This window comes from Homo sapiens, chromosome 1, assembly GCF_000001405.40.
Source record: "Homo sapiens chromosome 1, GRCh38.p14 Primary Assembly".
In the NCBI taxonomy this organism is placed as follows: domain Eukaryota; kingdom Metazoa; phylum Chordata; class Mammalia; order Primates; family Hominidae; genus Homo; species Homo sapiens.
This window is the reverse complement of record NC_000001.11, coordinates 105,063,650-105,135,738: the sequence shown is the minus strand read 5'-3', so window position 1 is coordinate 105,135,738 and position 72,089 is coordinate 105,063,650. Positions and strand designations below refer to the sequence as shown.

At 35.0% G+C, this 72,089-nt stretch overlaps 1 annotated feature.

Moving 5' to 3' along the window:
* Nucleotides 34,145-34,345: a silencer, noted in NCBI's record as "peak345 fragment used in MPRA reporter construct". NCBI's record gives its function as "represses an SCP1 promoter by STARR-seq MPRAs in K562 erythroleukemia cells {active_cell/tissue: K562}" and the evidence as "EXISTENCE:reporter gene assay evidence [ECO:0000049][PMID:32103011]".

Sequence of the window (72,089 nt, the reverse complement as noted above, 5' to 3'; positions counted from 1 at the left end):
TGCATAAAAAATAAGATAACTAGGAGATCTAAAATTTAATGGGTCTTGGAAAATAGCTTAAGCAAGCACAGGCAAGAGGACACGCAGATGTCCAGAAAAAAAAGATGTTATGTTACAATGTATGAGAGAATTTGTATAGCTCAATATATGTAGTACACATCATATGAGGAACGGAATGAATAAAGTGTAATATATTTGTATTTCAATCCTAATTACTCTTTTTCAGTCATATTACTGTGTGATTTTAAGAAAACTATTCACTATACTCATTAAATATGCATTGATCTATTTAAAATTTACGAATAATATAGTAATTAACTGGAATAAAGTTATTACATATAATAAATTGTACATATATATGTATAAGTAATATTATATTTCAGTAAAATTAATAAATGATATCTCTGTGCCTCAATCTGAGTAATTATCAGGAATATAATGCCATTAAAGTAAACAAACAAGTAGCAGAAGGATATGTTCAGAATAAACCCACAGGGTTTAAAAGCAAGAAAATAATGTAGGGACTACAAATACATAGGTAGTAAATACATAATGAAAACGAAGAAAATTATTAAAACAATTTATAATAGCGATTTCCTTTGTAGAAGGGAGAAGCAGGTAAGAGGATCAAGAGAGACAAAAAATATCTAAATTTTATTGTAATACTTCATTTCTTGAGCTGGATATTGGGTACGTATTAATTTAATTGTAATTATGTATCTTCTGCACAAGCTCTGTGAATATCCTTTTATGCATTCATATTTATTTAAAGAAATTTAAAATTAAGTCAAAGATTTCACAAAGTCTGACAGCATAATAAAATGATCAGGTAAAGAATTCACCAAATGATTATATAAAAGTACTCAGTATAAAAATAGAGATGTAATATTTTTCAAGGATTGGGGGCAGAGCTGGAGGATAAGCTTTAATTTAAGTAGATAGAATTTACATTTTTAGAAGATTTTGTAACAGTGGGTATATACCTTCTACCAAGCATTACTGTCTTGTAAATGATAGGTTTGGATAGCATTATATTATGCCACTTAAATAAACCTGTAGCTTTAAGGAAACTAGAACTCACAGAGACTTCTATAGATCATTTGTTCTAGAAATATTTAAAACCTGACATTAAGAGTGCTACTATGCCTAATGGTACTTACACAGATGTTAGTTCTAGTTTAGACACTATAAATAAAAACTTCCCCAGTCAGTCTCTCCTAAGTTTTAAAATTTTCTATTCAATAAGGTTATCACATTAGATTTAATCAAATGATCTCTCTAACTTAAACAGTAAGTGTATTTATGCCCTCCCAGGGTAGAACCTGTGTCTTTTGTGACTACCTTAATTTTTAATTACTCTGCTGGTACTACACTTGTACAGAATGCTATTAGGTCTTTATCTGAATCATTCATCGATAAAATGCAGTGTTAAATACTGATTGATGCATGTTCTAAAAACCTCTTGACTAATGAGGCTAGTAACTCAGAAAATTATATAGCTGAGGGAAAACAATAGCTATTCTGTGTAATACAAGGACTTAAAATGTTTTTGATGATTTATTGCCCTGCTATATTCATAATATTCATCTTAAAGTTATTGTCTCAAACCACTATATATGCATCTATAATTCAGTATTCAGAAAATGTGCTGGCTAAGTTTAATAATTTTCACAAGAATGCTGGAAATATAAATATCTTTATTTTGTGTAGTTTCTGTGGTTTAGACTTGAAAATATATTGTCTATATTTTGTGTTCATAGCTTCTTTCCTGGAAAAAAAGCAAATGAACATGTAAATGAAATTAATTATACAACATAAAAAATTATACTTTCATTATTCTAAAAGAAAACAACATAATTGCAGACTTGAATCATATACATCCACAATTACACATCAAGAAATCACACTGAAACCTATAGGTAATATGGTAAAAAAAAAAAAACTATTACCTAGGTTCTATTTGTCTATAATTTCTTTAATAGTAGGTGAATATTAGATCAAATAAGTGTTATTTTAAGTTCATTATTACTTTTCTATAAGCTCCAGTTTGTTTTTTGAATTGTTTCTATTAATTTCAAAATAAAATGTTTCAGTAGTCCAAATGAGTTTATATTAGCAGGAATAAACATTTAATTTAATTACAAAATATTGCCATTCTTCCAAATACTTTCAAGTGGTTTCTTATGATAATAATTCTCTCATTTCCCACATTTTGCTTAATACTTTGAGTAGTTGTCTTCTAGGAAAGAAACAATGAGAACTAGAAATATTAAAATAAAAGGTTAATGAAATTGATTCACCCAAATATATATATATATATAATTTGATTTATTAACATATATACATATACATAGTTAATTTATTTTCAACAAAAAACATTCAATAGGGAAAGACTACTCTCTTCAGCAAACAGTGCTGGACCAAATGCATATCCAATTAAAGGAATGATGTTGCACCCATACCTCACAATATAAACACAAAATAATTCAAAGTGGATATATCTACACGTAAAAGTTAAAGCTATAAATTGTTAAAAGAAAACACAAAAGTAAATCTTCATTTCCTTAGGTTCAAAAATGGTTTCTTAGATATGACACCAAAAGCACAACAACTACAACAAATAAATGGAACTATATTAAAATGTTAAAATTGTGCGCTTCAAAAGGTGCCGTCCAAAAAAGTGAAAATATCCAAAATCCCACAGTGTGAAAGAAATTATTGGAAAATTGTATATTTTGTAACACATTTGAATAGAGTATCTATAATATTATAAATATACACTGATATATAATATATAGGGGTGTGTGTGTGTTTGTAATTTCTTAGCCCACGACATCTTGGGCTACTATTTATACTATTTGCATGAGTCTGGTGAGACAAAACACTCATGCTACAAGTTAAGCAAAACAAATTTATTACTCATAGATAGGCAGCAAGGGACAGTAAAAGCTTAAGATTTATGTTGAGCCAATCCCCCAACACTGAGGAAAGCTGCCCGAGACAGGTAACATCTTGTCTTTATGTGCCCCACTTGCATCATAGCTGAGGGACCACAAAAAGCAGCCAGTTCTGGTTTGTAAAAGGTTCGTGCAAAAGTAATTGCAGTTTTTGCATTGTTGAAATTTGCCGTTTGATGTTGGAATACATTTTTAAATAAATGTGGTTATGTTATACATCATTTTAACGTACATTTCTTGCTTTATGGGTTTTTTTTTTTTTTGCTAATGACGTTACTAGCTGTTTATTTTTTTTTTATTTTAGACTATGGAAATGATGTTAGACAAAAAGCAAATACGAGCAATTTTCTTATTCAAGTTCAAAATGAGTCAAAGCAGCGGAAACAACTCAAAACATCAACAACGCATTTGGTCCAGAAACTTATAATGAATGTATAGTGCAGCTGTGGGTCAAGAAGTTTTGCAAAGGAGACGAGAATCCTGAAGATGAGAAGCACAGTGGCCAGTCATCACAAGTTGACAATGACCAATTGAGAGCAATCATCTAAGCTGATTCTCTTGCTACTACAGGAGAAGTTACTGAAAACTCAACGTCGACCATTCTACGGTTGTTCGGCCTTTGAAGCAAATTGGAAAGGGGAAAAAGCTCGATAACTAGGTACCTCATGAACTGAGTGAAAATCAAAAGAAACATCGTTTTGAAGTGTCATCTTTTCTTATTCTATGCAATAACAACAAACCATTTCTCGATTGGACCGTGACTTGTGACAAAAGGTAGGTTTTATACGACAACTGGTGATGACCAGCTCAGTGGTTGGACTGAGAAGAAGCTACAAAGCACTTTCTAAAGCACTTTCTAAAGCCAAACGTGCACCATAAAAAGGTCATGATCATTGTTTGGTGGTCTGCTGCTGGTCTGATCCACTACAGCTTTCTGAATCCCAGAGAAACATTTATGTCTGAGAAGTATGCTCAGCAAATCAACAAGATGCACTGAAAACTGCATCGCAGGCGGTCGGCATTGGTCAACAGAAAGGGCCCAAATCTTCTCCATGACAATGGCCAATCAGACATAGCACAACCAAGGCTTCAAAAGTTGAATGAATTGGGCTACAAAGTTTTGCCTTATCTGCCATATTCACCTGACCTCTTGCCAACTGACTACCACCTTCTCAAGCATCGCAATAACTTTTTGCAGGGAAAACGCTCTTGTTCACATTTTTATCTCTTTACCAGTATATGATGCACCTGGATAATTTATTGAAACATAATTTCTAGTTCCCTTTCATACTTTCTGTCTTTGCTGTTATTGCTGCTAATTAAAGTATAATGTACATCAGGAAAAGTTTTCAAAAAGATACAAAGTATACAGCTCTATGAATTATTACAGAATGAGTAAAAAGATTCAACTAACATCTAGGTTTAAAAAATATAACTTCACCATTAATCAGAAGTCCCTGCCCTACCCTTACCCATATATCTCATCCCCTTCTTCCACATCTTTAATTACTATACTGAGTTTTTGCACCATAAAATGGTATTAACAGTTATAAAATTTATTAAAAATCAAATTTAAAAAATTGTCAAATTTCATTATTTAAAATACTTATGAAATTTATCCACATTTTAGTTTGTATATGTGCTTTACTTTTTTGTTGCCATATAGTATTTCCTTATATGAATAAATTATCATTTATCTATCCCTTTTACTGTTGATGGGATTTGTTTCTAGGATTTCTGTATAATAGATGATGTTGCAATGAACATTGTTATACTCACCCTTTGGTGCACACATGGAGATACTTTGGGGGGCATAAATCTAGGACTGAAATTGCCAAGGTCGGTAGTGACATTTTTCTGAAGTCATTGTCCAGTTTACACTCTTTCTAACAGTTCCTGAGAATTCCTTTGCTTTTATATACTTGAGAACACTTGTCTAACCAGTCAGTCTTTTTAGTGTTTTTTCTTTCGCCTCATATATAGTTGTGTCTCATGAGTTTTAATTTACATTTCCTTGATTATAACACTAAGGCCCATTTTATGTATCTATTAATTATTTGGATATCCTCTTTGGCAAAACATCTTTTTAGTTCTTTTGCCAATATTTTTGTTGCATGTGTGTACATTTTTTAGTATTATTTTTATTGAAGTCTATTGTCCTTTATACATGTTGCAAATATCCTTTTATTATTCTCATGCTCTTATTGATTCCATTTCAGAAGCGTAAGTTCTTAATTTTACTTTTAGGGGCCTTGTTGGTTTTATGTTCCATGCTTATATATACAGTCAACCTGGAATATTTACAAATAGGGGTATGCAATTTATCGTTAATCATTTTTCAAAGAGATCATCTTTCTTCATTGGTTTTAGTGACATCTTTCACTTAGATCAAGTAAATTAAATATGTGTGGGTCTCTTTTTAAATATTCTATTTCATTCACTTCATACTTTCCAACCTTACATAATACTGAGCTAAGCTCAGTATTATATTATCTTAAAGACTGTATATTTGTAGTCTTCAAACCTTACAGAGTAACTTCAACTTAATTTACTTTTCAAAAGTGTTAGGACTATCATTGGATTTTTGCAATTCTTTTTACATTTTAGAATCAATTTGTTAATTTATCTGTTATATATTTTCTTTTGTTTTCCCTGAATCAATTAACTAATTTGGGGAAAAATAACATGACACTTTAAATATTTTGTTTTTAAATCCAAGTATATGGTATATCCTTCCATTGATATTTCTTCTCCAATACTATTCAATAATATTGTTTTCCATATAGCAGTCTTAAGTATTTGTATAACATTTATTCCTACTTAATGATTTTAATATTATTCTAAAGGATATGTACATAGTTCAATTTCTAAAATATTGATTGCTGCTTTAATTTAGTTTTGTTTAAGCACACGAACACACACATATGTAATTTCCAGATATTTTATTTTTCCAAAACTATTTGACAGTTTTTGTCTCCTTTTTTAAAATTTCCTTTTCATTTTTTTGCATCTGATAATTTCAAGATCTAAATTTTTTGTTTGATGTGTCTGTCTATTGTTCTACTGACTGTCATAAACAGTGCATTATTTAGATGTGATTTTTTTTTTTTATTTTGGATTGTTAGCTTATTTTTAACAGAAATATTATCTGGGAGACTTCAAAGGCTAGGTTGAACTGGAGTTTTCCCAGAAAGTATTTGCTTTTGCTTCATATCAAACATCTCGGAGCACTAAAATTAATTTGAAACAAATTTTGCAACTTGTAGTTTCAGGAGCATTCAGTCAATTATACAATAACTTTGTTAAATTTTTAACATGGTAAGTTGCTTCCTTCCTTCTTTCCTTTCTTCCTTTTTTCCTTTTCTTTTCTCTTTCTTTTTTTGACGGAGTTTCGCTCTTGTTGCCCTGACTGGAGTGCAATGGCATGATCTTGGCTCACTGCAACCTCTGCCTCCCAGGTACAAGCAATTCTCCGGTCTCAGCCTCCCAAGTAGCTCAGATTACAGGCATGTACCACCACGCCTGGCTAATTTTTTTCTATTTAGTAGAGACTGGGTTTCACCATGTTAATCAGGCTGATCGTATGGTAAACAGCTTTATATTTTTCTTAAGTTTTTAATAATGTACTATTTCTTAAAATGTGCATAAATCTGTACCACCTCTGCATTAATAATTATCATTGTTGATTTATTCCATTAATTAGATCGAACTAGATCAAAGATAGTTAACTGGCATGGCTTTTCCCTGTACATGAACATGAAGACAATGAGTACATACTTTTTAAGTTCTAGATGACGATTTGCTAATATAAGAGATAAAACATTTTATTTACGATTGTAATCTTACATTTCTTTAATTAATATATAAGTATTTATTATATATTAAATTACTTTCCCATATATTAATTTTCTCACTGTATTTCCCCTTTGATGAATTGTGTATTTATTTTGACATTACATCTATTGTGCCCTTTTAATAGTGTTTTTTGTAAATCAAGATGCTTTTAAAAAGTAGCTTTTTCTGCAGGTTGTTTTTAACAAATGCCCCATGTTACATTACAATTTCATGCTTTCCCTTGAAAAGCCTAAACCGATTTTCATTAACAATTACTTTCTCATCTTTTGATACTTTATTTCACTGTTAATCCCTAAAGCATTACATGTCAAGCTTTAACAATTTAGCAATCACATGTATTTTGCTTTTCAAACTTGTGACCATTTAAGGACATTTTACAGATAAAAAGATGTTTGGTTTTGCATCAAAAAATAAAAAAACTGATCTTCTGAGTCCAAAAACATCTCTCTGTGAATTTTAACTCTACCACTTACCATCTTCATAGATTATAAATTGTTCTATCTTTAAATTTTATTATTAATAATAATAATAATGCCTCCAGATGCGGTGGCTCATGACTGTAATCCCAGCACTTTGGAAGGCTGAGGCGGGTGGATCACGAGGTCGGGAAATCAAGACCATCCTGGCTAACATGGTGAAAATCCATCTCTACTAAAAATACAAAAAATTAGCTGGGCGTGGTGGCGGGCGCCTGTAGTCCCAGCTACTCGGGAGGCTGAGGCAGGAGAATGGCCTGAACACGGGAGGTGGAGCTTGCAGTGAGCCGAGATCACGCCACTGCACTCCAGCCTGGGCCACACAGTGAGACTCCGTCTCAAAGAAAAAAAAAAATGCTGGCTAATAATATTGTGTTCCTTCATTTGTTCAGCAAATACTTATCATGCATAGACATGAACAAAACATACAAATAGCTTGTTATTATAAAATTTATATTTTTAGTAGTACTAGAAAGATAATGACAGATTAATATGTAATATATCGCATAATAGTAGTGTTACAAAGAAAAATAATGCAAAAAAAGAAAAAGATATGGGAAGAAATGGAAGTTACCATTTTGGTTGGAATGTCAGAGAAAACTTTTCTGAGGAGTTGGTGCTTGAGCAGATCTCTAAAGAAGTGGGCAGTGATACCAAAGAGGTATCATTAGAAGATTTGTCTAGTGGAGGGAACAGGAAAGCAGCAAGTATAAATTCCCTGATGTGGAAGTGTGGTTATCCTGTTTGAGGGAATGCAAGACAACTAGCATGACTGGAGTCAACAAGGATAGCATGGTAAGAGCTTCCAAAGGGCAGCTGCAGGTTTAAGGAGAGGTAACAGATACTTAGCTTGAGAACAGTCCTCTTGAAAATTGTAAAAAAAAAAAAAAAAAAAAAAAAAAACAAAAAACAAATACAAATTATAAAAGAAAGTGAATATTTTGTTATATATATATATATATAGTTTAGATGGAGTCTTGCTCTGTTGCCCAGGCTGGAGTGCAGTGGTGCTGTCTTGGCTCACTGTAACCCTCACCTCCCGGGTTCACGCAATTCTCTGTATCAGCCCACCCAATGGCTGGGATTACAGGCGCCCGCCATCACGCCCGGCTAAGTTTTGTATTTTTAGTAGAGACGGGGTTTCACCATCTTGGCCAGGCTGGTCTTCAACTCCTGACCTTGTGATCCACCCGCCTCCGCCTCCCAAAGTGCTGGGATTACAGGCGTGAGCCACCATGCCCGGCATAAAATAGAAATTTTAAAAGCTTAGGATAACACAAATATTCTTCTATATAATATACATAAAATAAAAATAGTCTTATTTTGCTCTGTGGCATCTTCAAATATTTTGGGATTTTCCATATATTTATCCAGTTTGTAACTCTATCAGATGTAATGTATTTCTTCTTGGAAATAAAAATCAAAGAATATATTCAAACTTTGGTTGTGAAAAAGAATGCTAGCAATATCTAAGTTTGACTGTTTTTATTTAAAACCATCTGTTTAGACATATCTGCTTGTTTTATTATGTTTGTTTTGGTTCTCTGTAAATATAACTGCAATAGCATTAAAAAAACTTTATATAAAATCATTGCTCATAAGAGGTCATAACAAAACAATTGTAGTTCTTAATGAATTCACATAATTAAATTGCTGATGACCTTCATCTATACTCTGTTAATGAGTCTAGTGATATTTTTGTATTAATTTTATTTTCCTTCTGCTTACAATTTTTTAGTTTGAGTGTGTCCTAATTGCTAGTTTTTTGGCCAATTATCATTTTATTAACTATAATTTATGGGCTATAAGGATGATTTTTCTTACTTTTATGAGCTTGACCCATGAGAAATTTTAGTTGCAGTATAATGCTGAAAAAGAGACTTGATATTTTATAATTCTGGGTATTTTTGTCTATGCTTTTACCTTCTGCGTAGACAATTCCTTTCTATCGCATTCACATTTTGGCATGATTATAATTGTGAAACACATAAAAATTAATATTAATATGTAATCTAGATCCTTTAAAATTTCCACCACTCTGTACTGAACTATGGAACAAAATTCTTTTTATATAATATACCCTGATCTATTGATAAATAAGTATTGAGATTTTAATATTGATAATGTTTTATGGACAATTTCACAGCATCTGTGGTAATTTAGTATGCCATACATTGGAACTACAGGATTCTGTCAAGAGAATTGGTGAGTCAAATATGCTAATGTTCAGGTCTGTATTTGGGGATTTGTGAAATGAGATTTCACATACAGTCATCTTATTATTTGAAGTATTGTACAAGACTTGTGTCCCATGAGCAAAGTATATTTTGTGAAAATTCACTAGAAACTCCCCACATATCTACGAGGCCCATATAGTTATAAATACTGCATTATCCAGTGTGTTTTGATGGATGAGACCTTCATTTTTGCTAGGCATTGATAGAATTAAATCTCCGGTGAATCATTTTATACATACAATATAATGATTTGAAAAATTTCCGTAGCTGGTCTCTGGCTTCATGCATTAAATATTTTGATTCTTTTCTACCCTCCCTGTATCTTAATTGTCAGAGACCTGAAGACTTGTTTCCATTACATAGAATCTGATGTTGCAACCTTGGGTCACTGTGCAAGGTGAGTCAATTTGGTGAGCAGCAGAATGTTATTCTCCTGCATGGTATTTTCTCTGGGGATGACCAGGAACATCTTCAGTATGAATGGAGGTATCTTTGCACACAAAGTTAAAAAAAAGTTGTCTGCTTCCTGTAACTGATTCCAAAAATGCCCATGAGCACTCCAACAGCATCATAAAAAAAAAGTGTTTGGAGGGAAAGAGAAAAATTATCTAATGCTAATAAAATGTTTACAGAAAGGTTTAGTAACTGTTCAATACATTCAATACATAGGTAATGTATGTGTGCATACACACAACTATGAACATAGACATATATATTCTGTAATATGAGTTTTAAAGTTTCTTTTATTATCTGTTTCTATGTGTCTCTGTCTCTTCTCTCCCTTGCTCTTGTTCTCTCTCTCTCTCTTTCTCCCTCCCTCCCTCTTTCCTGTTCTGTCTCTCCACATACACACACACATTAATGTATGTACGTATATGCTATGGTCTGAATGTTTGTGTCCCAGCATTTAAATGCTGAAATGCTAATGCCAAAGATAATGCTATTAGAAGGTGGGGCTTTGAAGAAGAGATTGAGTCATGAGGATAGAGCACCAATTAATGGGATTAGTGCCCTTAAAAACGAGACCCCAGAGTGCTAGCTATCTGCTTCTTCCAGGTGAGATCAGAGCTAGAAGCGGCCATCTATGAAGAACAGAGTCTCCCAGACACCAGTACCTTGGTCCAGGACTTTCTATTCCCCAGAAGTGAGAATTAAATTTCTGTTGCTTGTAAGTTCCCCGGTCTATGACAATTTATGTAGTAGTGCAAATAAACTAATATAATATATAATCTGTAATATGTATATGTGTTTATGTATATATAAATACACATGTATATATGTATGTGTGTATGTATATTATACATACACACACACACGCACTTTCTAATGAATGTTTCAAACTGCCTTTATTTCTCATAGAATGCTATATATTCATCCGATGATACTTCCATTACTCAATGTATTTTTAAAATATCACTTTAGAATGCTCTCAGAAAGGATTAAAATGTTAACTTGTACATTCATTTGTTCACTGCCTTAGCAAATATTCTTGATATAATAATACCAGGTAATTTTATTAGTGTTCATAGTAGTGTTGAATAAGCTAAATTCATTAACTCATGAAACTAGCATTCTAGTAAGAGAGTAAAATAAAAGCAATTTTAGTTAACATACATGATAAATTTTATGAAAATATTATAATAAAGCATATTTAAACATACACAGTTGAATGGAAACTTGCAAAATAAAGTATTGTGATTGTGGGATGTTTCTCTAATACAACTGAATAAAATGAAATGCAAACATTCTTTATAATCACTGGACTTCCTCTTTTAGATAGGAAACTTGCTTATCATTGCCCTCTTACCATGCTTCAGCTTAACTTCACTATTTTCTTTTTCTATGAACTTACATTTTGAATTTATAACAGTACTGTCCTAGAATTGAGAATATGATTAAAGGAGAAAGGACCTTAGAAAATCCTCCCCACAGAAAAAAGAATCTTCAGACTGACTGACGTGATGAAAGTTGATAATATACATGTAACTTGCTTAGTGCCATAAGTGTAAATTGATGTAAGTTGAATTCTGCCCATATGATATATAAACACATTTTGTGTCTTTCCACATTTGAATTTTGGGAAAAGTGAAGTTTTAATATTCTTAGATGAAATATCAAACTATATATCAAAGTCAAAATGATATTCTGGTTTATGTTGTGCTGTGTGGGAGGGAACTGAGAGCTATTTATAAACTGTGTAGGTCCCTAATCACATTGTTTCCGCACAAGTTTTAAATTAATCAAAATTTCCTCGTAGATTGAGTTTGGATAGAATTTTTTAATTAAAGTCGAAAAAAAAAGCCCCAGAAAAATAAAATATCAAAAGGAAGATCTATGGAATCTGCTAGAAATATAGTCCACAAAAACACACACACAAATGTTTAAAGCAATTAGAGCTTAATTTTGAATTGAAGGAAGCCAGTTCTTGTATAAATGACCATCTTCTCTATATTTTCATTGTATTAGTACCATGTTATAATGGCAAATGTGTTATTTCAGATGAAACCCGAGCCTAGAAATAGGCGAAGAGTGAAACATTTGGGTTTTAAAACTTATTCAGGGAAGATGGCATGCTTCAAGCTCACATAAGCTGGGACCATATAAGTGTGGAATCATTAGTAAAAGGAGGTCAGGAAACATGGCCTATTACCTCGAATAGAAGGATTGTTACAGCCAAGTCTCTGTTTAAAGAAAAACACCACATTAGATATTAAAGCTTCAAACTTAACCCTATTATAAATCTAAAGAAAAAGAAAGTCATGATCTAGGAAACGAGGGACTCCCCAATATAATAACAGGGTAGTGATATTCTTAGAGCTGAGACTGAATAAAAGCGATAATTAAAAAAAAAATTGTTTGTTGGAAACTTAATCCCCAATGCAACAGTATTGGGAGGTGGGGCCTTTTGTGAGGTAAACAGGTCATGAGTTCCCTGCCATCATAAATAAATTAATGCTGCTATAAAAAGGGGAGTGGATTCTTTGTCTCTTTTGCTCTTTGGCCATATGAGGACACAAGGTTTGTCCCCACTTGCCCTTCCACCTTCCACCATATAAAGATAATACAGCAAGAAGGCTCTCACCAAACACCAGATATTGGTGCCTTGTACTTGGAGTTTTCAGACTCCAAAACTGAAAAATAACCTTCTGTTCTTTATAAATCATCCAGTCTCAGGTAGTTTGTTATAACCACATGAAGTAAACTAAGACACATTGATAAAACAAAACATTCTTAAAATAATACATTTTAAACATTTACATTTAAATGTAATTTAAATTTCAGCTGGGTGCGGTGGCTCATGCCTGTAATCCTAGCACTTTGGGAGGCCGAGGTGGACAGATCACGGGGTCATGAGATCGAGACCATCCTGGCCAACATGGTGAAACCCCATCTCTACTAAAAATACAAAAATTAGCTGGGCAGGGTGGCGTGCACCTGTAGTTCCAGCTACTTGGGAGGCTGAGACAGAAGAATTGCTTGAACCCGGGAAGCAGAGGTTGCAGTGAGCTGAGATGGTGCCACTGCACTCCAGCCTGGTGATGGAATGAGACTCCATCTCAAAAAAAAAAAAAAAAAAGCTTAAATTTAAAACATTTCAATTAAATATGTAATCGATTTTTGAATCTCAGAGAATCTGTGGACAATTCCATAATTAGAAAAAACAATGCTCAATAAACTATTCAAAAGATTATCATCCCAGAAGCACTATGTGTATAAAATTTTTATAGAGTTATAGTTGATATATGGTGTATTAACCCATTTTCATGCTGCTGATAAAGACATACCTGAGACTGAGCAATTTGTAAAGAAAAAAGGGGTTTAGTGGACTCACAGTTCCATGTGGCTCACATGGAGGAGAACTCACAATCATGGCAGAAGGCAGAAGGCACATCTTACATGGCAGAAAGCCAGAGAAGTGAGAACTAAGCAAAAGGGGAAACCCCTTATAGAACCATCAGCTCTTCTGAGGCTTATTCACTACCACAAGAACAGTATGGGGGAAGCGCCCTCATGATTCAATTATATCCTATCAGGTCCCTCTCACAACATGTGGGAATTATGGGAGCTGCAATTGAAGATAAGATTTGGGTGGGGACACAGCCAAACCATAAAATATAGCTATTGAATAATGTTATGGTAGTTTTACAAACACACGATTAGTTCTTTTACAAACACATGATTAGTTCTTCAAAATTATTTTTGTTGGAAGACTATACATGTAAGTCAATTATGGTTTCATTGATTAAAAATAATTTTGCATTTTATATTTTCACAATAAATTTATAAAAGAGCTTAACTGCTAGTATTAATGTCTTTATTTTTCCGTTGGTAAATTTTTTTTATGTTCATTTTATTCTCACATTTATTTCTGCAAAAGAAAGACATTATGTTCGGCTATAAGTTTAATGTAAGTCATATTTTTATTCCTATTCCTAAGAGTTAGCTTGATCTTAAATAGCAGTATAATAAGAATTGCATCAAAAACAAGAGTAGTAAAATTGCCACTGTCATCTATATTGATCAAGCCCCACAATCCATTCATTCTTTTAATAAATATTTATTCAATTTCATGTGCTGTGGTAGGTTTTAGAGATCAAATTAAAAACAAAGCCACTGGAGATAGTGCATAGAAAATTACAGTAAGTCATGTTAGTCACTACATGGAGAAATGCAAGGATATGGAATAGAGTTCAGAGAACTGACCTCTCAAAAGAGGTGTGAACAATTTTCTTGGAGGAATGACTGTGTATAATTTAATAATAAGTAGAGAATAGACAGATGAAGGAAAAAAAGATAAGTAGATTATCCCAAGTAAAGGAAACATCATGTTTAATGTCTTAAAGATGAGGGAACTTAGCACTCAAAGCCCCATGGAGTATACCTGCAATACAGAAATGGAGGCTGTTTGGAAGATAAAAATGCTAGAATTTCTACTTAGGAATAATAGTAATGAATTTAGACCTACTTCTAAGAGTTATGTGAGGCCATATATGTGATGTTGTGTTCCTATCAGGCTCTCACATTCTTAAAGTATTAAGTATACAACTATAGGTTTGTTTCCTTTCTTTTTTTTAGGGTTTTTTTTTTTTTTTTTTTTTTGAGATGGGGTCTCACTCAGTGGCCCAGGCTGCGGTGCAGTGATGTGATCTCGGCTCACTGGAAGCTCCGCCTCCCGGGTTCACACCATTCTCCTGCCTCAGCCTCCCAAGTAGCTGGGACCACAGGCAGCCGCCACCACGCCTGACTAATTTTTTTTTTTTTTGTATATTTAGTAGAGAAGGGGCTTCACCGTGTTAGCCAGGATGGTCTCGATGTCCTGACCTCGTGATCCACCTGCCTCAGCTTCCCAAAGTGCTTGGATTGCAGGCTTGAGCCACTGCACCCGGCCTAGGTTTGTTTTCTTAACACTCTCCTCTCTTCTCTGGAGAACTAACAGCTATTACCATCTTGCTAGTTATCTACGGAGCTGATATTTTTTACATTATGTCACTACCTAAAACAATAGAATTCTTCCAGGGGCAGTCTGCTGACTCCAACCGGGCAAATTATAGGACCTCCCTCCCATGCACAGTCACTGTATATTGACCAGTAAGTAAGTTATCACTCACCCAAAGATACTGAAGCAAATCTCCGCTGCAAGTGACATTGAAGGGAGATTAAACTGGTGTCTTTAAGTTCTTTGCAAACATATAGGAGAAGCTATTGTGTAGTAAAAAAGAATGAAATTTTCATACACATAATGGCAGAAACCACAATTACTTTTGCACCAACTTAATAGTTGTCCCAGAGACATGACTGCATCTCTGCTCTTTCATTATTTTGCTTTCTTTATCCATTATTGTTTTCCTTAGTCACATAGTTTCTGAATTTGTAAAAGCTGGCTTGGGCCTTAAGGGGTGAAGCAGAGTTAGTAGGGCAGTATTAAAATAACTGAAGCCCAGTTATTGTTGGCTATGGGCAGGTCTGCTGCTAGAAAATCTTGACCAAGGCTTATGAGCCTGGAAGAAACAAGACAGTGAATGATGCAAACCTAGCACAGAAAAATGTTCCTACATGATAAGAGAATCAAATCTTTAAGGTTGGTATACTTCCAGGCTACCCCACCGCTTCCCTCCAGAGGTATAAAACCTTACAGAAGATTAAGTGGCTGTGGTTCTGGACTCTGCTATTTCCCTTACTTTGCACAGGCTACCAGGTTTTGGGCGCAGCTCCATGAAAAACAAATGTAATCACTGAATAGCAAAATATGGTCTTTGTACTCTTCAACTAGTATTTCTCCTACATTGTGCCCTTGCTGTTTCAATAGTAATCTCACATAAAAGTATTCTCGGCCAGGCGTAGTGGCTCACGCCTGTAATCCCAGCACTTTGGAAGGCCGAGGCGGGCGGATCAGGAGGTCAGGAGTTTGAGATAAGCCTGACCAACATGGTGATACCCTGTCTCTACTGAAAAAACAAAAATTAGCCGGGTGTGGTGGCACACACCTGTAATCCCAGCTACTCAGGAGGCTGAGGCAGAAGAATTTCTTGAACACGGGAGGTGAAGGTTGCAGTGAGCTGAGATGATGCCACTGCACTCCAGCCTAGGAGACAGAGTGAGACTCTGTCTCAAAAAAAAAAAAAAAATTATCTCAAAAGTTCTTTAGGTGTAGAAATATTTATATACAAACTAACTCCATTGTCCTAAAGAGAAAAGTACAGATTTGAAATTGTTCTGCATATGCAGACAGAACTAGTATCAATATTTAGATATTTTAGTTAAATGATACAATATAAGGAGCTCTTTATGCTAATTAAATGTCTGAGTTACAGAGAGGTGATTGATAAGGCTAAAATATATCATCCTTGTATGTTTATTTAATCAACTTATTTCTTATTTCAATAGGTTTTTGCAGAGCAGGTGATGTTGGGTTACATGAATAAGTTATTTAATTATTCTGAGATTTTGGTTCACCCATTTCCCAAGTACTGTGCACTGTACCCAGTGTGTAGTCTTTTATTCCTCACCCCCTCTTACTTTTTGTCCCAGTACCCAAAGTCTATTGTATTATTTTTATGCCTTTGTGTCTTCATAGCACTTATGAGTGAGAACATACAATGTTTGGTTTTCCATTCCTGAGTTACTTCACTTAGAATAATAGTCTCCAATTCCATCCAGGTTGCTGCAGGTGCCTTTATTTCATTCCTTTTTATGGCTGAGTAGAATTACATGGTATATATATACCACACTTTTTTACTTGTTGATTGATGGCCATTTGGGCAGTTTCATATTTTTGCAATTGCAAATTTTGCTGCTATAAATATGCATGTGCAAGTATCTTTTTCATTTAATGACTTTTTTTCCCTCTGGGTGGATACCTCTAGTAGTGGGATTGCTGGATCAAATAGTAGATCTACTTTAGGTTCTTTAAGTAATCTCTACACTGTTTTCCAAAGTGGTTGTACTAGGTTACATTCCCACCAACAGTGTAAACATGCTCCCTTTTCACCACAACTATACCAACATTTATTTTTTGATTATGGCCATTTTTGCAGGATTAAGGTGATATTGCATTGTGGTTTTGATTGGCATTTTCCTGATAATTAGTGATGTTGAACATTTTTTCATATGTTTGTTGGCCATTTGTATATCTTCTATTGAGAATTGTGTATTCATGTCCTTAGCCGACTTTTTGATGGAATTACTTGCTTTTTCTCTTGCTGATAATTTGAGTTGTTTGTAGATTCTGGATGTTAGTCCTTTGTTGGATGTATAGATAGTAAAGATTTTTCTCCCACTCTGTGGGTTGTCTGCTAACTCTGCTGATTATTTATTTCGTTGTGCAGAAGTGTTTATAGTTTTAAAGTTTCATCTATTTATCTTTGTTTTTGTTGCATTTGCTTTTGGGTTCTTGGTCATGAAGTCTTTGCCTAAGCCAGTGTCTAAAAGGGTTTTCCTGATGTTGCCATCTAGAATTTTTATGGCTTCAGGTCTTAGATTTAAGTCTTTGATCCATCTTGAGTTGATTTTTGTATTAGGTGATAGATGAGGATCTGGTTTGATTCTTCTACAAGTGGCTTGCCAATTATCTCGCACCATTTGTTGAATAGGGTGTCCTTTCCCCACTTATTTATTATTATTATTATTATTATTATTTATCTATAAGTATTTGGCTGTATTCCTGGGTTCTCTATTCTCCGCCATTGGTATGTGCCTATTTTTATAGCAATACCATACTGTTTCGGTGACTATAACTTTATTGTTGGATTTTCCCTTTTTCTGTTTCCTCCTTGATTAACTTAATAATCGACCTTATGAATTATTTTTCTGGCAATGCAGAGATTTCATCTTGGTTTGGATCTATTGCTCATGAGCTAGTGTGACCTTCTGGGGGTGTTAAAAAACCTTTTCTTATATGACCAGAATTGTTTTTCCGTGTCTCTTTATTTTATTTATTTATTTATTTATTTATTTATTTATTTATTTATTTATTTTCATTTGGGTAGACTATGTCAGAGGGAAGACGGAGGACTCAAGGGCTGCTGTTCAGATTCTTTTGTGGCATGGGGTGCTCTATTGATGTATCGATGTGGTGTTCTCCCCATTCCCCTTGGGATGGGTCTTTCTAAGAGCTGAATTGCAGTGATTGTTTTTGCTCTCCTGGGTCTAGCCACCCAGCAGAGCTACCAGGCTCTGGGCTGGCACTGGGGAGTGTCTGCCAAGAGTCCTGTGATGTGATCCATCTTCAGGTCTTTTAGCCGTGGATACCAGCATTTGCTCTGGTGGAGGTAACAGGGGGGCAAAGTGGACTCTGAGGGTTTTTAGTTGTATGTTTGTTTAATGTGCTGGTTTTGTGTTGGTTGGCTTCCAGCCAGGAGTTGACGCTTTCAAGACTGCATCAGCTGTGGTACTGCAGAGAGAATGGAAACTTGCTCTAGGGTTGCTGGGTTAAGTATTCAGATTTCTCAGGTGGTGGGCAGGGCCATAGAGCTCTCAGGAGATTATGTCCTTTGTATTTGGCAACCAGGGTGGGTAAGGAAAGACCACCAGGTGTGGGCAGGGTTAGGCATGTCTGAGCTCAGACACTTTTTGGGCAGGGCTTACTGCTGCTGCTGTGGAGAATGTGTGATTTAATTGCAACATTTAATAATTAAAATGAGATAAAATAATTTAGTTCCTAGGTTGCACTAGCTAGATGTCAAGTATGTACTAACCATATGAAAATAGTTGCTACCTTGTTGGACAGGACAGATATACAAAGCATTTCCATTTTTACAGAAAATGTGTATGGATACCATGGAGGTTTGAAATAAATGCTGAGTTCATTCAAACTATAGTGAAATACAGCATGTGAAAAAGTAATTACTTATTGACTATAATAAATGCTTCATAAAATATAATAGATGCTGATTCTGGCCAAGATTGACAAAATCTAATGCAGCCTACATGTCTCAGTGGTTAATACTAAGACTCTGAATAAAATACAAGCAAATAAACACCTTTGAGGACTTTGAACAGTAAATAACAGAGGGCGGGTTTAAGGGTAATCAAAACTTGAAGAAACATCTATATGGTAGTGGTGAATTTATTATATTTTTCTTGCTTATCTCCTAGGCTGTGACCTAAAGACTATCTCAATGGGAAAATGTGTAACAGGCAAATTTAGCAAAACCTATGGGGAACCACATATTTCTTGGCTATAGGGCAAAGAGAAAGGCCCTATACTAGCAGGAGAAAGTAGGAAGAAACCTTTTTATCTTTTCTTTCTCTAGCAACCATGTGCCATTGAGCTGTACTTCTCCTCCTAACACAGTGGCACAGGCACTAAGACTGAGAGAAATATAGTTATTTCTAGATAGAAGAATGGATCAAAAGAGGTTTCTATTAGGTAAAGAATATAGGAGAAAAGAGTACGATTATTTATTATTTTTTTATTCTCACTACTGTGCCATGTTGAAAATTCCCAGTCATGTAGAATTTTAGGACAGTGCTTGAGACTAAAATCTAAAATAATACCCTTTTTTTAAGCCAAAATATTGTAAAATTGGGCCATTGGGAAGCAGAAAAAAATGAGAGAATTCCTAACATGAATGAGCTAAAGAAAGAGATCCTTAAATCTATGTATGAACTGGTGCACCCATGTCTGAAATACCCTGAAGCTGCACTAAAGTATAAGTAGAACAAAGTTTAAGAGAACTGAACTAGGCCAGGCACGGTGGCTCACACCTGTGTGTCCAGAATTTATTCCTTCCGGTGGGTTCTTGGTCTCACTGACTTCAAGATTGAAGCCGCAGACCCTTGCGGTGAGTGTTACAGCTCTTAAAGATGGCGCGTCCAGAGTTGTTTGTTGCTCCCAGTAGGTCCATGGTCTCACTGACTTCAGGAGAGAAGCCGCATACGTCTGCAGTGTTATAACTCATAAAGGTAGTGCAGACCCGAAGAGTGAGCAGCAGCAAGATTTATTGTGAAGAGTGAAAGAACAAAACTTCCATGGCATGGAAGGGGACCTGAGTGGGTTTGCTGCTGCTGGGCGGGTGGCCAGTTTTTATTCCCTTATTTGGCCCTGCCCACATCCTGCTGATTGGTCCATTTTACGGAGTGTTGATTGGTGCATTTTTACAGAGTGCTGATTGGTGCGTTTACAAACCTTTAGCTAGACAAAGAGCACTGATTGGTGTGTTTTTACAGAGTGCTCACTGGTGCATTTACAAACCTTTAGCTAGACACAGAGCACTGATTGGTGCGTTTTTACAGAGTGCTGATTCGTGCATTTACAAACCTTTAGCTAGACAGAAAAGTTCTCCAATTCCCCACTCGACCCAGGAAATCCAGCTGGCTTCACCTCTCAATCCCCCCTCTAAACAGGACACCCCAACTGCTGTTGGGAATTGAGTGATGACTGCTCTAGCTACTTCCTGCTGGATGGGGATGAAGAAGGAGCCCTGCAATTGTAGTGTCCTCCAGAGGGGAACTCTTTAAACCAGTGAAAAGGCCAGCAGGTCGGTCTAGGGGTCCTTGGTAGAAGTTGTTAATTGAGCTCATTTGGGTTTCCATTTGTAAGACCATCTGTAGCGTGATGGCCTTGATCCTAGAGGAAACAAACTTGACAAGGAGGTTAAAAATACAGGGCTTGAAGGTGACTAAGAGCAAGATGGCTGCCATGGGACCTAGAAATGGGAGAAGCCATGTCACCCAACTGGAGAGTTTGGTATAAGAGTTTGAAAGGTGTTGTCTGATTTCAGAAGCCTTTTCCTGTAAATGCTGGGTGGCATCTCATACTATTCCTGACTGGTTAGCGTAAAAACAACATTCTTCCCCTAAGAAGGTGCAGAGTCCTCCTTTCTCAGCAGTGAGGAGGTCTAGCCCTCAGTGGTTTTGGAGAGTCACTGCTGTCAGAGTCTATTTGGGATTGTAGAGTAAGGATAGATTTCGTTATTTCTTGCAAACTGTCTGATAGGCAAATATAGGTTGAAGTTCCACATAAGAAGAATATGCCTTGGCAGGGTAGACAGAACTTTACCCTGGCTTTTAAAGAAATAGGGTACACTATTTTTTCTTTACTATTTCTATCTCTCTCTTTCTTTCTCTTCAACTTCTTCTTTGTCTCTCTCTTTCTCTCTTTCTGACTCCCTCTTTGTCTGTCTCCTCTCTCTCTTTGACTTTCTGTCTCTCTCTTTCTCTCTCTCTCTCTGACTCCATCTTTGTCTCTGTCTCTTCCTCTCTCACTCTCTGATTTTCTTTATCTTTCCCTCTTTCCTTTCTGCTGGTCTTTCCCTGCCTCTGCCAGCTGCTTATGCTGCTGTTCTCCCCTCTCCTTCCCCTTTTGATGGCTTCTGCAGTATAAGACTGCCACATCCTTGGGTTTTTGTGCTGCATGCAATAATTCCATGGTTTCCTTGTGATATTTAATGGGGGTTCCCCCAGAGATTAGGAACTCCCTTTCTTTCCATATTGCAGCATGGGCATGTAGGATTAGATAAGCATACTTGCTATCTGTATACACATTTATTCTTCTTCCCTTTCCCAGTTCTAAGGCTCAGATAAGTGCCACTAGTTCTGCTAACTGGGCACTGGTGCCTGGGGGAAGAGGCTTACTTTCAAATAAAGCTACATCACTAACTATGGCATAAATGGCCCTTTGTAGCCCATTCTCCACAAATAAACTTCCATCAGTATATAGGTTAAGGTCAGGATTAGCTAAGGAGACTTCTAAGAGATCATCTCAGGCAGCTTAAATCTGGACTGTAATTTGTTGGCAGTCATGCTTGAGTGGTTCCCCATCCTCTGGGGGAAAACTGGCAGGGTTGAGAGCCACACATGTGGGTATTTGAAGCACTGGTCCCTCAAGTAGTAGTGCCTGGTATCTAAGCAGGCAGTTGTCTGATAGCCATAAGCTTCCTTTGGCAACCAGTATGCCATTTACATCATGAGTATACCAGACAGTAAGATCCTTTCCTTGTAGCCTATGACACAAAGACAGCCACTGCCACAACTACCTGTAAACAGTGAGGCCAGCCTTTTGCTACTATATCAATTTCTTTACTTAGGTATGCCACTTGTTGTGGGGTTGTCCCATGAGTCTGAGTAAGGACCCTAAGAGCTATCCATGCTCTCTCTGTGACATATAAAGAGAAGTTTTGTCCTGTGGGAAGGCTTAAACCTGGAGCTTGTACTAGGGCCTGCTTTAAGGTTTCGAAGGCTGTTTCTGCCCCTGGTTCCCATATTAGTAGATGAGTATTTGCCCTCTGGGTCTCCTTGATTAGAGTGTAGAGGGGCCTGGCTATCTTGCTGTATCTGGGGATCCATAGTCAGCAAAAGCCAGTGATTCCAAGGAACCCACGCAACTGTTTTAATATCTTAGGGTGAGGATAAGCCAGTATAGGCTGTATCCATTCCTTGCTGAGGGCCCTTGTCCCTCTGGCTAAGATTAGGCCTAGATATTTGACTTGCTGTAGGTAAAGCTGGTCCTTTGACCTAGAAACCTTGTACCCTTGATTAGCTAGAAAGTTCAAGAGATCTAGAGTAGCCTTTTGGCATGAGGCTTCTGAACTGGTAGCCAGAAGTAAATCATCCACATACTGAAGGACCAGAGTGCCTGGACTTGAGAAGCGGCCTAGATCTTGGGCCAGTGCCTGACCAAACAGATGAGGGCTATCCCTAAACCCTTGGGGCAACACTGTTCATGTAAATTGGGACGTGTGATCTGTGGGATCCTCAAAGACAAAGAGAAATTGGGAGTCAGAGTGCAGGGAAATACAGAAGAAGGCATCCTTGAGGTCCAGAACAGTGAACCATTCTGCTTCCTCTGGTATTTGAGAGAGCAGGGTATAGGGGTTATGTACAACTGGATATAGAGGAATTACTGCCTCATTGATGAGTCTAAGATCTTGCACTAGTCTCCACTGACCATTTGTTTTTTGTACTCCTGGAATTGGGATGTTGCAGGGACTGCTGCATTTCCTTACTAGGTGTTGAGCTTTTAAATGTTTAACAATATCCTGTAATCCTTTATGAGCTTCAGGCCTTAAGGGATATTGACTTTGATAAGGAAAAGTGGTGGGTCTTTTAGCCTGATTTGAACTGGGCAGGCATTTTTTGCCCTTCCAAATTGTCCTTCTAATGCCCAGACTTCAGGGTTGATTCCCTCCTCAAGTATGGGACAACAAATGGGTAACTTGTTCCCCATATTCATGTAGAAAATAGCTCCAGCTTTGGCTAATATATCCCTCCCTAATAAGGGTGTGAGACTTTCAGGCATAACAAGAAAGGCATGAGAAAAGAGCAAAGTCTCCCAATTACAACTGAGGAGGTGGGAGAAATACCTAGTTACAGGCTGTCCCAGGATTCCTGGGATGGTAACGCACTTTGAGGACAGTTGTCCGGGACAGGAGATTAACACTGAGAAGGCCGCGTCAGTGTCCAGGAGGAAGTCAATTTCCCGGCCCTCAATGGTTAAACGTACCTGGGGCTCAGTGAGGGTGACGACATTAGCTGGCGTTTTCCCCGGGCACCCTCAGTCCTGTTGTTGGATCATCTGGTTGGGGGCTTCTGACCCAGAGAACCCATTGCACTCTGGGTCAGTGTTCCTTCCAGTGATTGCCTCAGCATTGCAGACATGGACGAGGGGGCAGCTTGTTTCTTGTTGGACAATCTTTTTTAAGGTGTGCTTGCAAATCACACTGGTAACAAGCCCCACTGGGTGATTGGCCTGCTCCATTTTCTGTCCTCTCTGAACCACCAAGGTTTGTTTGTCTGAGGGCCATGACTAAGGCTGCGGCCTTTCTCTGATCTTGCTTTTCCTTTTGGGCTTGTTCCTCTTGGTCCCTATTATAGAACACTTACAGTGCCAGGTTTAATAATGCCTCCAGATTTTGTTCAGGGCCCAGGGCTCACTTTTGGAGCTTTCTCCTGATATCTGCTGCTGATTGGGTAGTAAACTTATCTTTGAGGATCAATTGACCCTCTAGTGAGTCAGGTGACAGGGGAGTATATATTCTTAAGGCCTCCCATAGCCACTCGAGGAAGGCAGAAGGATTTTCTTCCTTTCCCTGAGTTATGGTAGACATCACTGAATAATTCATGGGCTTTTTCCTAATTCTCCTAAGTCCTTCTAGAACACAGGTCAACAGATGTTTACAACTCCAGTCCCCCTGATCTGAGTTGAGGTCCCAGTGGGGATCCATACTGGGGATGGCTTGCTGACTGGTAGGGAATTTGTCCCTTTTGGCTGTCATTCTATCATTTTCTTGACTAAGATACCAGGTATCTCCAAACTCTCAGGCTGCAGCTAAAGCCACATTCTTTTCATTAAAGGCCAGGGTTTGATCTAACAATAGCATGACATCTCTCCAAGTGAGATTGAAGGTTTGCCCTAGACCCTGTAGGACATCTATGTACCTATCAGGATCATCTGAAAACTTCCCCAGATATACCTTGATCTGCTTTAAATCAGAGAGGGAGAAGGGGGCATGTACCCAGGTTTGGCCAAATTCCCCTCCCCCTACAGCTTGAAGGGGACATAATTGATAGAACGGGGGTTTTTGTGGTCCTTTGGAGATTTCTTTGCTTGTCTCCCTCTGGGCAGGGGAGAGTAGAGGAGGCTTATCATTAATAGGAAGGGGAGCTATAGGGAGGCTAGGATATGGGGGTAAGTTGAGAGGTCCTCCTGTGGGATGTAAATTGCAAGCTTTGCATAGTTGTGTATTCTCCTTCAATGAAAAGAAAGCTTGGACATAAGGTATTTCACTCCATTTGCCTTCCCCCTTACAGAAAAGGTCAAGTTGCAGGATAGTATTGTAATTTATACTTCCCTCAGGTGGCCATTTTTCCCCATCAGAGAGGGAATATTGGGGCCAGGCTGTAGTGCAGAAAAAAATTAGCCAGCTCTTTTTCAGGGTTTGTGGGTCAAATTGGTCCCAATGGCTTAGGATGCATTTCAAGGCTGAGCCTGTTGATGCCTGAGTGTTTCCCATCTGAAAGACAAAACCGCCTGCACGTTTGGTTTGTTTGTTTCTCCCCCTGCCCAAGAACCCGCAACTGTTCCTGGACCCTGCTGATTGGAATAGTTGCGCTCACCCACACAGTAGCAGAAACACTAGTTTTCCTCCTAGACCACAAGGAGGACCAAGGAAGGCTGGATTTAGTGGCCCTTACAATGCATTCTTGAAAACCTGCACCCTTGCCTGTCCTCCTAGACCACAAAGAGGACTGAGAAAAATCGGATTTAGAGGCCCTTACCAATGCATTCTTGAAAACCTGTTAGAGTCCTAAGCATTCTCCTGTTAGTATTGGGACTTTACCCCTGTCCTATAAAGATGTTATGCCCCAAAAAATGAAGTGGAGGGCCATACCCTGAGGGAGGGAAGGGATCTCCAGGGTTGGAAGCTTAATGCCTTTTGTCCTCACTTGAATAGGAAGGATATCATTTCTGAGGCTCCCCCTATCCTGTCTTCAGGAATAGCTTTTGTTAGGCCTGCTAGTCGAGGAGGGATCCTAAAATTCCAGATAAGATAGTCCCCTACCCCAACAGGGCTGTGGGCAAAAATTTTGTGCCTAAAGAAGTGAATAGACTCCTGTAGTTTATACTAGAAATCACTCTTATAGGAGAAATTAGAAAAGCACCAGAGACAGGGTGTGGGTTTTAGAAGTGGGACTAGCCTCAGAGAAGAGAGGTGAGAGGAAGTTTGTCTGACAAGCATTAGGACTCAGGAGGCAAGGGTCAAGATAGATAGGCTAGATGGGCGAGTCTTGCTTGGGCGATGTGACTTTCAGAGTTCTGCTCATGGCCGCAGGTCAACCAACTTGTCAGGACCCCGAAGCTGAATGGCTTTCCTCTCTGTCAACCCTTGGCTCAGTCCAGAAGTACAGGGAAAGTGGAAGCTGGTTCCAGGCAAACCAATGCTCCAAACTCCAAAGATTTGGGGGTTTTTAGAGAGCCCTTTCCCAGAAAGCCTGTCACCCATGTCTTTAGTCTGGCAGCCATGCTAGTCACTTTTAACTGGCCGACAGGTGCCTGGTATTTAGCCCCTGAATTCTAAGGAAAAATAGGACAGAATGGCAAGTGAAAGTGGTCTGATGGTACTCACCACTTGGTGATAGTCCCTGTTCAGGCACCAAAATGTGTCCAGAATTTATTCCTTCCAGTGGGTTCTTGGTCTTGCTGACTTCAAGAATGAAGCCACAGATCCTCACGGTGAGTGTTACAGCTCTTAAAGGTGGTGCGTCCAGAGTTGTTTGTTCCTCCTGGTGGGTTTGTGGTCTTGCTGACTTCAGAAGTGAAGCCACAGACCTCCACAGTGAGTGTTATAGCTCATAAAGGTAGTGCAGCCCCAAAGCGTGAGCAGCAGCAAGATTTATTGTGAAGAGTGAAAGAACAAAGCTTCCACAGCATGGAAGGGGACCTGTGCAGGTTTTCTGCTGCTGGCTCTGGTGGCTAGCTTTTATTCCCTTATTTGGCCCCACCCATGTCCTGCTGATTGATCCATTTTACAGAGTGCTGATTGGTGCGTTTTTACAGAGTGCTGATTGGTGCATTTACAAACCTTTAGCTAGACACAGAGTGCTGATTGGTGTATTTTTACAGAGTGCTGATTGGTGTGTTTACAAACCTTTAGCTAGACACAGAGTGCTGATTGGTGCATTTTAACAGAGTGCTCATTGGTGCATTTACAAACCTTTAGCTAGACAGAAAAGTTCTCCAATTCCCCACTGGACACAGGAAGTCCAGCTGGCTTCACATCTCATCTGTAATCCCAGCACTTTGGGAGGCTGAGGTGGGCGGACCATGAGGTCAAGAGATTGAGACCATCCTGGCCAACATGGTGAAACCCCATCTCTACTAAAAATACAAAAATCAGCTGGGCGTGGTGGTACATGCCTGTAATCCCAGCTACTTGGGAGGCTGAGGTAGGAGAATCACTCGAACCCAGCAGGCAGGGTTGCAGTGAGCTGAGATCATGCCATTGCACTCCAGCCTGGGTGACAAGAGCAAAACTCAAAAAAAATAAAAAATAAAAGAACTGACCTAAATCGTATCACTGCTCAAGTTCCATAACAATGCCTAAGTAGAACATGCAAAAATGACATAACAATGTCTAAGTAGAACATGCAAAAAAGACACATGACAAATGTGTCACTGTTTGAAACTATTTCAATTATTACACATTTTTCAACCCACACAAAAAATGTAAAAAACAACTTTAAAATATGGAAGAAAAATTACTGTCAACCCATTATTCAATATCCAGTAAAAATATTTTTCAGAAATGAAAGTGTTACAAAGATACTATAAAATGAAGAAAATTACAACAGATTTATTCTAAAAGAAAAACTAAAAGAATGTCTTTAGGGCAAAGGAAAATTATATTACAGAGAACCTCAGAATTTTAGAAATAAAGGAAAAGCAACAGAAATGACAAATAACTGGGTGAATATAATATTTTTCTCTGCCTACGTTCTTCAAAGTATTTACACCCATTGAAAGAAAACTAATATGGCATAGTCAGGGAGTTTAATATACATCATATAATACATAACTGTGATACAAAGTAGTTAGGTTTAAGGAATTATCTGTCTGAGAGATTTCTTTTTTTTTTTTTACTTAAAGTGGTAAAAGCTTACCTAAATGAACTACAAAATGTTATATATGCATATTATAATTCCTTTAAGTACTAAAAATCATAGTAGAGATATAGCCAAAAAAGAAAGCAGATAAATTAAAATATAATAATGAATTTATTCAAATAATCTAAAAGAAGGAAACAAAGTAGGAGAGGAACCGAAAACAGAAAATCAAAATATAATAAAATGATAGCCTTGAGTTACACCAAATATAAATAGCCTAAACATAAAAATTAATTAATTAAACTAAATATGATGGATTAAAAAAATACATCATCTAAATACTATTCGATGAAAAGCCAAAATACCTGCATTAATATTGTAACCACCCAATGGATTCACCTTGCCACTGCGTAGACAGAGCCAATTGATCAAGATGGGGGAATTGCAATAGAGAAAGAGTAATTCACACAGAACTGGCAGTTTGGGAGATGGAAGTTTTATTATCACTCAAATCAGTATCCCTGAGCATTCAGGTGTCAGAGATTTTAAGGATAATTTTGTGGGCGGGGGAATGCCAGTGAGTTGAGAGTGTTGGCTGATTGGCTTGGAGATGAAATCATAGGGAATTGAAGCTGTCTTCTTGTGCTGATTCGGTTCCTGGGTGGGGGCCACATAATTGGAGGAGGTAGTTTACAATCTGGGTGGTGCCAGCTGATATATCAAGTGTGGGGCCTGCAAAATTTCACAAGCACTGATCTTAGGAGGAGTTTAGGGGGGTCCACAATCTTGTAGCCTACAGCTGCATGACTCCTAAGCAATAATTTCTAATCTTGTGGCTAATTTGTTGGTCCTACAGTCAGTTTAGTCCCCAGGCACGGAGGAGATTTGCCTTCTGAAAGGGCTGTTATCATCTTTGTTTTAAACTATAAAGTTCCTCCCAAAGTTAGTTCAGCCTACACCCAGGAATGAACAAGGACAGCTTGGAGATTAGAAGCAAGATGGAGTTGGTTAGGTCAGATCTCTTTCACTGTCTCAATTACAATTTTGCAATGGAAGTTTCAATATCAGAAAATGTAAACTTAGGAATTTTAAAAAATTACCAGAGAAAAAAGGAACATGGCATACTAATAGGATCAATTCATTGAAAATGCTTTTGCAAAAATCGTAACAGTAGAAAAATTATGACAGTGAAAGAGATGTGATGTAACTAACTCCTCCATCTTGCTTCTAACCTCCAAGCTGTCTTTGTTCATTTCTGAGCATAGGCCGAATTAATTTTGGAAGAAATTTAGATTATAGTTTATTTATTTAATTTAATTAATTAATTTATTTTTTTGAGACAGAGTCTTGCTTTGTCACCAGGCTGGAGTGCAGTGGCATGATCTTGGCTCACTGCAACCTCCACCTCCCAGGTTCAAGTGATTCTCCTGCCTCAGCCTCCCAAGTAGCTGGGACTACAGGTGTGCACCACCACACCCAGCTAATTTTTGTACTTTTAGTAGTGAGGGGATCTCACCATGTTGTCCAGGAGGATGTTCTCTATCTGTTGACCTCATGATCTGCTCACCTCAGCCTCCCAAAGTGCTGGGATTATGGGTGTGAGCCACCACACTTGGCCCTATAGTTTAATTTTGAAACAAAGCTGACACCAGCCTTTTTCCAAAACAAACCCTCTTCTTGCCTGGGGACCAGACTCATTTTGTAGGACTAACAAATTAGCCACAAGATCTTAGGAGTCATGCAGCTAGAGGCAACAAGATTCTAAACCTCCCCAAATTGCGTCTGGAAATAACATAACTATGGTAAAGCCTAAGATTGGTGCTTGAGATATTTTTCATACAATTCATTCAATCAGCTGATCAGCTGGTGCCACCCAGATTGGTAAACTCTGTCATCTGAGCCTGTGGTCCCCATCAAGGAACTGACTCAGAGAAAGAGGTCAGCTTCGACTCCCTGTTATTTCAAATCTGACCTGAATAATCAGCACTCCCCACTCCCTTGACCCTTACCCACAAATTGTCCTTAACAAACCACAGTGTCCCGAGTTTTCAGAGAGACTTATTTGAGTAATAATAAAACTCTGGTCTCTTGTTCAGTCAGCTCTACATGAGTTAAACTCTTTATTGCTATTCCTCTGTCTTGATAAGTCAACTCTATCTGGTCAGTAGACAAAATAAACTCATTGATCAGTTACATCATCAGGAATACACACTAATCCCAAATGTGTATACACCTAACAAAATATCTTAAAACATATGAAAAAAATGAAGGAATTGAAATGAGAAATAGATAAATTCATAATTATATTGTTGACTTCAATAATTATCTCAATGATTGATAGAATAAGTAGTCAGGAATCAGAAAATGCATAAAATATCTGAACTGTGTCATCATTCAATTTGATTTAATAGATATTTATAGAACAAGACACTTGAGAACAGTGTTATGCATAGAATACATATTCTTGTCAAGTGTGCATGAAACATGTACCAAGATAGTGTGCTGGTCCATAAAGTCAACCTCAAGAAATTAAAGATTTGAAATCATACAAACTCTACTATCTAACCTCAACAAATGATATCAGAAATCAAAAATAGAAAAATATGAAGAAAAATGTCCAAATACCTGAAAGTTGCAGAAAACAATTGTATTGTAAATAACCCATGGATAAGAATGGAAGTCATAAAGACATTAGAAAAAATACTTTAAACTGAATGAAACTGAAAATACCACGTATCAAAATGTGTGTAATGCTGCTACAGTGCAGTTAAAAGAGAAATTCAGAATGGCCAATGTTAGGAATTTAAAGAAGAGACTTAAATCAATAATCTAAATCTCAACTTACAAAAAAAAATGAAACAGAAGAGCAAATCAAATGAAGAGTAGAATCAGTAAGATTTAAAACAAAATAACATAGCCAGGCATGGTGGTGTGTGCCTGTAGTCCCAACTACTTGGGAGGCTGAGGCAGGGGAATCACTTAAACCTGGGAGGCGGAGGTTGCAGTGAGCCGAGATTGTGCCACTGCACTCCAGCCTGGTGACAGACCAAGACTCCATCTCAAAAACAAAACCAAAGCAAACAAAAAAATAACAACATAGAAAATAAATGAAAGCAAAAAAAAATTTCTTAAAAAGATCAGTAAAATGGATACACTTCTATCAAGAATAATAAAGACGAAGGCCCAAGTTACCAATATCAGAAATGAAATAAGATGTATTACTGCACCCCTGACAGATATTAAAAGAATAGGGGAAAACTACAAACAGCTCAATGCCAGTGAGTCTGACATTTTAAATCAAATGAGTCTGTTCCTTGAAAGACAAAAACTACCAAAGTTCATGGAAGAAAGGATAACCTGAACAATTTGTCTATTAAAGAAATCAGATTCATAGATAAATCTTTTCAGAAAGAAAATACCAGGTCAACAAATTTTATCTGGGTAATTCTAACAAACATTTATAAATAAATATTTTAATTCTTCATAATCTTTTTTGAAAAAGGAATACTTCCCAACAAATTTCATGAAATCAGCATTACTCTAATACCCAAACCAAAGACATTACAAAGAAATAAATCTACAAACCATTATATGTCTTATGTTATTGAACAAAAACATTCTCAACAAAGCAAAACAATTATTTATCCAGAGATAAATCTACAGACCAATATCTTTTATATTACTAGAAATAAAATTCTGAATTTAGTTTTTCTGAAAATCAAATCCAATAATATACAAAAAGGATAATATATTCTGGTCCTGGAGATTGGAGAGGTTAATCCTGGAATGCAAAGCAAATTCAACATTTGGAAATAACAATCCTCAGTTGCCCTGTTAACTTATTAAGTAGAAAATACCACATAGATATATCAGTAGATGTAGAAAAAGCATGTGACAAAATTTAACACTAATTCATAATTAAAAATTAGCAAATAGTAATAGGAGAAAATATTCATAATGTTATAACATCCAAAAAAAAAATCCTGCAACTAAAGTCTTAATAGTGAAAAGCTGAGTGAATTCTCATTAATATTGTGGACAAAGCAAGTATTACCACTCTCACTGTAACTGCCCAACACGTCCTTCCTGTTCAATGAACAAACAAAATCAATTTACAGAAATCCTGGCATTGCTGTAAATAAATAATTTAATTAACGCGAGGCTGGACACGCCACACAGGAGACAGAGTTATTACTCAAATCAATCTCTCAGAACGCTCTGAAGTTAAGGGTTTTTCAAAGATAGTTTGATGGGCAGGGGTCTAGGGTATGGGGAGTGTTGACTGTCTGAGTTGGAGATGAAATTATAGGAAACTGAAGCTGTCCTCTTGCACCTAGTATCTTCCCGGTGGGGCCACAGGGGCAGTTGGCAGGTTCAAGTGGAGCCATCAGTCATCAGAAATGCAAAAATCCTGGAAAGATCTCTCAAACGGCCAATTTAGGTTCTACAGTAGTGATGTTATCTGTAAGAGGAATTGGGAAAGTTGCATATCTTTTGACCTCTGGAATAATGGCCAGCCATAGTTTATGTCTACACCTTAGCAGGATTCAGGCTCCTCTGTCCTCCTAGACAGATGGTCTCATATTACATATTAGCTTCACAAAGGCAGTCGAGTTTTGGGGAAGGGTTATTATTATTTAAACTATAAACTAAATGTCTCTAAAGTAAGCTTGGCTTAAGCCCAGGAATAATAAAAGACAGCTTGCACACTAAAGGCTAGAAGATTGGCTAGATCAGATCTCCTGCACTGCCATAATTTTTTCACTGTTACAATTTTTGTAGAGGTTGTTTTACCACCATTCCTTTTCAACATTGTAGTGGAAATTTTCATAGAGCAAGAAAGCAAGAAAAAGAAGTTAAAGGCTTACCAATGGAAAGGAAGAAATGAAACTATCTCTTTTCACAGATAACATTTTCTAACAAACAGCCCAAGGGATTTTAAAGTTACATTTCTCATAGAAATGTTACTCAAATGAATAGAAAATCCATATACACAGAACTACATGCAAATAATTATAGCAGGTTTATTCATAATCATCAAAAACTGGAAACAATCCAAATGTTGCTCATGTAAAGAACAGGTAAACTGTGGTTCAGCCACACAATAGAATCTACTCAGCTGTAAATATGAACTATCAATGTACCCAACAAAGTAGATGATTGTCAAACACAACACATTAAGCTAAGGCACAGAAAGTGTGATTTATTTATGTGACTTTCTGGAAGACCCAACAATAATAGGGACTTAAAGGAGATCTGGGTTAAGGGTAGAGTAAGAGTTTGACCACCAAGTGAAAGCATCCAATGTACAACAAAAATAGTGAAATTTGCTATATGTAAACTAAAAATTCATGAAGAAAAGTAGTAAAAATATTTCATAATTTAACCAGTTATTTTTATTTTTATTTATTTATTTAATTTTTCTAGAGTGAAAGGGAGAAGGAACAGAACAGAGGTGGCTCAGTGGCAACACAGGTTTATTGGGAGAAAGATCTGCGGTGTGGTGTTGGCGGGGGAAACAACTAGCACCAGGTCCCCCTTCCCCCCTTACAGGCATGGACCCCAGAGGTCTGGGATTGTTGCAAAAATGGGGTGGGGGCCATGTGTTTGGCCACTGATAAGGAAGGAATTTACTGTGGTTAGGGTTAGGCCTGGGACCTGTCCAACTGTATGTTTTTCATGGTCCAGGCCCTGGTGGAATTTTCCACTCTGAGCAGAGTTTGTAAAATCGTGGGGGTCTGCAAAATGGCATGGCTTGGATTAACATTTCTGCCTTCTTTTTTCTAGTAGATTCCAAAGACAAATATTAATTAAATGATTCTTTAAGATCTGTTGCAAGTGAACATAGTGCATATTATTTAAAATTGTCTAAACTATTGTGGACATCGAGTCAAAATTTAAATCAAGAACACAGTAATAAAATGGTTTATATTTCTATTTTTAGTGTTCTGAATCTTGTATTCTTTATAATGCTAGCATTAGAGCTGTTCTACAATAAATGAGGTCAAGTCTTTGAGGTATATTTATTTAGATGTTAAAAAGCTGAAGAATATAATTTGCAAATTTACAAAGTTAAATCATAGCTGAATTAAAATAACTTCTCTTAGTAACTGAAACAAACCTGAATATACAGAAAATTCATGTGTTTAATTCAAGCAACTGAAGCATAAATCTGACAATAAAAATAATAAATTTGTAATGAAAATTCAAACCCAAGAGGAGCAGTTCCTTCTGCTTCCACTACTCAGATATTATCTTCGCAGCCTTTCTCCTTGATTTACATGAGAAGCCAGAAGTCATTGATGGTTAAACACAATGGCTTTAAAATAGTTTCGTTGACTTTTTCAACATTTTTTGTATGTAGTAAGCCACAGGAAAGCAGAAATCAAATTATTTCTGTTGAGAAAATAACAATAATACATACAGTTGCTTCATATACAAAAAGAATGCTTTCAAAGTATATTCAGTGACGAGTATTAACCAAAGTCCAAGTGTAAGATTTATTATGCCCACCAGAGATGACAAGGCAGTTTACATTTGCTGTTGTTACTGAGAAAGGAAAATAAAAACGAGGGACCCCAGTTCATTCTGCCAAAAAAAAAAAAAAGAAATTAAGATGTAAGCTGAGTCATGCAAAAAAGCTGTCTTTTCTTTTATTCCTAAGCAGATAGCTACAGAAGAAATGTATCTCCAAAGATAGCTATTCTACTCTGTGTTCACCTTATCTTATAGTGGGCAGGAGACAAATACATAATTATTTCCCTACTGTTACTTTTGTCTTGCAACATGTAGATTCAGTTAACCCTTTAAATATTGAAGCCCTCAAAATCATTCTGGAGAAAGGCACAGACGTTTCTCCCAGGCATGCGCATTTAACCTTGGCAAAATAAACTTCTAAATTTATTGAAACCTGTCGCAGGGAGTTTTTGGTTTATGTTACAAAATATGTTCAAAGATTATGAACAAAACAAAATTTATAAACACGAAGCATCTCCAGGATTTCTACTTTATGTCACAAAAGAGAAATAGCTTTGAACCTCACTTATTTAGAAATAGCAGAGTTTTGTATATTTTGCTTCATTACTATTTCATTAGTTATTACAAAAACTGTGACCATTTTCACATTATGGATCAATTATAATTGCATAAAACTTAGGGAATCCAAAGTATGATATATTTTTTAAATGTTTTCTCTTGAAAACCATAAACATTTTATTTTAGAAGCCTGGGTCTAATTATCTTGACTTGTATTATTTTAGTTTATGTTACTACAACAAGATTAGATAAAATCATTTTCATTTATTTTGAAATGAGAAAACATGACACTTTTTTTCTGTACTCTTATCTTTCATATAATTTTAATATATAAATTTAATATTAAGGGCCAAATAATCTCAATCTATTGATCAAAACTATACACAAGTACACCTGCTCATTTAAACACATGTAGGTGTGAATTTTATTAAGGTAGATGTAATTACAATATTAATTACTCCTGAAACCAAAAAACCTCAATACCACATCCTTGAAAGACCAAGAATAATAAATGCAAACTTCTAAAGGCTGGCATACTGGTAGAATGTGCATGTGTGCCAAGAAATTTAATGATTATCATTAAAATACCCATTACAACATAAAAATAGAATGCCAGCAGATGATGTATTTAAAAGTTGCTCCTGTTGTTTTTAGGTTGATTCTGACAACCATTATTTGGCTGATTGAAAGATGTATATTTTGCTAATTTGTGTCAATGTCATATACAGAGATCTGTGATTGTTCTAACCTTGTATTCCTTGTTGGCCCATATCTGGTATCACACACTTACAAATAATCCTCAGACCATCTGGCTACTGACAGAACAGGGCACAGGTCAAGGACTGTTTGTACAGAGGGTAGTATGCCAGCTGCCTTCTCACAATGCCCTTCATTGTATGTTTCATCTTTGCTTAAAAGACCTATTCTTTGTAATATTAAGATGTCATTTTCTGTCGCTTAGAAATATTTGAACTATAACCAGCCTTTGTTTTATAATGTTAATACAGGATATTTGAGCTTTTCAATTGTTTCATGAGTGCAAAATAGCCCATTTAAATAACGGATATGTGCAAAGAATGGTATATATTAATATTCCCTAGGTCAACTGTAATAATTCTCCAAGTGTCACTTTCTTAAACTAGATTTTTTAAGTACTATCATAAGATTACTGTTTATCCAGCAGAATATTAACATAGAGTGTAAGCATCAATCAAGGGTTAGGTCTTTTTCAGATATATGTATGGCTATGAATAGCAGAAAAGGTAAAAAGGAAATGTGAAGTCACTGACTTATCAGTACATGGAAAGATATCAAACTCTGAAGAAACAGTAAGGTTAAATTAAACTTTTGTCAGTAGTTATGGTTAATCATGTCTAAAACTTACAAATTTTATTCTGACTGCAACACAAGTGGAATTACATATCATTATAATGAAAACACTATTACTACAGTACCAAATTAGATGTATTAAATTTTAGTGATGCCACATGTATGAATAAGCAGTCTTTTTTTTTTTTTCCGAGATGGGCTTTCACTCTGTCACCAAGGCTATAGTGCAGTAGTACAGTCATGGCCAAACTGCATTCTGGACCTCCCAGGCTCAAGTGATAATCCGACCTCCTGAGTAGCTGGGACTATAGGCATGAGCCAATAAGCCAGACTAGTTTTTTGGTTTGGTTTTGTTTGGTTTGGTTTGGTTTCATAGAGGTATGGTCTTGTTCTGTTGTTCAGGCTGGTCTTAAACTCCTGTCCTTAAGCAATACTCCCACCTCAGCCTCTAAAAGTGCTGAGATTGTAAGCATGAGCCACTGTGCCCAGCTGAAATCAATTTTATAACCAAAGATAATAAAACACATTTTAAAGGAATTTAATAGCTTATTTAGAACTAGTCTTTAATGCCAGCTTTATTGAGGTTTGCTATTGAATTAAATGTGTGATGTCATGTATCTAGCCACATTCTGAAGTGTTATATTAATGCTAATAAAATAGTAATAATAAATAAGAAATTTGATACTTAGTTTTCAAACTTTGCATGAAACATAGCATTATAATGTAATTTAATATATGTATTTTTTGTAAAGGGTATAAAATACAATGGTGGGTCCTAAAATCACCCTGCCTCCATTATTTTTAAAATTTATTTGTATTTAATATATTTTGACCGTTTGTTCAGTATCCTTCTAAATCTTTTGAATCCATGTCAATAAAACGCACCAAAAATTAATGGATAGTAAAATTATTTTGATATAAGGAATTTATCTTTTATAATAGTGAAATGGTTCATTTCAATAAAAAGCAGAAAATTGATATACAAAAACAGCAGAAAAAAGAATTCATCATTCTACTATAAAAATGACAAGAGTTAAATACAGTTGAACTTTGAAATAAGTAATTTAAAAGAATGGCATATTTACTAAAACACATAGCTGAAGAAAATAAAAATTATGCAAACTAGATAAGACATACATAATTAAATGCATGAAATCTAAATATTCTTATAGGGAATCTATGTATCACACAAATACATGTGCATAAAATTTTATATATTATCTGTACTTCTGAAGCCTCGTATTCAAATAATATTTTTATACATTTAATCATTTAAAATATTTGACAAGGCTCATTCATCTGAGTAGAGTTGTGCAAATTCTCTCTCTCTTGTCTATTTCTTTCTTTCTTAAGTTTATGATACTATTTCTGTGTATCCTGATTTGTCAGAGAAATTTTTCTTTGTATATTTATTTACTGTAGCTAATAGTGTTTCACATTGGTGCATCATACTTTTAAAAAGTCATTTTAGATAGGCTTTCCTCAGTTCTATAACTTCAGCCCAAAGGAAGATGGTATGTCCTTTGATACCAATGTCCTGTGATAGCATGTCCTGTGATAGTGAGAGGTGAAGCTGGCTAGGCTTCCTGGTCGGGTGGGGACTAGGATAACTTTTCTGCCTAGCTGAAGTTTTGTAAACACACCAGTCAGCACTCTGTAAAAACGCACCAATCAGCGCTCTGTGTCTAGCTAAAGGTTTGTAAACGCACCAATCAGCATTCTGTAAAAACAGACTAGCCAGCACTCTGTAAAATGGACCAATCAACAAGACGTGGGTGGGGCCAAATAAGGCAGTAAACGCTGGCCATAGGCGCCAGCAGCGTCAACTTGCTCGTGGTCCCGTTGCAGGGTGTGGAAGCTTTGTTGTTTCACTCTTCATAATAAATCTTGCTGCTGTTCACTCTTTGGGTCCACACTACCTTTATGAGCTGTAACACTCACCACAAGGGTCTGCAGCTTCATTCTCAAAGTCAGCTAGAGGATGAACCCACCAGGAGGAACAAACAACTCAGGACATGCCACCTTTAAGAGCTGTAACACTCACTGCGAAGGTCTGTGGCTTCACTCCTTAAGTCAGCAAGACCACGAACCCACCGGAAGGAAGAAACTCCAGACACATCTGAACATCTGAAGGAAGAAACTCCGGACACACCATCTTTAATAACTGTAACACTCACCATGAGGGTCCGCGGCTTCATTCTTGAAGTCAGCCAGACCAAGAACCCACCGGAAGGAACCAATTCCGGACCCAATAGTGATAACCAGGCAGATACTTTAGGTATCTGAGCTTTACAGCTAGTATGGTCACCACTATTATTCTACCATGCTGTGAAGATTAATTTTGTGTGTCAACTTGGCTAGTTTATAGTAGCCAGTTATTTAGTCACACACTAGTCTAAATATTGCTGTGGAAGTATTTTTTAGATGAGATTAATATTTATGACTACTTGACTTTAAGCAAAGCAGATTCCTTTCCATAATGTGAATGGGCCTCATCAAATCAGCTGAAGGACTTTGGAGCAAAGACTTAGATTTCCTAATGAGAAAATATTCTGTTTCAGAACTGCGACATACAAATTTTGCCTTAATTTCCAGTCTGCTGCCCTGTATGATCACTCAAGATTGGAACATCAACTCTACCTGAATTTCTCATTTGCCAGACTGCCCTGTGCCACTCCCATGATTCCATGAGCCAGTTTTTAGAAATCTTTTACCCCCTCTCTCTCTGGAGGCTGAGGTGGGATAGTCACTTGAGCCAGGGAGGTCAAGGCTGTAGTCAGCATGGTGGTACCACTGCCCTCCAGCCTAAGTGACAGAATGAGACCTCATGTCAAATAAAAAAAAAAAGTTATAAATCCTGCATATAAATTGTAAATATATATGTGTACATATTTACAATATTTTTTGTGTTTTTGGATAACCCTAACATAGATGGTAAACAGTAGAGTAAAAAAGTGAATTCTGGCCCTACATATTAATGTGTGACTGAATTGCATTCAACAAAAATTTAGTCTTCATTTTCAAAAAATTTGAAGACCTTTTTACCATTGAGATAATCAAGTCATGTCCTTGTCTCCTATTCCTTAAAAATTGTTTAATATATTTTTTATTATTCTGATGCTGTTAGATGAAATAACAAAAGTATGCAAACTTAGTAAATATTGTTATTTTTTAAATTTCTTGCAAGCTCTTTGCTGAAGTGCAAAGAGAATATATATATCAACTAACATTTATATTCATGTTTTCCACTAACAAGTTATCAAAATAAACTGCCTATTAACATGTGATTGTAGATTTTAAAACTATTTTACAAACCAGATTTTTTTTTTTTTTTTTGAGACGGAGTCTTGTTCTTTCGCCCAGGCTGGACTGCAGTGGTGCTATCTCAGCTCACTGCATGCTCCGCCTCCCGGGTTCACTCCATTCTCCTACCTCAGCCTCCCGAGTAGCTGGGACCACAGACGCCCGCCATCACGCCTGGCTAATTTTTTGTATTTTTAATAGAGACAGGGTTTCGCCGTGTTAGCCAGGATGGTCTGGATCTCCTGACCTCGTGATCCGCCCGTCTTGGCCTCCCAAAGTGCTGGGATTACAGGCATGAGCCACCACTCCCGGCCACGAACCAGATTTTTTAAACCATGACATATTAATAGTTTTCAATGGGTGGATAAAGGAGGAAAAATCTATCTTTCTGGAGAACTATAATCAAGCAAATATAACTATTTTTAATAAGTCCTATAAAGTTACTCGATCTATATTAATTTGACCTGGAGTCACCTCCCATCTTGGTATCTATATTAAGGCATTTCACTCTTTATTTTTCCTTTTTTTTGGTGAGAGGCCAAATTGCCTTTAAATTATTTCTATTTACCATGCAAAAGTATATTTATTTATTCATTAGTAAGAATTAAGTGGTAATAAGGGCAAGTTGGATATAATTCTCATTTATAAAGAGTCTGAATGTGATAATTTAGTCTAATGAAAATTGTTTAAGAGGACAGACATTTTGGAGGAAGCCTTGTTTAAAATTAGCTCTGTGTCTAATGCAGCAGATGGGCTATATTCTTGTCTATTTCAGAGACATAAATATTTTTATACTCTTCTGTTAACATTAAGGCAAGGCCTATTTTGCAGATGATATGGTTCAATCAAATGACGTGAATAAAATATTTTTGCTTGTTTGATCACTAATCAGTAGAAATCAAAACAATATGTGCCATAGCTTCGATTAGGATAAGTATAATTTGATAGTTTACCAAATAAACTGCCTACTTTAGTTTTATTTTTTCAAAGCCAGATTGAGATTATTATGATGTCTAAATAAGCACCAGAAAGCTGTGTTGTAATTTTTAAATGTTTTCATGTTACCTGTAATTTTATAAAATAAAATTATTACGAGATATAATGGAAACTCATAAAATATGCCAGCAATATAAGGAACACATTAATTTTAAATTATTAATGTAATTATTTTAAAATTGTTTATAATATTTTGGACAATGCAGTGAAAAAGAAGTGCAATTTTACCTTTGCCCCTCACTATGACATCTTGGGCAGACTATTCATCTGGGCTTCATATTCGTCTGTGAAATGAAGCATTATTATAATATATTCAAGATATAGTCTCAATTTTTTAAAAAGCTACTCACTATTCTCAAAATACATAAAATAATGTAAACAAACTGGTAACAACAGCAACATCTGTGTTACTGATTGGCTACCCATTGTCAGTTACTTCACCTGGAGCTACTCATATATTATCCTCATTTTAATACTAACAACCACCCTGATTAATTCACATGATTGTGCTCATTTTACGCATTAGGAGGATCATTTGTCATTTTTCTATAAACTTGTGTATTTCTAGTATTGAAGACACATTGGATGTCTTACAAATATTTATGACATAGGTATGTAATCTGTTTCAGAGGCTAATTTGTGCCCTATAAAAGACAACACATTGTATTTACTCATCTTGTGTTCTAAGGACCCTCAGTTCTATGAGGGAAAGAACAGACTTTCCCTGTTTTTGACAACCTTAACAGCTTTGGTAAGTAAAGTATGATACTTTGTAGGGCATTACTAAGTTCGGATATGTATAAATATTTGTTTTCTCATCATTACCCAGGAGGGTGGGTTTTTGAGGAAAAGACCACAAAAGTTATATCATTCTTATCACATTATATCAAGTGTGCATGCTACCAAAATATGTACAGGATCTAATTATGGTAAACTAAAATTCTGATAAAATGAATCAAAAAAGTGCTAAATATGTAAAGAAATATTCAACATTTTCTTGGTTTGCCTGGCTAGAGATTTATCAATTTTATTAATTTTTCCAAAGCACCTGCTTTTAATTTTGTTTATTTTGCTTTTATTTTATTTTGTGTATTTTTTTATTTTATTTGAAGTTCTAGTGTACATGTGCAGGATGTGCAGGTTTGTTACATAGGGAGATGTGTGTCATGGTGGTTTGCAGGACCTATCAATCCATCTCTTAAGTATTAAGCCCAGCATGCATTAGCTATTTTTCCTGATGCTGTCCCTCCCCCTACACTCCCAGCAGTTCCCAGTGTGTGTTGTTCCCCTCCCTGTGTCCACGCATTTTCATTGTTCAGTTTCCACTTTTAAATGAGAACATGCAGTGTTTAGTTTTCTGTTCCTGCATTACTTTGCTGAGGATAATGGCTTCCAGCACCATCCATGTCCCTGTAAAGGACATGATCTCATTCCTTTTTTATGGCTGCATAGTATTCCATGGAGTATATGTACCACATTTTCTTTATCCAGTCTATCATTGATGGGCATTTGTGTGGATTCCATATCTTTGCTATTGTGAATATTGCTGCAATGAATATATATGTGTATGTATCTTTATAACAGAATGATTTATATTATTTGGGTATATACTCAGTAACGGGATTGCTGGATCGAATGGTATTTCTGGTTTTAGGTCTTTGAGCAATTGCCACACTGTCTTCCAGAATCAAACTAATTTACATTCCTACCAACAGTGTAAAAGTGTTCCTATTTCTCTGTAGCCTCACCAGCATCTCGTTTCTTAACTTTTTAATAATAATCGCTATTCTGCCTGGTGTGAGGTGATATCTCATTGTGGTTTTGATTTGTGTTTCTTTAATTATCAGTGATGTTGAGATTTTTTCATATGTTTTTGGCCAAATAAATGTCTTCATTAGAGAAGTGTTTGTTCATGCCCTTTGCCCACTTTTTAATGGGGTTGTTGGATGCAAAATTTTTGGATGGATAGGATGCAAAAATTTTCTCCCATTCTGTAGGTTGTCTGTTCACTCTGATGATAGTTTATTTTGCTGTGCAAAAGCTCTTTAGCTTAATTGCTTTTGTTGCAATTGCTTTTGACATTTTGATCATGAAATCTCTGCCCATGCTTATGTCCTGAATGGTATTGCCTATATTTTCTTCCAGAGTTTTTACAGTTTTGGGTATTACATGTAAGTCTCTAATCTGTCTTGAGTTGATTTTTGTATAAGGCATAAGGAAGGGGTCCAGTTTCAATTTCCTGCATATGGCTAGCCAGTTCTCCCAGCACTATTTATTAAATAGTGAATCCTTTCCTTACTGCTTGTTTTATCAGGTTTGTCAAAGATCAGATAGTTGTGGGTGTCCAGTATTACTTCTGAGTTCTCTATTCTGTTCCATTGGTCTTTGTGTCTGTTTTTGTACAAGTACCATGCTGTTTTGGTTAATGTAGTGTGGTATAGTTTGAAGTTGAGTAGCATGATGCCTCCAACTTTGATCTTTTTGCGTAAGATTGTCTTGGCTATACAGGCTACTTTTTGCTTCCATATGAATTTTGAAATAGTTTTTTTCTAGTTCTGTGAAGAATGTCAATGGCAGTTTAATGGGAATAGCATTAAATCTATTAATTATTTTGGGCAGTATGGCCATTTTCACAATATTTATTCTTTCTATCCATGAGCATGGAATGTTTTTATTTTCTTTGTTTATGTCCTTTTTGATTTTCTTGAGCAATGGTTTGTAGTTCTCCTTGAAGAGGTCCTTCATTCCCTAGTTAACTGTATTTCTAGTTATTTTATTCTGTTTGTAACAATTGTGAAGGGGAGTTCATTCATGATTTGGCTCTTTGCTTGTCTATTGTTGGTGTATAGCAATGCTTATGATTTTTGTACGTTGATTTTGTATCCTGAAGCTTTGCTGAAATTGCCTATCAGCTTAAGAAGCTTTTGGGCTGAGATGATGGGGTTTTATCTAGATATAGGATTGTTTCATATGCAAACAAACGCAATTTGACTTTCTCTCTTCCCATTTGAATAGCTTTATTTCTTTCTCTTGCCTGATTTTCCTGGCCAGAACTGCTAAACTGCTAATACTGTGTTGAATAGAAGTGGTGAGAGAAGGCATCTTTGCCTTGTGCGAGTTTTCAAGGGAAATGCTTCCAGGTTTTGCCCATTCAGTATATTGGTTGCAGGTTTTTCATAAATTTTTTTTTATTATTTTGAGGTAAGTTCCTTCAATACTTAGTTTATTGAGAGATTTTAACATGAAAGTATGTTAAATTTATCGAATGCATTTTCTGCATCTATTGAGATAATCATGGTTTTCAAATTGCTTCTTTGTTTTTAACTTAATTATTTGTGTTAATTGTTATTCTAGCTTTTCTGTGCTTGATTTACATTTAGATTGTTCTTTCATTAATCCTTAAGACAGAACCTTATGTTGATGAACTCAGCTCTTTCACATTTTCTAATATATGCATTTAGTGCTATAATTTGCCTTTAATAATTGTTTTCAATGCATCTCATAAATTTTAACAAGTTGTATTTTCACTTTTTTAAAATTCACGATATTTGTATTACTTAGAAGTGTTTTTTTAATTTAAAATATTTGGCAATTAACCATCCATCTTTAAATTATTGATTATTAATTAATTCCACAGTGACATCTTTTTTTGGTATTGCATATTTGTTTTATGGTATAGAATATGGTTGATCTTGTTGAATGTTCTATGTGGTCATGAGAAAATGTATTTTCTGCTGTTGAATGGGGTAGTCTATAATTGTCAGTTAGATCAAGTTGATTGAATGTTGTTTAGGTCAACTACATCTTTATTGGTTTTCTACCTGTTTGATCTGTCAATTACTGAGAAAGAAATGTTGAAGTCTCCATATAATAATAGTGAATTTGTCTATTTCTTTTTTCAGTAGTACTTTGACATTGTGTTAGGTGCATACATTTGGGATTATTATGTTTCCATAAATAATTGGCCCACTATTCCTGATCATTTCCCTAGTTCTTCAGTTTACTTTTGATTAATGTTAGCGTGATATATATCTCTTCATCTACTCACCTTTAAACTGTTTATATTTAAAGTTTTTTTTTTTGTAGGCAGCATATATTTAGAACTTTTTAAAAGTACTCTCTGACAATCTCTGTACTTTTTTTCTTTTCTTTTTTTTTTTCAGACAGAGTCTTGCTCTGTTACCCAGGATAGAGTACAGTGGTGTGGTCATGGCTCACTGGATCCTTGCTCAAGCAATCCTCGTGTCTCAGCCTCCCAAGTAGCTGGGAGTACAGATGTGTGCCACCACACCCAGCTAAGTTTTTACTTTTTGTGGAGAAGGGGCCTTGCTATGTTGCCCAGGCTGGTCTTGAACTCATGGCCTCAAGCAATCCTCCTGCTTTTGTCTCTCAAAGCGGTGGGATTACAGGTGAACCTAGCCAACCTCTCTATTTTAGTTGTTGCATTTAGATGATTCACATTTAAGTGATTACTGAAATATTTTTATTACTGTCTTTAATCTTTATTAACTATCTGTTATATTGATTCTTTGTTTTCCTCCTCTTTTTTCTGCCTTCTTTGGTTTTAACTGAACGTTTTATGGGATTATATTTTTTCTTCTTCCTACTAGATTATTTATACTTATTTAAAAAATTTTAGTGGTTGTTGAAGAGTTTAGAAAATACTCTTAAATAATCTAAACTCACTTTCAAATAACTTTATAGCACTTCATTTGTAGTACACATACAGAATAACCCCAGTTTCTCGTCCCATCTCTTGTGACATTGCATCAATCCTTTCACTTATCCATATGCTATAATCACCCAATATACTCTTACTTCTTAACACGACTAGTTATCATTCAGATCAATACAGAAAAAGAAAAATAATTATCATCATATTGCCTTTCTCCAATTGTCTAGGATTCCTTATACAGATCAGTATTTTTTTTTCTGTGTTATTTTCCCTCTTCCCCTGAGATTTCTTTTAACAATTCTTGCAGGAAAATTGTGTTGGGGATGAATTCGCTCTGTTTCCTTGGAGAATTTTGTTTCTTTTCTTTTCTTTTTTTTTTTTTTTTTTTGAGACGGAGTCTTGCTCTGTCACCCAGGCTGGGGTGTAGTGATGCCATCTTGGCTCACTGCAACCTCTGCCTCCCGGGTTCATGCCATTCTCCTGCCTCAGCCTCCCGAGTAGCTGGGACTACAGGCTCCCACCACCAAGCCCGGCTAATTTTTTGTATTTTTGGTAGAAACGGGGTCTCACCGTGTTAGCCAGGATGGTCTCGATCTCCTGACCTCGTGATCCGCCCGCCTCGGCCTCCCAAAGTGCTGGGATTACAGACTTGAGCCACCATGCCCGGCCTGTTTGTTTCTTAACTCACTTTTAAAAGATAATTTTAACGAATAGAGAATTATAGGCCGATGAATTTTTTTCTTTTAACATATTAATATGTCACTTTATCTTTTCCTGCTTTTATGGTTTCTAAGGAAAAGTATACCGTAATTATATATGTAGAGTGATTTCCTTCCCCTTTGGTTTTAAAATTTTTTCTTCTTTGCCTTTGCATTTGGATATAATATGTTAGTGTTGTTTGCTTATTTGTTTGCTTGCTTTTTTTCTCGATAATGGTATATTTAGTATACACATATATATTTAGTATACATATATTTGCTTTTTTCTGTTTTTAAATTAATAATGATGCTCATTGAATTTTCAGAATCTGTAGCTTGGTGTCAATCATGAATTTAGTCATTATTACTACTATTTTTTTCTAATGCTGTTTTTGTTTTTTCTTTCTGATATATTAAATTTTGGTGCATAAAGAATTGCGGTTTTGGAAAGTGAATTTTAAGTCATTATAACAAGGCTCAAACACATCTTTATTAATCAAAATAGGAACCATTACAATCAACATTTTTTTTGCCAATGAGAAATAAGTTTGTTTATTCTTGTAGTGTAAAAATCTGTGCTTCGGGATTTAATTCTTGGAAAGGATTTTCTGCATCCTGCTAGTTGTGGAAGCATTTTTCTTGCAAAAAGTTGCCAAGATGCTTGAAGAAGTGGTAGTTGGTTGGTGAGAGTTCAGGTTAATATGGCAGATAAGGCAAAACTTTGGAGCCCAATTCGTTCAACTTTAGAAGGATTGGTTGTGCCAAGAAATTTTGTGGAGGGCCCTTTCTGCTGACCAATGCCAGCTGCAAGCGTTGCAGATTTCAAGGCATCTCATTGATTTACTGAGCATACTTCTCAGATGTAATGGTTTCACTGGGATTCAGAAAGCTGTAGTGGCTCAGACTGGCTGCAGACCACCAAACAGTGTCCTTGATCTTTTCTTGGTGCAAGTTTGGTTTTGGGAAGTGTTTTGGAGCTTCTTCTCTGTCAACCACTGAGCTGGTCATCACCGTTTGTTGCTTAAAATCCACCTTTTGTCTCATGTCACAATCCAATTAAGAAATGGTTTGTTGTCATTGCATAGAATAAGATGATTTTTTTGATTTTTACTCAGGTCATGAAGAACCCACTTATCAAGCTTTTTTGCTTTTCCAATTTGCTTCAAATGTCAACAACTGTAGAATGGTTGATGTTGAGTTTTTGGCAACTTCTTGTGTAGTTGTAAGAGGATCAGCTTGGATAATTGCTCTCAACTGGTTATTGTCAACTTTTGATAGCTGCCCACTATATTCCTCATCTTCAAGGCTCTCGTCTGCTTTGCAAAATTTCTTGACCCAACACTGTACCATACGTTCATTAGCAGTTCCTGAGCCAAATGCATTGTTGATGTTGCAAGTTGTCCCTGCTGCTTTATGACCCATTTTGAACTTGAATAAGAAAATCACTCAATTTTTTTTTTGTCTAACATTATTTCCGTAGTCTAAAATAAACATAAAACGAACAGCAAATAATAATTAGCAAAATATAAAATGAGGTAAAAAATGCCCATTAACATGATGTATAACATAACCACATTTATTTAAGAATGTATTTCAATATCAATGGTCAAATTTCAAAAATACAAAAACCACAATTACATTTGCACCAACCTACTATCTAGTACACATGTGTTATGACTTTCAAATGTCACACAAGTTTTGGATGTTTTGCTTTTTTCATGTTCTCTTTATTTATTTATTGCATTTCAGTATGAGAAGTTTCTATTGACTCATCTTCCAGGTCATTGATTGAGGTCTATTACTGTTTTTGTGTGTGTGTGAGACAGTTTCCCTCTTGTTGCCCTAGTTGGAATGCAATGGCACAATCTCGGCTCACTGCAACCTCTGCCTCCTGGGTTCAAGTGATTCTCCTGCCTCAGCCTCCTGAGTAGCTGGGATTACAGGTGCCTGCCACCACACCTGGCTAATTTTTTTGTATTTTTAGTAGAGATGGGGATTTCACTATGTTGGCCAGGCTGGTCTCGAACTCCTGACCTCAGGTGATCCACCCACCTTGGCCTCCCAAAATGCTGGAATTACAGGCATGAGCCACTGCATCTGGCCTCAGGTCTATTACTTTTTAAATCAAAGGGCAAACAACGATGTTGTATGAAACAGGTTTTCCAGTTTCTTTGTCTAATGTTTTGACATCTGGAACCTTGAAGACTAGGAAAAGATTGCCCATCCCAGAGTTAGAAGACTCCTACATGTAACGAAGGATTCTTCCTAGAGTGTGTATTTTATATGAAAATTACCCAATCTAAAGCCCAACCCCCCTACCAGCCTCTATTTTATTTACTCTTAACGCTTCTGAGACATTATTCATCTGCTTAATCACTCTGGCACCGGGCCTCAGCAAACTTACAGCCTGAAATCCATTATAGTTATTCAAACTAGCCAGTCATAAAACCTGTTTAGCCATTTATGCCGTCTCACTCATTCCTTCCTGCAAAAACCGCAGTAAAACTTTTCCCACCGTTCTCCTCACTCTCCACCTATGACCACCCTTGACGTGACTCTGAGTGGTGTGGTGAGCACCCCTTTTTTTGGTACTTTAAGTAATAAATTATCTTTTTAATGGCAATCATCTCCTCATCTGTTGGCCTCACCATACCTGAACAAAAACAAAATCCAAGTATATATTATTTTTATTCACTATTTTATGAAGTTTCTCTGTTGACTATCCAGTACATTTCTAACTTTGGCTCATGTTGCAGTTTAAAAACACAAGTTATTTCTCTTCTGGTTAAAATTATTTTTAAATGTAATTTTGTCACCCATAAGATTCCCTATAATTCTTGAACTTGCATTGTACTGATTGCCTTCAAGTGCAAAACAACTACATCGCTATTTCTCAGATTTAAAATTTTGTTTCTATTTTAACATTTTGAACATTCTGTTTTCAATCTTTATACAGCTGGTATTTTGGCATCATTATTCCTAAATTTCATAAACCTCACATGGAATATCTGACCTCCCAATCTGATTCTCCACAACACGCTACTGAACTAGTCATTATCATTTAAGCCGAACACATTGTTTAATGTTTAAATGCTTTTCTCAGCCCCTGTAATAGATAAAATATTACCATGTTGTTGATTTTTTGTTTGTTTATATCTTTGCAACCCAGAAGGTAAACTTCAAGACCGAAAGAAATGAGTATGTATTACTTAGTTTTGTATTCACACTGTATTGCCTGTATACTAAATATACATTGGTGTAATTAATGTATTCTATGAACTAATTAGGTCATTATACTTATAATAACTAACATTTGCATCTACTATTAATCAGATATTATATTAAACACTTAATATCTATTATCTAACCCTTAGATCTCTAATTTAATTTCCATATAGGGAGAATATATGTCTACTCATGATCATAAAAGAAGGAAGAATCCAGCTGGATGTAAATCTGTAATTTTTTACATCTATAATCTATACTCATACTAAATTTTAACAACTCTCTTAGAAATTAGATTTAGGTCATTATTCAGCACAGAAAAGTCACTGTGGGCCAACTATTGCAAAACAAATTTTCTGTTTTTGTACTGAAAGCAATGTATTTTTTCAAGAGAAAATTAAGTCAAATGATATAATTTTGTAAAAGCATTTGTCAAAATCAATATTTCTGAATTGAGAACATGAAAGTTTCTCACTAAAATATTTAAATTAAATTATAAAGGTTGCCTAATTTGTTTAATAAATAATTTCATTTTTTCCCAGTTTTGTCATATAAAATAGGATTGCTTCTGTTGGTATTAGTCTATTAAAGCAATAAAAAATTATTGTAAAATATATTAAAGTTACTATTTTAGCAACAATTGATTGTTATTGCTGTAACCTAACACCTATCTAATGTATTTGTTTCTGTGAATATAGGGTTATAATATACTTCATAAAATTATTGAAATTATTATTTTGCTTTTGCCATGTGAAACCAGATTAGAGTTTTTAGAATAATTCTACTTTAAAATTTTTAACTAAACCACAAGAAACTAAGTAATATGCAGTGTAATTTTCTCATATCTTATTAATCAATAATAAAGACACAAAACCTTGTAACATATTTACCTAAAATATTTTAAAAACTCATATGTATGATTCATCAATAGTAAATAGGGCAAAGACGCTATTGATTATCTTGTCAATACCTAAACTTACAATATGCTTAATTTTGCAACTTCATGAAATATAATATGAAAACTTTACGATAGCTGTGAAAAAAATTAAAATCATAAATAAAAATATTTCTATTCACTTTTCTCACACATTGTGGAAGTTGCAATAAAATGTTTAAAAAAAGTTTAAAAATCTAGTGTCTCATGAGAAACTACTGGCACTTGACTCCATATAAATAGTATTTATAGTAATGAAAGGCATATTTTTTATAATAATCATACCTTACTCTACTTTAGATAAGAATTTTTAGAAAAAAAAACTTTTCAATGTTCACTTTTATGCTCTTTCAGGAATGTATAAATGTTGTTTACACTGAGGAGAAAATATTAAAAAATGAAGTTGAGAGTTGCTAAATATCTGAATATTTCTAAGCAGATGATACCAGTGTAATGTTTTCTCACACTGGCTTTCCATGTGTGCCTATTTCAGCTATCTTTTAATCCATCACCCACACTACTCTTGCTAATATTTTCCATTCATCCATTATTAAGGTAATTGTAATTTGCTTGCTCAATATTTTGACTCTGATAAAGAAGCTCTCCTTTGCTTATGAAATTTAGTTCTCAGCTTTGCTGCCATTAGTCTAATTTAGATTTTATCTGAAAGAGTAAATGAGAAAATGCCACCCACACACACACAGAAGAATCCAACATAGTTCTATGAGAAACATATTATATTTGTAAGATAGCGGTATCAATCAATAATACAGAAAATTCAAACGATTTTGAATTTTGTTTATACATATATAAATAAATGTTTATACATATATAAATGTTTATATATATCAGGTATATATATACCTGATATATACAGCATATATATATATATAGATACAGCATATATATAGATACAGCATATATATATATGGATACAGCATATATATATATATATATGCTGTATCTCTAATATTTTCCTAAGGCAAAGGCAGGCTTATAATAAAAAGCATAATACAAAGTATGCTAGTTTTGTCCTATATATGCTTGAGATTTGTGTTTGATATGTAATATTTATTTTCATATATATATATACACATATATACATTTATATGTTTGTACATACACACATAATTATTTTAAAAACAAACTTGCCAGTATGTCATTCTCCTAAAACTTTTATTTTCCTTCATAAGGGATAATGCCATTTGAGGTTCAACTTGCTTTATTAATAATTTTCTTTGAAGGGAAATGGGAAGCATTGACGTTCAAGTGAAAATATAACAGAACACTAATTATTTTCATTCCCCTGATATTTTCAAAGACTTAAATTGAAGAAAACTGTTGGCTTATTGTTTTGTTTGTACAAAATTAAAAATCAATTATGACTGATTTTTAGAGCAAATTGGATAGGTCTCTGCTATTGTCTAAACATTATTTTTGTTTAAACACAATTGAGAGCCTTGTAATCTGAAAGATTAGGAAAACATGACTGCGGCATATAATTTTACTACAAAAATTAATTATTCCCTGATTTAAATTTGAATCTTTATCAATGATCTAAGCAAATTGGCAATGAAAAATGGAAGTTTGATTGATCTCACACACCTAGGTAATTACTGCATTAATTATCTATTACTGGGTACCAATATTAACACAATACTAGCAACTAAAAATAGCACACGTTTAGTAACTCACAGTTTTGTGGATCAGAAATGGTGACTACTTTAGTTTACTCATAAGGGCACAAACCAAGGGGTCAAAAAGGGCTGTGTCATCTGAGACTCATACAAAAAAGGATCTGCTTCTAAGTTTATGAAGATGTTGGCAGGAATCTGTTTCTGTCGAACTGAAGTCGACTGGGGTGGACAGAGGCCTTCATCTCCTTGAAACAAGGGTCTCTATATGTGGCAGCTTACTTTTTGAAAACCAGCAAGGAAGGGCATCAACAGAATTGGCTAGCAAGAAGTTACAATCTTACCTATTGTATTGTCAAAAGGAACATTCCATCGCCTTTTTGTATTGTTTGGTAAGAAGCAAATCACAAGCATCACCCACTATTCAAGAGAAGCCGATTACATAAAGCTATGAATATCAAAATATGGAAATAACTAAGGGAAAACACAGAGTCTTTCTATCACAGTAATCCAGCTAATTCAGTAAAATCGTTGCCAGAACAGAAAAGCCTTGGAAGAAATCTAAGTGGAGAATTGCTTGCAGACAATACTTCAGGAAACAGGAGAAAAAAAAGTACCCATTTTCTCCCTAACTTTTCACTTGCATGAATAATTTTTCCTGCTGATGTCCAATATCTTTTAATGGAAAGCAATTTGTTTATTTCAAATTAACTCCGTTAATTATAGAAAATTGTTACAGATTAACAATTCTCTCTTTAAGCTAATATTACATACTAACTGCTGTTCTAATTGCTGATACGACACGGTTAATGGAACAGAAATAAAGAATAAAAGTTAAAATATTCAAGACATTTGAATTAAAAGGATATTAATTATTTTGCTTAAGATCTTTTATGTTAAAAGTAACTAAGAGCTACTCATTTTATGTGAAAATACTTTTTGGACTGTCCAAGATAAAGAAATTGTCAGTAATCAAAGGAATAAGAAAATAGCTATTCTCTCATTTTTGTACAGTAATTCTATTTTCTCTCTAAAGAATGTATTTCCTCCTATGTTCTTATTATTCTAGATTTTCCTCTCCTGTAGTATGATCGTCAGGCCCTGATTTTCCCCCTTGTGTGTGTGTGTGTGTGTGTGTGTGTGTGTGTGTGTGTGTGCGCGCGCGCGTATGTTTAATTAATAAGTAAGGGTATTAGAGGTCCCCTTGAAATACTGAAATTAAAAGACATAGATTTTCCTCCATATTATGGCTCCATGTTATTTACATAATATGGAGGGAATTACATAAAATTAGATAATTACATGCCTGATTGAATTCTGGAATTACCAATGTTTTAAATTATTTTGTGTTATGAATTGACCATATTCTATTTTCCTTTACACAAATATCTAGTTAATTTACTTTGTCAACTTATTCTCCAACTTTTACCCATATCTAATAGTTGAATTTCTAAAATTGGTAGAAATCATTCTATTCATACATTTTCTGTCATGATGATCAAATATGTCATTATTCCACCTAATAGAAAGTAAGAGAACATTTACAGAAAAATTCATTTTAATTAATTTCATTTAATAATTTATGTTCATCTCTTTATGATATAAATAATATATAAACATATAAATTTATGCTTAGTTTTTATAGCAGAAATATGATGCTAGATTTTTTGTGTGGGATATCAGTACTTGAAGGACTCTATTACTTTAAATTTTCATGCTCATTTTATTTCATTTATCCATAAATAAAAAATTCCAGTTATGCACTCTTAATTAAGGGTTAAAATAAGTGGATTTTTCAAAATGTTTCTGCTTTTATTTTATTTGACCTGACAAAATTATCTGAATAAGTATGTACCTATTCTGTGAGGTTTCCTTATTTACTTCAGTTTTTAAGCTTTTTATTTCCTGCAGATTAACAGTTTTTTTATTGCTTTTTATGTTGGTCTAGCAAAATACATTGTAGATCTAATTAGTTATATTATAAATATTTACTTTAAAAACTATACAAGTATTGCTGACTTAAAAAGCATTAAACTTTAACAGTGCTAAAATCAAGCTAAAATAGTCTGTTGCTAATGGTATATTCATTGTTTTGTTAACATAACTTTTAGTGAACTTTACATTTAGATATAAAAATCTGTGTATTAACACTTTACTCATGATTCATCCCAGAGCGTTACTAGACTATCTTGCAAATCAGTAATTGTTTGTTGAGATTTTTTACAGTGGATATTTACACATACATAGAGCTAGGCTATTTGAATGAATAAACCCTGTGGAAATATGAGTTTCTGCAGCTGACTTGTCATGAAGGAAAGCCAGCAAACTCTCCTTAATCTTTTGCAGATGATATTTCAATTTATTTTCTAATAAAAAATGTATGTGAACCATATGTAGAAGAATAAAACTGGACCCCTAACTATTCACCATATACAAAAATTAACCCCAGGATGTCTTAAAGATTTAAATGTTATTCATCAAACTATAAGAATCATAGAAGAAAACCTGGGAAACACCATTCTGGACACTGGCCTTGGGAAAGAATTTATGACTAAGTCCTCAAAAGCAATTGCAGCAAAAACAAAAATTGACAAGTAGAATCCAATTAAACTAAAGAGCTTCTGCACAGCAAAGGAAACTGTTCATAAAGTATGCATCTGACAAAGCTCAAATATCCAGAATCTACAAGGAATTTAAACAATACAGGAAGTGAAAAAACAAATAAACTCATTAGAAATGGACAAAAGTCATGAACAGATATTTCTCAAAAGAAGACATACACATGGTCAACAAGCATATGAAAAAATGCTCAGCATCCCTAATCATCAGAGAAATTCAAATCACAAATCACAGTGAGATACCACCTCACACCATTCAGAATGGGTATTAGTAAAATTTAATAAATAAATAAATAAATAAATAAAAATAAAAGAAAAAGATGCTAGTGAGCTGTGGAGAAAAGGTAACACTTATACACTGTTGCTGGGAATGTAAACTAGTTCAGCCACTGTGGAAGATAGTTTGGAGATTTCTCAGAGAACTTAATACAGAACTACCATTTGACCCAGGTATCCCATTACTGGGGATATACCCAAAAGAAAACAAACCATTCTACCAAAAAGGCACATGCACTCCCATGTTAATCGTACCACTATTCACAATAGCAAAGACATGGAATCAATGTAAGTGCCCATCAACAGTGGATTGGATAAAGAACATGTGGTACATATACACTATGAAATACTGTGCAACCATGAAAAAGTATGAAATTAGGTCTTTTGCAGAAACATGGATGCACCTGGAGGCCATTATCCTAAGTGAATTAACACAGGAACAGAAAACCAAATACTGCATGTTCTCACTTATAAATGAGAGCTAAGTATTGGGTACTCATGGACCTAAATATGGCCACAACATACACTGGTGACTGCTAGAGAGGGGAGGAAGGGTAAGAGGCAAATGTTGAAAAACTAACTATTGGGTACTATGCTCAGTACTTGGGTAATGAAATCATTCATACCTCAAACCTAAGCATCACTCAGTATACCCATGTAACAAACCTGAACATGTATCTTCTGAATCTAAAATAAAAGTAAAAAATAAAATTAAATAATAAAATGCTAATATTGGTTTTGTATAGTTGGTTTAGCATGTTTATGCCATTCTTTAGGTGTTGAATGTAGAATATGATTGGGTAACGTGACACAGCAAATAACATTATGCAAATGTGGAGAATGTCCTGAGGTAGTTTGAGCTTAATGTAGCTCTCAAGATATCCTTTCCACTGCCTCATAACAATGTACAGATAGAAGCATTTCTTGATTAAGCTGCAAAAGCAGACGTTAAAGAACAGTAAACTTCCCAACTTTCCTAAGTTGAAGCCATTGTGCAGTAAGTGAAATCTATATAAATAGATGATTAGGAACATTTGAACACTATGTACATTACCATGAAATTCCTTATTAAATAAAGTGGACATTTTCTAGTAGTTTAGTGAAGGTGTATTTCAGTAGAAAATTGAGTAACACAGACAGGGTAATGTCAGAAATGGATTCTTAAAGGGGTAGAAATAAACCAGTCTTAGTTTTAAGTAGCATCTCTCAGATCCCTTCAAAATTAGTCTTTAAAATTTTCTGTCAAAAATTATTTTTTTTTCTGCTAATACATGCTATATTTAGAAGTGGCTTTTAACTCTGTTGTTTAATATTTATCCTGAGAAGGAACACAGACTAGCCTAACACAAGAAAGAGAATTCTCACACTAATAAATGTGTATTTTTCTAAAATGTTATGAGTAACCATCTAATGTTGAAGCAATTTTTAAAACACTTGCTAAATAAGCATATGTTATTTTATTAATTGTGAAATGGAAAACTGATTTTACTATAAATATAAAAAATAAAGGCTTGGTTGGTTATGCTACAAGACACTCCGTATTTCTGATTTTTAAAAATCACATATTTAAAAAAAATCACATACTTTAATTTGTGATTTTGAATTTTCAGAGTATTATGAGGTTGAAAATTCTTGGCAATTATGTATGCACACTATCTTAATTTGGTATAATTATAGGACAAATCCATGTAGTGTTATGGAATGGTGTCATATATGAATTTTAAATAAACATCCCTAAAATTAATTAGAACGAGATTTAAAAATACACCTTTATAGTAATTTCCAACTTGCCCAAGAAGGAGTTAAATTACAAAATACTTCACTTTCTCTCTCCCTTAGATTTAGAATATAATTAAACCACTCATTTCTTTTATTATTATTACATACATGAATTTCGAATGTATAATTTAGGTTGTATCCAGTTTTCAGAGCTTCTTACTGGATATGGCTTGAGTATTACTACACCTTAGAAATAAATAAATAAATTATTAAAGACTAAGCTGTCTGTGTTCTATCAACTTTTTGGGGATTAATCTTCCATGAGGTGTATGCCTTTTTCTCCCTTTTTGTCTCTTCTTTCTTCTTTATACTGAATTATTGAATATAGTTAAACTGTATTTTATAAATAAACTGTGTATAAAAATAGTTGTAACACACGATCTTCTACAGTGTAAGTTAAATAAGAGCAGGAGAATGTGATTGTCTTGGCTGTATTCTCAATGCACAAAATAGTGCCTGGCACATCATAGCCATTCAAGGATTGTTTATTGAATTAATATAATACAACATTTAACCATGCGCCTATCATATAAGCTTGCCATTCCTCTCCTAGATATTTCACCAAATTATTTATGTTAGGTAATTAGCTAGAAGGAATAAAAACATAAGCCCAGGCACCATGAGTGGCTCACAACTGTAATCCCAGAAGTTTGGAAAGCTAAGGCAGAAGGATCTCTTGAGTTCAGGAGTTTGAGACCAGCCAGGGCAACATAGCGAGACCCAGTCTCTACAAAAAATAAAAAAATATATTAACTGGGCATGGTGGCATGCACCTGTGGTCTCAACTACACAGGAGGCTAAAGTAGGCAGATTTCTTGAGCCCAGAAGTTCGAGGATGCAGCGAGACATGATTGTTCCACTGCATTCCAGCCTGAGCAAGAGCAGAACCCTGAATAATAATGATAATAATAATAATAATAATAATAATAAAGAGTTACATGAAAAGGTTCACAGCAACTTCATTCATTTGCAGTAGCCTCAAAATGGAAACAACGCACATATCCATCAACAGGTGAATGAAAAAATACAATGTCTCATATCCAAGCAGTTTGAAAAGAAGGATATATTTTACAACATGGATGTATTTCAAAAATAATTATGCCAAGTGAAATAAGCTAAGAAAATCAAAGATATTTTATAATTCTTTTAATATAAATTTTAAAAATTTATACTCATCTATAGCGATAAAAATAAATTCACTGGTTAGCTCTGGATGCGACTGTGAAGAGAGAATATGTTTGGGGAAGTTGATGGATACATTCATTATCATGATTGCGGTTATGTAAAAATCTATTAAATGTATGCTTTAAGTATCACGGTATATGTCATTTATTCCTCAATTAATTAAAAAATGAGAAAAGCAAAATGAACAGTAAGAATTATCTGGTGTTAATTGTTATTGGCCATTAATAGCCAAATCTTGATTTTTGTGGTTAAAAGTGAAACCTTCGAGATCTTCAAAATAAGTCCTTTTTTACTTGATAGTCAAAATTATTTATCAAGCCATGAGTAAAGTTTATTTGTTAATACAGTTGAGCTGGAGAATATAAACAATTATATACCACTGAAAAGGCTAATTGGCTACCAATGCATACAAGCCAGAGATGATAACTCTCCTAAATGAATTGGTTCATGCTCTCTCAGTCACATCTCTCATGGTAATAAGCATCCCACATATGAAGCAAATATGGGACATTCAGGCAATCATGGAATATCCATTATGCGAAGTTGTATTCTTTCTTTACACTATGTAAACTCTGTCCAGCATAAAGTCTATGGTGTCTCATGAGTTTCAATTTCCATTCCAATCCAAAACTACTATTTCTGGTTGAGTAAAGGACACCTTGTAGGGTTGTATATTCTACAGGCGAATATTTTTCATCCAGTCTTTTCAAGTGTGTTGGATAAAGCTGAAGTGCTCTGGTTTACACCTACATTTCTTTTAGCTTCTGTGAATTTGAGTAGTAGTAAGATCTAGGACTATCTAGATCCATTTGTGCACCCATTTATAATTAATTCATTAATTCTCTCATTTTTCTTTAATTCAACAAAATATTTATAGAAATGCCTAACATATTGAGGCACTATACTAAGTGTCAGAAGGAAATCATAATTAAAGTAACACACTTGCAATACTTCAGGGCTAAAAGGAATCTTATTTTAAAAGTGATTGCCAAAATTTTTCCCTTTCAGTCATCATGGATTTTACTTTAATTTTTACTGGTTATGATGTGTATGATTTTCAAATACCTACATGAAAAAACGTTATAATCAAATTATATTAGGTAATTTCATATAAATGAAAATAAAAGAGAAAGTGATTTTGCTCTTCCTTTATCATTTTCTGTTTTGCTGCATTTTTATAGTACATAAATCCTTTCTATTTCCATCAGTATGCTTTTCAAGGTAATTGATATGGAAAGTATTCAAGGATTTTTAAAAAGTGATGGATTGATATTAATCTGTTGGTCTGACAGATAATGTTAGCATTCAAAAATAATACTTTGGGTTTCAAAATGACCTATTTGGCTATATCCTGAATATTATTTCTGTGTGTGAGATGTCTGTTAAAATCAAATTTACTGTGCATGCAGAGGAGAGATAAAAGCTTTTTAAAGTCCAAAGAAATTGTCTAGGCAAGTAGAAAAATGTAAAAATGCAATAAAATACTAGAGCAAATATTGGATTAACAACCTTATTAGTAAATAAAGTTTCTCACGCTTTCCTCTTTGTCTGGAAAAAATAGTCTAGATTATTCAGTGGTGGTTTTTAATAGAATAAAGTTTAAGTTTAGAGACATAAATGTGGAATAATCTTAAATGCTAATATGAATATGAGGAAATTCTCTTGGCAGAAGTTATAACTAATAAAACTAATTAAACTTAAATAAAGTTAAAACTAATAAAAATAGTTTTATTTTTGTTGGAATGTGTAAAAATTGGTACATTTATTATTATTTTGTTTGTACATCATTTTAAGAACTCTAAGTGTAATTGTGAGAATGTATCATATGGTTTTGTTAATAATAAATGTGCAATATGAACTGTATTATTACACATATAATAACTTAGTACATAGTAAATACTCAGTAAGTATGTAACATTTTTTACACAGAAGCCAGGCAGGTAAAATAAATAATGCAGATAGGTATAATTAAACAAGAAGTGGTAAGATACTCCTTTGACAATGGGAGAATGTAGGCCCTATCTAAATACATTTAAAATCCAAATTACTGCAAGCACCATGCAGGCTTCAAATAAATAAATAAATAAGCATGTACATACATATATTTGTACATGTGCATTTGTATGACATGTATGTAATACATACGTTTAAGTATATGCAATTAACTATAAGACCAAACAAGTACGTACAATTAAGTACAATACAAGTCCGAACAAGTATGGACTTAAATATATAAGTACATACTTAAACAATTTACTTTTGCTAAATATTTTTTCCTGCTCATTAGTGTGCACACTCTGGAAATTTCTTGCTAAGATCACCCAACATCCAGATGCATCCAACTCCATAATTTTTATAACCCTATAGGATAAAACTTCCTAGTTATGTATCTGTTGAGCAAACTTTATTTCATTTTACATACCTCAAACAAACCACATGTAAAACCAAATTCACTTAGTCATTCCTCTTACCACCTCAGTGGACTCAGTGCATATTTCATTTTTCTTTTGTATTTCCTATCATTTTAGTGGTGCCATCACCTATCCATAAATCTGATTCAGAAGCTGAAGGCTTGGGAGTCAATCTAAAAGTTCACCTTACTTCAAACTCCAGCATCTAGATGTTTATTAATTCCATGACGTTGGCACTTACTCTGCCCTTTTCTCCATTCACAGTGTTATCTTATTTCCTATTCATCTTTCAGGTAAGTATAATATTCTCTTATTCAATGTCTCGGCCTCTTATTTTGTTTCTCTTCTAATTTATCTTCTAAATATTTGAGTATCATAAAACATTTTAAATTAGAAATAAATAATAAAAATCTTTTGGCCTAATTAATATTTTGGATTAGAGTAATCAAGTTACAGACATTCCAGGTGTAGGGCAGTGGTTAGCCTTCTCACATAACTTAGGCAGAAACAGTTTCATTTAAGTTAAGTTATTGTGAAGAGTCATAAAGCTAACTAGTGGAGCAGAAAGCATAATGGATTTGATTAAGAAAACCAATGATACTAGTCACAGGGCTAAGCAACTACAGTATTTCATACAACCTTCACAAAACCCTGTGAAACTGTACTATTATCTCTCTCTATATATATATACATATAAAACAATATATATAATATATCATATATATGTTATATATAACAATATATATATACATATATGTATACATATATGTATACATATATGTATACATATATGTATGTATACATATGTATATATGTATGTATATATGTTGTATGTATATATGTATGTATGTATGTGTTATATGTATATATGTATGTATATATGTTATATGTATATATGTATGTATATATGTATATCTGTATATATGTGTGTATATATGTTATATGTATATATGTATGTATGTATATATGTATGTACATATATATGTATGTATGTATATATGTATGTACATATATGTATGTATGTATATGTATATATACATACATATATACACATATATTGGGTGTATATATATACATATATATGTATACATATATATGTGTGTGTGTGTGTATATATATATATAAAACAATAATTATTCTTTTGAGACAAGTCACGCTCTGAAGCCCAGGCTGGTGTGCAATGGTGCAATCTTGTCTAACTGCAACCTCCACCTCCCTGGTTCAAGTGATTCTCCCACCTCACCTTCCCGAGTAGCTGGGATTACAGGCACACACCATAATGCCCGGCTAATTTTTGTATTTTTGGAGAGACGGGGTTTCACCATGTTGGCCATGCTGGTCTTGAACTCCTGACCTCGGGTAATCTGTCTGCCTCAGCCTCCAAAAGTGCCAGGAATACAGGCATGAGCCACTTTGCCCAGCCATATTATATTTCTTAAGTAATGTTATTTTTTCCATCACACCAGAGAGTTTTGTTTAATAAAATTAAAATAAATAAACATTTTATGAGAAAATTTTTATTTGGCATTTATATATATACAACCCATTAAGTAGAAGTCTTCTAGTCAAACCAAGAGAGAGCTCTTAGACACCAACTTCTGTATCTCCATTTCAGGCAGTGAACAGAGCTTGAGTTATTAAATAGACTGTACCGGTCTTTAGGATGTGGACTGGTATTGCAAATGTGCTTATTTTCGTTGATCATTTCTGCTTATCATTTATGGTTTTGTATCTCACTGTTTTAGGAAGAATTCTAAGGTGTAATCTGCACATTCAGAGAGTTTCATTATCAGTTATTGAAGTCTACTTTAGCCACCCATTGCATACAATCTATGTTTGTGTCACTGGGCTCTAAGTTGGTGAATTTTAATTCTCCAAAAGATCTACACATTTAATAAAACATTCAATAAACACTTCTATGGCTACTCCTCCACAGAATAACTACATATTAGGAATAAAACTTAATTTAACCCTAATTCAAATCCAAGTGTAAGAGAATTACGTACATTTGTATTTTTCTACATTGTCAGTCACCAATTTAATTGAGCATACTTAGTTATTGGTGAAGATTCCTGCCTTGTAAGTATTCACATAAATATATTGATGATTTAATCTCTGCCCCCTATTTTCTGCTTTTGATTGTATTGGCAGAACAAAACCAGCTTTTCTGAGTAATTCCCATTGCACACATTGTGAGTCATAAAATGTGAACCTGCTTATTCTTACTCTGCTGGCTTGGCTGTTGCAATGTTAAAGAGTAGAGCCCAGGTACCTATGGAGTGTTACCTCTCTCCAGCCAGGTTGAGCCAATGGCAGGAATAAAATGGTCTACAGAGCCATACAAAGTGTACAATCATCACTCTACTCTTTTAACCACTTAATGTTAAAACAATACAAAATATAAAAAAAATGGAAAGAAACTATCCTAGAAATTAAAGGGAAAGAAGAGAAAACAGTGGGCATAGACTTATAATTTGGGAGACTCAATATATTGAATACTTTAAATATATTTAAGCACGTTGCTATAATCTGGTTCACTTAAAATAATTTGGTTTCATGTAAAGATTTTCTGAGATGCAACTAGCATTTCAACAATTACATATTGACATGATGTGTTGTCCCACTGCACTTCAATTTCTGAAAAACAAAATAAAAACTTAATGCATCATTAGTATGGTCCTCCTTTATACCACACTTTCTGTCTCCAAACATACACAAGATTCTCAAGACCCTAGTCATGATGATCTAGGTTAATGGTAATAGTTAGCATAAAAATGATAGCGGTTGTTGCCATAAAAAAGCCGGTCTCATCTGGAGAGTGTAACAAGATGGTGGAATGCCTTTAGCGTTCATTCTTCCTACTGGAACATCACACTTTAACAACTATCTGCATACAGAAAAGCACTGTCACAAGAATAAAAAATCAGGTGAGTAATTACTGGATTTAACTTCATGTTGCTGAAACAGACACTGAGGAGGGCAGGCGTGACAGTCTTCAATCACAGATACTACCCCTGCTCCATCCACTGGCAGCAGCCATGTAGTGCAGAGAAAGAGTCTGCATTTTGGGAAGGAAGAGTGCAGTGACTGAGGGACTTTACATTGAATTCACTGATGCCCTGTCATAGTGGAGAATAAAGCTGTGATGGGCTTAGCCACTCCCCGTGCATGGAGGGAGCATTGAATGAGCCCTAGGCAGAGGGGAATTGCCCATCCCTGCAGTCAGAACTTGAGTTTCATGGCAAGACTTCCCACCACAGGCTGAAGTGCTCTGAAGTCCCAGGTAAACTTGAAACGCAGTCGAAGACACAATGACTGCAATTTCTAGGCAACTCCCAATGCTAGGCTGGGCCTACAGCCAATAAAGTAAGGTGCTGTGTGACCTAGGGAGACACCAGTTGGCCCAACTAAGGAAGTGGTTGTGCCCCAGGCAGTGCAGCTTACATCAACAAAACTGACTCCTTCCTTCTGCTTGAGGACCGCAGAAAGTAAGGACTTTGTCTGGTATCTTGGATACCAGTTCAGCCACAGTAAAATAGGCCACTGAGCAGAGTCCTGAGGCCCTCATTCCAGGCCTTAGCTCACAAACAACATTTCTAGACATATCCTGCACCAAAATGAAGCCTGCTGCCTTGAAGTGAAGGACCCAGTCCTGGCAGGAGTCATCACCTCCTGGACTAAAGAGCTTTTGGGCCCTGAATAAACAGCATCAATATGCAGGCAGTACACCATGGGCCTTAGATTTGGAGACATGCTGGCTTCAGGAGTAACTCAGCACATTCTCAGCCATCAAAGTCTCTCTTTGTTTGAGAAAAGCAGAGGAAAAAGCAAAGGGGAATTCATCTTGCACCTAAGGTACCAGCTTGGCCACAGTTGGGTAGAGCAACAAGCAGGCTCTTAGGATCCCCCAAAAAACAGGCTTTTAGTGTCCTGTGCCTAGGCCTTAACTTGGGTATCCTAAGCATAGGCCTTAACTTAAGGATCCCAAGAGCCTGTTTGTTGCTCCGGACCTGCCCTGGAGTCAGAGGGCAGCCCATTGCCTTGAAGAGTGAAAACCAGGCCTGGCAGAATTGGCCACAAGCTGATGAAGCAGCCCTTGTGCTTTAGGTGAACATTGACAGTGGCCTGGTAGAACCCCTTGTGGAACAGTGGTGATGATGGCCACAGAGACTCCACTGCCTATGGGAAGGGAAGGGAAGAGCAGAAAGGACTTTGTATTATAGTTTGAGTGCCAGTTTTGAATGCCAGTTTAGTCACAGTAGAACAGAATACCAGATAAACTGCTAAGATTTTTGACTCTGATCTCTGGCTCCCAGGCAGCATCTCTGGCTACACCTGGGACCTTGGGGAACACACCACCCAGAAGAGAAAGGCCTTGGGCAAGACCCAGTGATGTGCTGGCTTCAGATCTGGCCCAGTGCTGTCCCAGTGGTGATGTCCACAGTGAGCCTTGCATCACCATGCCCCCAGTTCCAGGTGGCTCAGCCAAGAGAGTGAGAGTGAGAGAGAGAGAGAGAGAGAGAGAGAGAGAGAGTCTCTCTTTAGGAGGAAATAAGGAAAAAGAACAAAAGCCTCTGCCTGGTAATCCAGAGAATTCTTCAGGATCTTATCTAAGACCATCAAGATGGTACCTCTACGAGTCTGCAAAAAATAAAATAAAATAACAAAATAAAATGAAATAAAGAAAAAGAAAAACAAAACAAAACAACAACAACAACAACAACTGTTATTGGGCTTGAAGCCCAAGTCTACTGGAATACCTGGAAAGCTTTTTCAAGAAGTCAAGGATCAAACACCCAGACTGTGAAGACTACAATAAATACCTAATTCTTCAATGTCCATATATTGACAAACACTTAAAAGCATTAACACTATGCTGGAAAACATGACCTCAGCAAATGAACTAAATAAGGCACCAAGGATCAATCCTGGAGAAATAGAGATATACTATTTTCAGACAGATAATTCAAAATAACTGTTTAGAAAACACACAAAGACATTCAAGATAACACAGGAGATTAAATTCAGAGTTCTATCAGATAATTTAATAAAGAGATTGAAATTACTAAAAAGAATCAAGCAGAAATTCTAGAGTTGAAAAATGCAATTGAAATGTTCAATAATGCATCTTTCTCTTAATAGCAGAACTCACCTGACCAAGGAGAAGAAAGAATTAGTGAGCTTGAAAATAGGCTATTTGAACATAAATAGAGAAGACAAAAGAAAAAGAAATTAAAAGCAATAAAGCATGGCTACAAAATCTAGAAAATAGTTTTATTTATTGATATATTTATTATTATTATTATTATTTTGAGACAGAGTCTCACTCTGTCGCCCAGGCTGGATTGCAGTGGTGTGATCCCAGACTGCTACAACCTCTGCCTCCTGAGTTCAAGCGATTGTCCTGCATCAGGCTGCCAAGTAGCTGGGACTATAGACATACACCACCATGCTTGGATAATTATTTTGAATTTTTAGTAGATACAGGGTTTCACCATGTTGGCCAGGCTGGTCTCAAACTCCTGACCTCATGTGATCTTCTCGCTTTGGCATCCCAAAATCCTGGGATTATAGGCGTGAGCCACCATGCCTGGCCAAAATCTGGAAAATAGTAACAGGCAGATTTAAGAGTTATTGGTCTTAAAAGGAGGTAGAGAAAGACATAGTGGGAGAAAATATATTCAAAGGGATAATGACAGAGAAGTTTTCAAACCTAAAAAAGAGATCAACATTAAAGTAAAATAGAATACCAAGCAGATTTAATTCAGATAAGACTACCTTGAGGCATTTATTTAATAATCAAACTTCCAAAGGTCAAGGATAAAGAAAGAATCCTAAAAGCAGTAAGAGAAGAGGAACAAATAACATGCAACAGAGTTCCAATACCTCTGGCAGCAGGCTTTCTTGTGGAAATGTTATAAGCCAGGAGAGAGTGGCATGACATATTGAAAGTGCTGAAGGAAAAAACCCTTTTACTTTAGAATGCTATATCTGGTGAAAATATCCTTCAAACAAGAAGGAGAAATAAAGACCTTCCCAGACAAACAAAAGCTAAGGGATTTCATCAACACCAGACCTACCTTACAAGAAATGCTACATGGAGGTCAGTTAATAAGCAAGAAGAAATCTGAAGGCGCAAGATTCACTGGTAATATTAAGCACACAGAAAAACACAGAATATGATGACAAAGTAATGGTGGTACATAAATTACTCTTGTCTTAAGTAGAAATAACAAATGATGAGCCAATAAAAAATAATAACTACAGTAACTTTTTAAGATGAAGACAGTACAATAAGACATACAAGGAAACAACACAAGATTAAAAAGTGGGGGACAAAGTAGAAGTGTTGAGTTTTTATTAGCTTTCTTATTGCATGTTTCTTTATTCAGTCGGTGATACGTTGTCATCAATTTAAAATAATGGGTTATAATATTTGCAAGCCTCATGCTTACTTCAGATTGAAAAACACACAACAGACACACAAAAAGTAAAAAGCAAAATATTAAAGCACAGCACAAGATAAAATCACCTTCACTAGAACAAAGGCAGAAAGAAAGGAAAGAAGGAAGAAAAGACTCCAAAATAAACAGAAAACAAATAAGAAAATGGCAGGAGTAAGTCCCTATTTATCAATAATAACATTGAATGTAAATGAACAAAACTCTCCAATGAAAAGACATAGAGTGGCCGAATGAATTTTAAAAAATGACTCAATTATTCATTGACTACAAGAAACACATTTCTCCTATAAAGACAAAAATTGACTGAAAACAAAGGGATAGAAAATAATATTCCATGCCAATGGAAACCAAAAAACAAAAAAAAAAAAAAAAACAGGAGTTACTTAGACAAAATAGATTTCAAGACAAAAACTATAAGAAGAGACAAAGAAGATCACCATGTCTTGATAAAAGGGTCAATTCAGCAAGAGATTACAAGAATGTAAATTTATGTGCACTCAATATTGGAGCACCCACATACATAAAGCAAATATTATTCGGGATAAAGTGAGATACAGACCCCCAATACAAAAATAGCTGGAGACTTCAACACCCCATTTTCAGCATTGGACAGATCTTTCAGAGAAAAAGTCAACAAAGAAACATTAGAATTAATTGGCATTATGGATCAAATGGTCTTCATAGATATTTACAGAACATTTTGTCCAGTAGCTACAGAATACACATTTTTCTTCTCAGCAAATGGATCATTCTCAAGGACAGACCATATGTTAGGTTACAAAACAAGACTTAAAACATTTTAAAAAATTGAAATAATATCAAGAATTTTCCCTGATCACAATGACATAAAACTAGAAATTAATAATGAGGAATTTTGGAAATGATACAAACACATGGAAATTAAAAACTATTCTCCTGAATGCCTAATGTGTCAATGAAAAAATTAAGAGGAAATCTGAAAAATTTTTTGAAATGAGTCATAATGGAAACACAGCATACCAAACTTAATGGGATACAGCAAAAGCAGTGCTAAAAGAGAAATTTATATCTATAAATACCTGCATAACAAAAGAAAAACCTCAACTAAATAACCTAGCAATGGATCTTGAAGAACTAACAAAGCAAGAGCAAACCAAACCCCAAATTGGAAGAATATAAATGTTAAGAATCAGAGAAAAAATAAAATTTTAAAAAATAAAACAATCCAAAAGAGCAATGAAACTAAAAGTTGGGTGTTTTTATAATTGAAAAACAAAAATGACAAACTTCAGCCAGATTTACAAAACAAGAGAGAAGACTCAAATAAATAAAATCAGGGATGAAAAAGGAGACATTACAACTGGTAACAGAAATTCAAAGGATTATTGTTGGCTGCTGTAACTATATGCCAATAAATTGAAAAATCTAGAAGAAATGGATACATCCCTAGAAACATACCACCTACAAAGATTGAACCATAAGAAACCCAAAACCGGAATACACTAGTAACAAGTAATGATTTTGATGCTGTAATAAAAAAAGTCTCCAAGTAAAGAAAAGCCTGGGACCTGATGGCTTCACAGCTGGATTTTACCAATTATTTAAAGAAGAGCCAATATCAATCCTATACCCAAACTAGAGAAAATAGTTTCAAAATAGAGAAGGAGGAAATACTTTCAAACCCATCCAATGGAGTCAGAATTACCCTTATACCAAAATCAGATAAAGTCACATAAAAAAGCCAATATATCTAACGAATATTCATGCAAAAATTCTCAAAAATACTAGCAAACTGAATTCAACAATGCACTAAAAATGTCATTCATTATGATCAAGTAGGATTTATCACGGAGATGCAAGGATGGTTCAACACAAAAAAATCAATTCAGGTGATACATCTTATCAACAGAAAGAAGGACAAAAGCCATATGACTATTTCAATTGATGCTGGGAAAGCATTAGATAAAGTTCAACATCTTTCCATGATCAAAGCTCTCAAAAAACTGGTTATAGAAAGAACATACCTTAACAAAAGTCATCTATGACAGATGGACAGCTAGTATCACACTGCCTGGGGAAAAACTTAAAGCTTTTCCTCTTAGATCTGGAACATGGCAAAAGTGCCCACTTTTACCACTGTAATTCAAACTAATACTAGAAGTCCTAGCTACTGCAATCAGACAAGAAAAAGAAACAAAAGGCATCCTAATTGGAAAGGAAAAAGTCAAATTATCCTTCTTTGAAAATGTTATAATTTTATATTTGGAAAAACATAAAGATTCCACAAGAAAACTATTAGAACTAATAAAGAAATTTAGTAAAATTGTAGGATTCAAAATCAACATACAAAAATCAGTAGTATTTCTATACCCAAACTGAACAAACTGAAAAAGAAGTCAAGAAATTAATACCATTTACAATAGCCATAGATAAAATAAAATACCTAGGAATTAAATTAACCAAACTGAAAGATCTCTGTAATAAAAACTATAAAACATTGATAAAAACATTGAAGACAAAACACAAAAATGAAAAAGATATTCCATGTTCATTAATTAGAAGAATAAATATTGTTAAAATGGCCCTATGGCCAAATGCAATATGCAGATTTGATGTAATCTCTATCAAAATATCAATGACAGTCTTCATAAAAATAGAAAAAAATCATAACATTCATATGAAACCACAGAAAACTGGAGGAATTACATTACCTGACTTCAAATTATACTACAGAGCTATACTAACCAAAACCACATGGTATTGGCATAAAAATAGACACATAGACCGAGGGAACAGAATTGAGAACCCAGACACACATCCATACACTTAGAGTAAACTTATTTTGAACAAAGGTGCCAAGAACATACACTGGAGAAAAGACAGTCTCTTAAATAAATGGTGCTGGGGAAACTAGATATCCATATGCAGCAGAAAGGAACTAGACCCCTATCTCTCGCCATATACAAAAATCAAGTCAAAATGAATTAAAGAGTTAAACCATAGATGTTAAACTATAAAACTACTAAAATGAAACATTGGTAAAACTCTACAGAACACGGTTATGGGCAAAAATTTATTGAGAAAACCTATAAGAATAGGCAACCAAAACAAAAACGGACAAATAGGATTACATCACATTAAAAAGCTTTTGAACAACAAAGAAACAATCAACAAAGAGAAGAAACAACCCAAAGAATGGGAGAAAATATTTGCCAACTACCTCTCTGTCGAGGGATTAATAACCAGAATATATAAGGAGCTTAATCAACTCTACAGGAAAAAAATATGATATTCCAATTTAAAAATGGGCAAAATATTTGAATAGACATTTTACAAAGAAAACATACAAATGGCAAACAAGCATATGTAAAGACGCTCAATATTATGGCCATCAGAGAAAAGTAAATCAAAACTACAATGAGATGTCCTTTCAGACCAGTTATAATGGCTTTTATCCATGATAGGCAATAACACATGCCAACAAGATGTTGAGAAAGGGGAAGGAACCCTTTTACACTCTTGGTGGGAATGTCAGTTAGTACAACAACTATGGAGAACAAGTTGGAGGACCCTCAAAAAACTAAAAATAAAGCTACCATATGATCTAGCCATCCCACCGCTGAGAATATACCCAAATGGTAAAAGTTAGTATATCAAATAGATATCTGCACTCCTGTGTTTGTTGTTGCACTGTTTACAATAACTAAGATTTGGAAGCAACCTAAGTGTCCATCAACAGGTGAATGAATAAAGAAAATGTGATACTTACAGACAACAGAGTAGTATTCAGCTATAAGAAAGAATGAGATTCTGTCATTTGCAACAACCTGGATGGAACTGGAGGTCATTATGTTAAGTAAAATAAGCCAGGCGCCCGCGCGCATTTCCCCCCCAACCCCCACCCACAAATATCTCATGTTTTCACTTATTTGTGAGATCTAAAAATCAAAATAAATGAACTCATGGAGATAGAGAATAGAAGGCTGATTATGAGAGGCTGGAAAGGCAGTTGGGTGGGATGGTGAGGAGGAGATTGGAATGACTAATGGGTACAAAAGGAAATAATTTGGAAAAATGAATAAGACCTAGTATTTGATAGCATAAAAGAGGGGGATATAGGCAATAATAATTTAATTATACATTTTAAAATAACTGAAAGTGTATAATTGGACTGTAAAACAAAGGATCAATACTTGAAGGAATGGATACTTGATTTTTCATGGCATGATTTTACACATCTCATGCCTGTACCAAAATATCTCCTAACACCATAAATATGTACATCTACTATGTACCCACAAAAATTAAAAATAAAAAACATTGTTTAAAAAACCCAGTCTCAGTATCACCTCCACCTTTTACTTTTTCTTTTTAACAAAACTAATTGCTTTACTTTTATGTTACATTCAAATCTTTTAGCATCATTTTTTTCCACTTTTGAACCCTCTCCTCAACATCTCTAATATTTTAGAATTAACAATGCCTCCTCACTTCATATATACACAGAACATCCATGTTCTTGCTTTTTGAGAAAAAAGTTGAGAGAAAAATTTTTGTTTCATTTGATCTATTTTTTGATGAAACATACCAGCATAGTACTGTATTCCTTCAGTATTCTTCACAGTAATACTACTGTGTCTCTGTGATATTCTGCTCGTTAGTTTTATTACCTGTCTTTTAATTCCACGTCTGTGAGTTTCTATTTTTAGAAAATATTTTATGGACCAGGGAGTGCAACTATTATGAGCAATCATTTCCCAGAGGTTAGGCTTCCTGATTCTCAGCCATGTATAAACATATTCCTCTGAGAGATTCAGAGTTGGAAAGACCTCAGAAGGACTTTTCATCCAGATGTAGAAGCAGGAGGCTGCACTGAAACTATTCATGTCATATCTGTCCTCTTATATCTTCTTTTGAAAGTGATCCCTATCTTCATCTGTTCCCATGTCTATAGATACTTCTTGTTAAAACTTCTGCCTGAAATAAAGTATAAAATCTCTAATAAAAATCTGAAAAGAACTTCTGACATAGTTTCAAAGAGAGGTTGGGACTACATTTACCATTTTTATTACACTAATATTTGAGATATTTAAAGCCAGTACAACTTCTCCTCAGAAATACTAAGTTTCCATGTTTTAAGCCAATTTATTGTTAGCATCATTTTATCAAAAACTGTCCTAATCTCTCCTAAGCCTAACAGAACACATATAAGTTAGAAGCAAAAAGTCATCTGAAGGATTAAAGGAAGACACGTGCAAAAAATTATTCACCTGAGCTGGTTTCACTGTTAAACAGAATGAAAGCAAATATGAGACACTGAATCAAATTTCTATAATCACGACATACCTCTAATGGGAATATTGGGTGAAAAGCTTCCAGGGCAACAAAGCAGTAGTAGTCAATGGAAAAAATAAAACCAAGGTGCTAGTTAGCAGGATAACTAAGACAAAGTTCACTAGCTAGAAACAATGAAATAAAAATGTATTTTGTTATTAATTCAATGAGAATAATTTTGAAATGCAAGTTTGAGCTCTGGGAATTGGTATTTTGTTGCCCTTTTGAGGGCAATACTTCGCTTCCTCCCTGGATACTACATAATAACTTTAAGTGTTAGAAAGCCTGAGGATATTCAAGCCACCTTCACCATGGCCTTATGGCATTTTTTGGATGATAATTAATATTTCATATTTGTTTGCCCATTTATAGAAGAACTTAGAAAAGCACAACATTGAGTTTTTTAGGGCATATCAAGGTACCTAGAATAGACTGATGAAATATATATGTATGTAGCCTATATTTCACATATTTCATATATGTATGAAATATATATATGTAGCATATATATATATATGTAGCATATATATATATATATATATATATATATATATATATAGCCCATTTCAACTGACAAATCTACTAGCAAGCTGAATAAATTAATGGAAAAATAAATTACCTAGATATTGTTACTTTTTACAATTTAG